This window comes from Chiloscyllium punctatum, chromosome 19 (assembly GCF_047496795.1).
Source record: "Chiloscyllium punctatum isolate Juve2018m chromosome 19, sChiPun1.3, whole genome shotgun sequence".
NCBI classification, from domain to species: domain Eukaryota; kingdom Metazoa; phylum Chordata; class Chondrichthyes; order Orectolobiformes; family Hemiscylliidae; genus Chiloscyllium; species Chiloscyllium punctatum.
The window spans coordinates 19,938,388-20,010,476 of NC_092757.1; positions in this window are offsets into that span (position 1 = coordinate 19,938,388).

The window sequence follows — 72,089 nt, forward strand, 5'->3', positions numbered from 1 at the left end:
AACCATTCCTGCCCCTGAGAAACCCACGTCTCTGTTGTGCCACAACATCGTAGCTCTAAGTTCATCACTTTTATTCACATTTTCCCCAATATTACTGAGCACAGTGAATCCGTTTTGGGGGAGGGGGCAGGGACGGGGGAATGGTGTCGCAGTGGTGAGCATGGCTGTTTCACAGTACCAGGCACACGGATTGGGGGATGGGGAGGGGGAGGGTGCAAGGTGTCTCAGTGGTTAGCACGGCTGTCTCACAGTACAGGGACCTGGTTTGGGGAGAAGGGGAGGGGGGCATAGTGTCTCAGTGTCTAGTATGGCTATCTCACAGTATCAGGGACCCGGTTGAAGGAATGGGGTGGGGAATTGGGACATGGTGTCTCAGTGGTTAACACAGCTGTCTCAAAGTACCAGGGACCCGATTTGGGGGGAGAGGAGGGGGGCATGGTGTCTCAGTGGTGAGCACGGCTGTCTCAAAGTACCAGGGATCCAGTCTTAGGGGAGGGGGAGAGGGGCATGATGTCTCAGTGGTTAGCACAGCTGTCTAACAGTACCAGGGCCGAGCTGAAAATGTGTTGCTTGAAAAGCGGAGCAGGTCAGGCAGCACCCAAGGAACAGGAATCGACGTTTCGGGCATAAAGCCTTCTTCAGGAATCCTGAAGAAGGGCTTATGCCCGAAACGTCATTTCTGCTGTTCCTTGGATGCTGCCTGACCTGTTGCGCTTTTCCAGCAACACATTTTCAGCTCTGATCTCCAGCATCTGCAGTCCTCACTTTCTCCTCACAGTACCAGAGATCCGGTTTGGGGGGAGGGGGAGGGGGAGGGGAGCATGGTGTCTCAGTGGTTAGCACGGCTGTCTCACAGTACCAGGGACCTGGCTTTGGGGGGAGGGGGAGGGGGGCATGGAGTCTTAGTGATAAGCATGACTGTCTCACAGTACCAGGGACCTGGTTTTCGGGGGGAGGAGGAGGGGGAGGGGGCTGGTGCCTCACTGCCTTTGACATCTTCCAAAACCTTTCTCCAAACACCTTAAAATTATGCTCACCTCGTGACAACCATTTCCACCCTGGGTAGAAGTCTCTGGCTATTTCCTCTGTCTGTACCTCTCACCATCTTGTTCAGCTCTATCAAGTTACCTCTCATCCTTCTTTACTCCAATGAGAAAATCCATCGCTCCCTCAACCTTTCTTCATAAGAGAATCCCTCTAGTCCAGGCAGCATTCTGGTAAATCCCCTCTGCACCTGCTCTAAAGCTTCCACATCCTTTCTATAATGAGGCGACCAAAAAATTTCAAATATGGTCTCACCAGAGCTTTATAGACCTGCAGCATAATCTTGCGGCTCTTCAACTCAGTCCCTCTGCTAATGAAAACCAACACACCATACGCCTTCTTAACCACCATTTCAACTTACGTGGCAAATAAGAGACCTGCAGACATGGACCCCAAGATTTGTTTGTTCCTCCACACTGCTATGAATCCTACATTTGACCAAGAAATCTGCATTCAACTTCGACTTCCAAAATGAATCCCTTCACAAAATAGGAAATTGGAATAGAATTAGCCCATTCAGCCTCTTGGAACTGCTGTGCCGTTTGGTCATAGTTAAAATGTTTTTCAGCCACATTCTCCTTCCCTCACAAACTGACCATTGATTCCCTTATTCATGAAAAACATACTTATTTCTATCTTAAAGAAACCACTGTGTGTGCGGGGGCATGTGCAAGTGTTTGTGTGTCAGTGTCCATATCTGTATGTATACGTGTTGTGTGTTTAATGTGTCTATGTGTGTTTGAGTACATCTCTGTGAAATGATGGCTCTGTGATTTTGGGGGTAAATCCAATGAAATTGAGATAAACCCTTACTCCCCTCCTCTACCTCTACGTCTGTCCCTGTTAAGGTTATAGTCATTCAATGCCACCCTCTGCTGGTCTCCCCATGCCACTGCACAAGTGCCCCTTTTTTTCTATCAGAGGACATCAAATACCGTGAATATCTCACATTGCACGGCTGCTTGGTTTTGCAAATATCTCTGGATGCACAAAAGAGTTTGTCTGATACCTAGATACATTAGCACAACCACTGGGTCAGTTTCAGGACTTTTCAATCCTTTCTCACTTACACCTTGTAGGGGTGAATGATAGAATATTTCAATTTAACGAACGTGTAATAAATTCATCGCATCACCTTACAGATGATTTGGTCAGAATTGCTTGGCTGCAGTTGCAGTGGAAATACTCTTCAAGGTGTACACTCTGTGTAACGAATAATCTTCAAAGACAAATCACTTTCACATTGCCGATCGAGCACGTATATCACTCTAGCGCATTCGCCACTCTAAGTGTCCTCAGTACAATTATTATCCTCCCTATACCCAACTCTGTGTGTGTGTGTGTGTGTGTGTGTGTGTGTGTGTGTGTGTATGTGTGTGTGTGTGTGTGTGTGTGCATGTGCAGATGGTGCTGTCAGTTTGGATGGTGCTATGATCTTCCTCCCTCTTCCCACCTCCTAGACTGAATTCCTTATGGTTTTCTCCCTCCACAGCCACCAATGCAGTAGAGTGTGAAGACCAGCAGAGGCGGACGTTGCATCACTTTAAACACCACAAAGGCTGGCAGATCCGCTGTGCACACGGATACGCACAGAGACACGCAGATACACAAAGATATGCATATAGATACACAGGCACACATAGAGACTGGTGCAGTCACACAGATACTAAAGTACCCAGAGAGAAATGCCAATACACTGATGCATGTGCACACACAGATATACAGACATCAGTACAGACACACCACAAGCACTGACATACCAACGTTTATACAGAAATGCAGAATCTGTCAGTATTTATTTTTCGTGTGGTGACTTCCTCAATATTTCACTCAATCGAGTGGTGTGTGCCAATATTTCTGAAGATCCCTAGGGATTCCTCTGCACCCTCACTATAGATTCTACATCTTTCCTATAACAATGCGACCAGAACTGAACACAATGTTCCAAGTGTGCTGTTACGACACAGCAACGAACCCGTTTGTAAATTAAACCAAACACCCAGAAAAGCTTACCTTGCCTTATAATCTGTTAAAGCACCCATCCTCCTCCTCTAACCAAACACAAAGTACCTGTGCCACAGCTTGGAAAGTTAACGAGTTTTTAATTTTTTTTTTCAACAGTCTCTTTGGGAATTTAGACTAGTGGGAATGGTGGTTAGGGCAGGTGAATGTTCCTCCAGCAGAATGTGGGAGGTAAGGGTCACCACCAGTGTCCCTGCTGACTACATCTGCTGTAAGTGCATCTGACTCCAGCTCCTTGAAAACTGCGTTAGGGAACTGGAGCTGGAGCTGGATGAACTTCGGATCATTCGGGAGGTAGATGGAGTCATTGAGAGGAGTTACAGGAAGGTAGTCACTCCTAAGGTACAAGAAAAAGGCAAATGGGTTACAGTCAGGGGACAGAAAGGGAACAAGCAGGCAGTGCAGGAATCCCCTGTGGTCATTCACCTCAACAATAAATATATCGTTTTGGATACTATAGGGGCGACTTACCAGGGGAAAGCAGTGGGTAGAGTGCTCGGCACAGCGTCTGTCCCTGCTGCTCAGAAGGGAAAGGGGAAGAGGAGCAGAGCAGTAGTCATTGGGGATTCCATAGTTAGGGGACAGATAGGAAGTTCTGTTGGGACGAGAGAAACTCACGGTCGGTGTGTTGCCTCCCAGGTGCCAGAGATCGTGATGTCTCTTATCGTGTTTTTGGGATCCTTAAGGGGGAGAGGGAGCAGCCCCAAGTCGTGGTCCACATAGACATCAACGACATAGGTAGGAAGTGTTTTGGGGATTTAAGGCAAAAATTCGGGAAGCTAGGATGGAAGCTTAGAGCTAGGACGAACAGAGTTGTTGGCTCTGGTTTCTTGCCTGTGCCACGTGCTAGTGAGGCAATGAATAGGGAGAGAGAGAAGGTGAACATGTGGCTACAGGGATGGTGCAGGAGGGAGGGTTTTGGATTCTTGGATAATTGGGGCTCTTTCTGGGTTGGTAGGACTTCTACAAGCAGGATGGGCTTCATCTGAACCAGAGGGGTACCAATATCCTGGGGGGGAGGGGGGTGGAATTCGCTAAGGCTATTGGGGTCGGTTTAAACTAATCCAGCAGGGGGATCGGAACAAAAATTGTCGTTCGAGTATAAAAAGGGTTGAGAGTAGGGAGGTCCAAAACCATATTCAGGGACGCAAGATGGCACTGGCAAGCAAGAGGTTGGTTTGAAGTGTGTCCACTCCAACGCCAGGAGCATCCGGAATAAGGTGGATCAACTTGCAGCATGGGTTGGTACCTGGGACTTCAATGTTGTGGCTATTTTGGAGACATGGTTAGAGCCGGGACAGGAATAGTTGTTGAAGGTTCCAGGATTTAGATGTTTCAGTAAGAACAGAAAAGATGGTAAAAGAGGGCGAGGTGTAACATTGTTGGTCAAGGACAGTATTGCAGTTGCAGAAAGGATGTTTGGAGACTCATCAACTGAGGTAGTATGGGCTGAAGTTAGAAACAGGAAAGGAGAGATCACCCTGTTGGGAGTTTTCTATAGGCCTCCGAATAGTTCCAGAGATGTAGAGGAAAGGATAGCAAAGATGATTCTCGATAGGACTGACAGAGACAGGGTGGATATAATGGGGAACTTCAACTTTTGAAATATTGAACGGGAACACTATAGTACGAGTACTATAGAGGGGCCAGATTTTGTCCAGTGTGTGCAGGAGGGCTTCCTGACACAGTATATAGACAGGCCAACAAGGCGCAAAGCCACATTAGTTTTGATACTGGGTAATGAGCCTGGTCAGGTGTTAGACTTGGAAGTAGGTGAGCACTTTGGCGATAGCGATCACAATTCTGTTATGTTTGCTTCACTGATAAAAAGGGATAGGTGTATACACTGGGCAAGAGTTACCGCTGAGGGAAAGGCAATTACAATGCCATTAGGCAAGTTTTAGGAAGCATATGATGGGGAAGGAAACTGCAGGGGATGGGCACATTAGAAATGTGGAGCATATTCAAGGAAAAGCTACTGTGTGTCCTAGATATGAATGTACCTGTCAGGCAGGGAGGAAGCTGTAGAGTGCGGGACCCGTGGCTTACGAATGAAGTGGAATCGCTGGTCAAGAGGAAGACGGTGACTTATGTTAGGATGGGATGTGAAGGCTCAGTTGGGGCGCTTGAGGGTTACAAGGTAGCCAGGAAACACCTAAAGAGAGAGCTTTGGAATGCTTTGCCTGTAACAGTAGTAGATTCGCCAACTTTAAGTACATGTAAGTCGTCATTGGACAAGCATATGGACATACATAGAATAGTTAAGTTAGATAGGCTTCAGATTGGTATGACAGGTCAGCGCAACATCGAGGGCCGAAGGGCCTGTACTGCGCTGTAGTGTTCTATGTTCTATGTTCCCCTATCTCCTCCGACTCCTGGTGCAAGTTCCCTCCACTATCCTGATGAGCCCTACCCTCACTAAAGCAATCATCTTGTTCCTCACAAAAGTATAGAACATCTTAAGTTTTACCTTAATCCTACTCACCAAGTCCTTTTCATTCCCGCTTCTCTCTCTCCTGAGATTATTCTTCCCTTCCATCCTGACTACCTTGTAACCCTCTAGAGCCTTGTCACATCCTTGCCGACTTAACCGTAAGTCATTTTCCTGCTTCCTCTTGAGATATTCTGCATCCATTGATACAATGGAGATATGGAGCTGCAAATGGATTGGAGCTGCACATCCTGTCACTTCCAGCATGGGCTGCAGGTTTCCCCACGCTGGGCAGGGATCTACACACAGTGTTACTGAACAATTCACTGGGGCAGTGTACACAGCTCTACATGTTGGGAGGGTAACTGCTCCTGGTTTACATAACAATTCACTGCTGTTCACTGCGTAGCTCCCAGTGCTGGAGAGGCAGTTCATGGACTGGTGTGGTCTGAACAGATTGCTGGGTTGTATTGAGCAGTACACGAGCCTGGTCTGAACACTGCTACATGCTGCACAGATATATCATCTGGATTATGGTGTCTGATTCTGTGACGTGGATTTCAGCTGATTTGTCAGCACATTTACTTTATATTCTTATTTTTGTTATTGAACCTACGAAAGTACTACTCATCCAGTTAATCCCATTTGTCTGAGAAAAGCCACGTTTATTGAACTTGTCAATCAAGTAATCATCCAATTATAACATGAATATCCGTCTTTCTGTACCTTAACTTGGTCGTTGGTGCTCATATCCCTGGAATCCAAGGGAAATCATTATGAAGCTCAGAAACAATGTGCAAAATGTATGGCTTGTGGTCTCCTGTACGTCCCTGCTGTTGGTCCCATTTGGATCCCTAGTGTATCGAGAGCTGGCATTGCGAAGCTCAGAAACAATTAAATGGTATGTGTCAGACTGCTGTTCACTTCCCGGTGTGTTCCATGTGGTGCTCCATAGACAGGGGGGTGTGTGCTGGGCTGCTGTTCACTTCCAGGTGTGTTCCATGTGGTAGTTCATAGACAGGGAGGTGTGTGCTGGGCTGTGGATCACTTCCTGGTGTGTCTCATGTGGTACCCCATAGATATGGGTGCATGTGTTTGACTGTTGCTCACTTCCGGGGGTGTCCCATGTACTGCTCCATGGACAGGGGGGTGTGTGTTTGGCTGCTGTTCACTTCCCGGTGTGCCCCATGTGGTGATCATTGGACAGGGGTGTGTGTGTGCTGAGCTGCTGCTCACTTCCCGGTGTGCCCCATGTGGTGCTTTATGTTGGTCAGGGGTTCTGGCAGCTTTAGACACGCCTTTGAACCTTGGACTGTGCGTGTCCACTGAACAACTGTGCTTGTCCCTCTCAGATGATTGTGTGGTCAATAACACGAGGAAACCTCTCGAGTATAATTGTAAAAGAGCAGCCATCGAACTTGTAGCTGAGTGGCTTCTGTCTGACTCCTGTTATAGAAAAGTTAGTGGAGGTTAGTGGATGGTTTGCTGGAGGTTGTGTGTGACCCGCCTCAGACATTCAGGGAGACCTGAGGATTTGGTGACCCAACTTTGGACGGAGCATAGGGACTGTAGTTACAACACCTGCGTCTGTAAGATGCACAACAAATGGAGCAGAAGCTGCAAAGAGAGGAAGATCTGAAAACGTGGAGTGAGTGTGCTTGGCGAAAGGGATCTGCTGTATCCACTCTGGGTTTTCCAGGAACAGCTTCCCAAGTTACATTTAACTCAGTAGCAGAGTGTGAGGGGACCCTGATTGAACAAGGAGCTGGTCACAGAGTGGTGTCACTTCCTTCAACACGATCTGAATATTCACACCAGGGGGAGGACGGTGCTGCCAGGGTCATTGTTTCACTCAGCTTCTATGATCCCGATCTTTCCAGGCAGGAGTGCGTGATAGGTCCATCATCTCCCAGTATGCCGACGTCAATATCACCATTTGGAGACGGAGGATATATTTGGTGGTTGAGAGCAATTGGGTCCCTGGGAACATCAGGGGGATGGAGCAACACTTCCCGTGTCTGATCGGGTCAGAATGAACCCTCCAGTACACACTGCATCACTAAGTCCTGTAGTATTTTTCCGTTTCAGTAACATACTACCTACCATTCTTCTAAAGAAAATAACAGATTATATTTTATCTTTAATCCCATTTGCTAAATGTTTATCCATTGACTTCACCTGTCCATATCCAATTACAGACTCTCCACCCTCCCTTGATAATTTAGCTTCCTGTTTATCTTAGTTTAATCGGCATACATAGTTACAGTACATTTGTTCCACTCCTCCTGATCATTGATACAGATTGTCAAGAGCTATGGACCTAGCACTGGTCACTGGTGACGTTCTGTCAAACAGACTAAGGCTGATTTATCCAGAGTTTCTGCTTCCTGTTTGATCACCAGTCCTCCCCCATTTATATGTAACACATTCAAAGAGCTGAATAAGAACGAGGAGCATCAGTTCGGCAATCCAGCCCCTCAGGCCTGTTCCGACATTGAATACAATCATAGCTGATGTAATTGCGGCCTCAGTTCCACGTTCCTGTCCGCTCTCCATATTCCTTCAAATACTCAATATCCCAGCACCTACTGCACTCTGGGGTAGTGAATTACACAGATTCTCAACCCTGTGACAGAAGTATGTTCTCCTCACCCCTGTTTAAATTCTCCCCCACCTCATCCAAAAACTATGGTTTTAGGATCGTTCGAGATTGTCCCACATGAGGAAATATCCACTTCGCATCTACATTGTCAATCACCTTTAACATCGTCCAGACCTCTGACATCTCCTCTCATTTTTCTATACTGCAGGCAGTGTTGGCCTGAACTGCTCAATCTCTCTTCAGAGGACAATCTCCTCATCTCTGGAGTAAATCGAGTAAACCACTTCTGAACTGCCTCCATGGCAAATACATCCCTCCGACAGTCAGGACACCAAGACTGCACACAGTACTCCGTTGACATCGCACACCTCCCTCCCTTTATAATCCATTGTTTTAGAAATAAATGCCAAAGTTCCACTTGCCTTTCTCATTATCTGCTGTACCGACATCGGAGTATTCTGTAGTATGGACGCAGACAGCCAGATCCCTCTGCAGCTAATCATTCTGAAGTCTCTCTCCATTTGGATAATAATTTGCCTTTCTGCTACACTGATCCAAACGGATAAACTCATACTTTTCGTTGTTCAGTTTCTTCTGTCAAATGTTGCCCCAACCTATCCATATACATTTTCTAACTTTCTTGCATCTTCATTGCAATTTCTCAACTGAGTTAGTGTCATTTGTTAATTTGGTTATAACATGTTCTATCCTCTCAACTACTTAAGACTATAGATTGTTAATAGTTGGGGCCTGGGGACCAAGACATATGGTTTCCTAAAAGTTGAATTTTGCCAACAGAAAATGACCCGTATTTTTCCATCTCACTGCATTGTGTTGCCTCTATCCAAGCTGATAAATTACTTTTAATTGTAAACGATCTTATTCTGCAGATTAATCATTTGTGCAGAGCTAAGCAATGCCTTCTGGAAGTCCAAATATTTCATTTCTAGGCTCCCCATGATCAAAATCATGTTGATTCTGATGGATTGTGGTTTGACTTTTCAAATTTCTTGTCATTAATTCCTGAATAATCGACATTAACAATATTTCTTAAATTTCAACAGTTTTCTCACTACTATATATTCCATCACGAAGGTGATAATTCTAAATTCTTACCTCTCTATAATCTCTTTGTTCGCTCCAATCCTGTATAATTGGCACATGGCGTGAAATGACCTGCTTTGATTGCTCTGTAAAAGGGCTGAGCGCTGAATGGAGTTATTCTCTTCCTTGTGCACAAAATCGGTGGGTTGATGTCTTTCTGGTGTTCCACATCACAGTCTCGATGGTTTGCCTTTCCTCCTCCTGTTGATGCATAAGAGTCGTGAAGGCTCATGCAATCTTCCTGTTGCTGTGTCACTGTTTGAGGGGCTGAACACACCTTATCATATTCCTGCATCACAGGCTGGAGATACTGAACGGTCTCTCCTGCATCACTGATATAGGACTGAGGGAATGATTGGCCTTCTTCTGTTCCCATACACGAGACAAGTGAGGTAAACGTCTTCCTCCTTTCCCATAAGACATCTTATAGGTTGCAACCTTCTCCAATTCCCGTGCAACAGGCTCGATGGGACTGAGTATCCTCCTGGTATCCCAGTGCACCAATCTCCAGTCCCTCTTCCAGTTCCTATGTTACAGACTTGAGGAGGCTGAATAGTCTGATCCTATTGCTGCATAACAGGAAATTGGTGTGCATGGCCTACTCTGGGCCCAGTGTTAACGACTCGAGGAGCTAATTGGCCTCCTCCCGTAACTGTATATCAGGCCCCAGGGTCTGAATAGCCTCTTCCTGTGCTATTGCAACAGGGTCAATGTCCTTTGAGACACGATCTACTAATAAATGACAGAAGACGCTGAACGAGAGAGTGCCCGTACTCTGAAGCACTCTCGTCTCCACATCTGACTTACAGAGATGAACTATTAATATAGTCTTTTTCTGTATCAAGTCCTGAAGCTGAAAGTAACAAAAGAGTTCCCTCCCAGATACCTCATATTCCTGGCTCAGCTGCTCAAAATTCATCATGACCTCCCTGTCAAAAAATTCTCCCAAACAGGAAATTCATCTGGACTCCCAGAGCCTAAAGCCAGAATCCATAAATTCCGCTGGAATCCTACCAATCCTAGAATGGGAGTGAAAGCCGAAGTTTTTGTTTTGTAATGTGCCCTCAACCTCCTGATGAAGGGATTTTGCCCGAAACGTCGATTTCGGTGCTCGTTGGATGCTGCCTGAACTGCTGTGCTCTTCCAGCACCACTAATCCAGTATTGTCCAACCATTCTCCATGCTTTCACTGTGTTAGGGACAATCGGTTTCTGCAATTCTCCATAACAGTCCTCATCTTGTCCATCAACAACAGATTAATGAGGGGACAATTTGTCTAGAAGGCCTCGATGTCCAGCCAAAGTGACCATGGGTCTTGACAAGCCCAATCAGCCACATCGGAAAGCAAGGAACTTGGTTGGTATTTCTTAAACTATGGAAAATCTACACGCCCCCATTCACTGTGGAAGCTGCAATTTGTCCAGGTTAATAGGAGGCCTTCTGTGACGCCAGATGACAGATCAAAGCCAACTGTTAATCCTCCGTAGCGCCTGCCTAGGCAACGTCAAATGGAGAATTGGCATGGGGTATCAGAAACAAGGAAGGACATTCATTTTAACCAGAGCTAACCCAAACAGAATATTGGATGATTCTGTCTTATATTCTCTAGCAACTGCACGAAGTTAGCTTTACATAATTAATCGAAGGCTTGGATGATAAAAACACCTAAACCTCATTGTGGCCATCTGGAAGGGAATCAGATTCCACCCCAAGGTCCGGTACTCCAATAAGACCCCCAACAGGGATGGCCTCCGAATTCATAAATTGATTTTATACCCTGAGAAAGATCCAAATAAATTAATCATTCGTATTAAACAGGACACAGATATCATTGGGTTAGTTAGAAAGAGAGGAACGCCATCTGATCTTATTCCTTCCTGGTCCTACCTCCTTGGGAGTGATATTGGCGTCCCCCCCAGATGCCAACGGCTCAATCATTAATGTAAATGATAACAGTGACAGGGGGCAACTTTGTTGGCTGCCACTGTCAATACTAACATTGTCAGATCTTATACCTTTCGTGAAATTGGCTGCTTTCAGGTCACTATATAACACTGCCACCCACCTGGCGAAGACCCCTCCAAGACCAAACCATTCAAGGTCATAAAAGATGCACATCTACTCCATCCGATCTAATGCTTTCTCTGCATCCAGGGAGACTACCAAGCCTGGAATCGAACCTTGCTGGCACACTGGAACCATATTTAGCACTCTTCTAATATTATCAGAGGACCTACGGCCCCTAATAAAAATGGTCCTCTTTCACAATGGACTTTCAAAACCAGCATTTTCGACAACATTCTGAAGTCCAAGTTTAATAATGAATAGGCACAGACAAAGTGCAATCCTCTGGGACTTTCCCTGTCTTGAGAATAAGATGAATGTTTCCTTCTCTCAAAGAGGATGGGAGGCAGTCCTGACTGTACGATTAATTGTACATATCCAACATTGGCCCAGCCAGCTTGTCTCTGAACTCCTTCCAAAACTCACTCTGAAAGTCCATCTGGGCCGGGGGCTTTACCACTCTGGAGCAGCTTCATTGTCTCCTGTATCTCTCTGATTATGAGAGGGGCATTCTAAAGAGATGCCTGCTCTGAACTTACACCTGGGATGTCCAAGGTCTTAATAAAGGACTCCATCGTCGCCAATCTGTCCTCCCAGCCCGCTGACTGGAACAACCCAGAGTAGAGCTTCCTGAATGCTGCATTAATCTTCTTGGGATCGCGGGTGATAATAACAGAAATCTTCTTTCTGGCCAAGTACGCCTCAAATCTACCTGGTTATCACCATGCTCGAATAAATTCTGTTTCGCAAAGGAAATCTCTCTCTTTGCTCTCTGGGTGAGTGCAGCATTCAGAGCAGTCCGGAGGGCTGCAATTCAGTTATAGATGGTCTGACAAAATATGGTGTGTCAGCTCTCTTCACCGAGCCCCAAGCATACTCTACTGTTCTCCCTCCTGCCGCGTCTGAGTCACCAAGTAAGAAATAATCAAATCCCTTATATAGGCTTTGGCAGTCTCCTAGGGCACCGTCGGATTACTGGTTGCGCCCAAGTTCATGTTCCAAAACAAATTAAATTCACCCAAAAAATACGCAATGAAGTTTCTATCCTTCAGGAGGAAATGATCCACGTGCCAGTGCCGTGAGCCTGTCCCATCACCACCATCCTTGATCTCCATGTACACCACCACATGATCAGAAATCGTTCCCAATTCTAAAGGACAGCATCGAATTTGAAAAGACCAATGGGGCAAACAACATGCCAATCCTAGAAAGTCATTTATGTGGGTTAGAAAAAAAGGTGAAGTCCCTATCATCAGGGTGAAGTCATCTCACTCATAGACCAACCCAGCTACCTGTTCAGGTCCACCAGCTGCCTGGGTGGCGGGGGAAAACCTGCCAAACCCCTCGACATCCTATCCACCTCAAGGTCCATACGTCAGTTAAATTCTCCCCTTTATTATACGACGTGCCCCACGGCTCAAGGAGTTTCCAGTACCTATTGTTCTCTATCGTGCTGGAGTTGCAGAAGGACCGGACAGGGATACTGGTCCGATCCGGACCTGCACACTGCGACCCGGTGGACCCGCTCGACGCTCACCCAGTCTGCCCTGACTTCTAGTTTCAAAAATTGTGTGAGCCATTGTTCGAAGAAGCTGATGAGCTGGCATTTTTGTTCCCGTTCCGGCAGCCTGACCAAGCTGATGTTCTTCTGACAGCTCCAATTTTCGAGGTCCTCGACCTTCTGTACTAAGGCCTGGACCTACCATTCTAGGGCTTCGACCCGAACAACTGAGGATTCCGCCATGGTTTCCTAAGGCGCATTCCACTCTTCCACCTCCATGACATGTGGCCCGAGATGCTGAATCTCCTGGTCATGCTTCTGCAGCTTGGCTGAGATCAATTCCAGCATGGTTCAGTTCTCTTCCATTGCTGAATTACCAGGGTAAAATTCGGATCCATTTCGAAACCAAGGGGGGAATCAGTATGTGAAACTGGGGATCATTGATAGACTGCAACACGAGAGCTTCACATCTGTTTTAGTTGGGAGAAGGAAGATGCAGGTACAGAATTCAAGAAGATGGATTGGGAAACTCTCGAACAGTTTGATATAAGATGCAAGTTGGGATCGATGGTTTTGGGTAATGTAAAGTCCAGATGAGTTGTATCGCAGGATGCTGTTGGAGACAGGAGAGGAAATGTCCTGACCTAAATGTTTTGGTCGAATCTGACCACACAAGGGAGGTGCTAAAGGACTGGAGAACAGCTATGTGGTCCCAAATTACTGGACAAGTGGTAGAGATAGACGAGTGTCTGGTGGTGTACCACAGCGAGCAGTGCAGTGTATCAAATTATTTGTGGTATTCATAAATGATGTAAATGTGAATATGGAGGGGGTGGTGGGGGGTGGGGGGCTAAGCTTAATAAGTAATTTTGTGTTTGACACAAAGCTTGGCCAGGTGGTTGGCAGTGAGGAGGAAGGCCTTATGTTACAGTAATTTGCAGATGGAATAGTTCAGATTGTCAGATCAATGGCAAATGGAATGGACCCCTGATAAATATGAGGTGATGCACTTTGTAAGAAGTAACCAGACAGGGAAGAATTCAATGAATAGCAGAACACTAGGGACGTCAGAGGGTGTTTCTCCACATATCCGTGAACGTGACTGGACAGTATAATACCCAGTTAAGAAATCACACGGGACTATAGGCATAGTGTTTATTCATCGAGGCGACAATATATGAGTTAAACATGCCATTGGTTAGGCCATAGATAGATTACTGTGTGCAGTTCAGGCAGCCACATTACAGGAAGGGTTTTGGTTTCTCAGTAACACCAGAAACTATTGAGGTCTCCACAGCGTTGGACGCTTCAGTGGAAGTCTCCTGGCTGCAACTTTCTCTAAATTTTCACTTAATTTGTTTTCCCTCTTCGATTGGAGCACTGCATCTGAGAACTTGTGTCTGATCTTTCCTTTTTGCCAAGTACATGTATCAGAACACTTAATTATTAATAGAGTCGAGGCCAACGCCTTCAAATATTTTTGAGGAGCTCTGCTGTCGTCCATAACACGTGACTCCTTCACTTCCTCTATAATTGGTTGCAGGCACTAAGTAGGTTATCTCGACACTTGTCCAATAATTTCATTGAGCTGAATGACTTCCTCATATTCCTGTGAAGCTAGCGTGAGGAGCTGAATAATCTCCTCATTTTATCTGTGGAATTGTGCAGTGTCCAGCAGCACTGTTACATGAATGTTACCGATACTTCCAACAGCACACGCCTGAATGTTGTTTAGATCGTGCTGCACATGGACACAGACTAGTTCAGGAGCTGAAGGGGGACATTTTTTCCTGAATATTGTGTGACCTTCAATGAACACCCTCACTTCTAATCTTATGGTGGGGGCAAGACATTTATAATGCAGCTGAAGATGTTTGTGCTGAGGAAGCTACCTTGAGGAACGTTTGCAGATTTCTCGAGGACTGCATGGATTTTTGTATCCAAACCACAATCATTGTGCGTTATACTTTAAATCACTCGAACCAGGGAAGTTTACAACTCATTCCCATTAAGTGCAATCCTGCTCAGGTTCCTTGAGACCATCCTTAGTTAAATGATGCCTTGATGTCAGGGTCGGTCACTCTTCCCTGAGCCTTTGTGTTCACGTCTTTTGCTCATATTAATAGGTCACAGTGTGGGGGCAGGGAGTGCTTTTTGACCAGTCTGAGTTGAGGGCTCAGACACGAATTGGACACGAAAGAGGATATTAGACCTTATGAACTTGTTGTGGGAGAAGATCTGCATATGGTTGGGCGGGGGGGGGGAGAGAGGGTGGCCCGTTGATGAATGACATATCCCTGTTTGTGGCCTTCTCAAGTTCTATTATTGGAAAGTAGAGGCTGTTATTTTCCTGGAAGCTCTGTTGTTGAATATTACCAGACTGTCTGGACCATCTCTGGGTGAGGAATGGGGGCTGTATTCACAGTGAAACTGGATCTACAACTTGACCAACAAACGAAGCACAGGTTGCAGAAAGGGGAAGCTCAGTTAGGAGTGATGAGGAGCCTCTTTCATAGCCCTGCCTGGGTATTCCTACTACATTTTAAAACCAGACCAAACTGGGTTTGACAGTTTTGAGGGGCTGAATGATCTCCTCTGTTTCTGTGAAAGGAGTAAATAGCCTCTAATTGCTCCTGTCTAGCAGGTTTGATGGGCTGAATGGAACACAGAAACATGGCACTGAGGAGCAGGAGTGGGTCATTAGACACTTTGAGCCTTCTCTAACAGGGACTAAGATTGTGGCTGATCAAGTTGTGGTCTCAGCTCCACGTTCCTGTCTGTGTGCTATTATCCAAGAATCACTTCTCTGTCCAATATTAAACTAACTCAGCATTGAATAAATATAAACAAAGTGACATCTGAAACTTGTGGGGAAGAGAATTCCCACTTGAAATGCCTGTTTAGAATTTCTGTTCATCCCTCTGATAGAGTTATAAAGCCTGCAAATGTGTAAGTGCTGACCAGAGATCCCATTATGATCAAGACTGATTTGAGAGTATTTAGCTCATATTCATCTAAACCTCCTTGTTCAGATACCCATCAAGATGTCAGACTCCACCACTTCCTCTGGGAGATAATTCCATGTGCACACCTCCCTCTGTATGAAAACATTGTATCTAAGTTCCCTCTAAATTATTTCCCCTCGTACCTTAAAACAGGCCTCCAGTATGAAAAGCAATCCTCTACCAACCTCTGGCTCCTCACTTCAATCTAATTTTGTATTCAATTGGCTTGGTTGCGCTGGTGTCCATGTGACCTAACCTTACTAACTTGCTTAATATGCAGAATCTTGTCGAACAACTTGTTCCAATCTGTATGGAAAACATCTACAACACTGCCTTCATCAATCTGCTTTGTCACCTCTTTAACAATCTCAGTCAAATTCGTACAACGCGATTTCTCATGCAAAAAGCCATGGTGACTATCCCCAATCAATCCTTGCCTTTGAAAATGCATGCAATTGGCTATCCCTAAGAGATAGCCTTATGAACTTGTTGTGGGAGAAGATCTGCATATGGTTGGGCGGGGGGGGGGGGGGAGAGGGGGTGGCCCGTTGATGAATGACATATCCCTGTTTGTGGCCTTCTCAAGTTCTATTATTGGAAAGTAGAGGCTGTTATTTTCCTGGAAGCTCTGTTGTTGAATATTACCAGACTGTCTGGACCATCTCTGGGTGAGGAATGGGGGCTGTATTCACAGTGAAACTGCATCTACAACTTGACCAACAAACGAAGCACAGGTTGCAGAAAGGGGAAGCACAGTTAGGAGTGATGAGGAGCCTCTTTCATAGCCATCAATGATGTCAGGTTCACTGGTCCAGAGTTCCTTGGGTTGTTGGGTAACTGTTTTATTTTCTACTGACACTGCTCCATTGGTCACAGCAAATTATCGGTGTAACCATTTTGATGATATGGCCAATATTATAGGTCTCACATTGGATCAGGGTCATCCTCAGAAGAGGTCAGGTTGATTTCCTTCATTTGTTAAAACAACAAATTCATGACGAAAACAAAGTTCCTCAAACTATGATGGCAAGGTGAATGTCAAACAGAATAGAAATAAAAAAAAATGTACATTGACATTTCCATTTCTGAAAATACAGAGGAGCACAAATATACACAGACACACACACAGATACATGCACAGACAAGCACACTCAGACACACACACACAGACATATACACACAGACACACTCAAACACACAAAAACACAGACACAAAAACACGGACACACATGCACAAGTATGCGCACAAACACAGACAAATGCATGTACCGTAGACCGTAAATAATTACAGCAGAATAAAAGGCCATTTGGCCCATCCAGTCTACTGAGCTATTGATCATGGCTGACATGCTTTTCAAGCCAATTCTCCTGCCTTCTCACAACAAGCCTTGATCCCATCATTAAGCATAACTTATCGAGTTATATCCAAAAGATGCTAATGTGTCTGTGTGTCCGTGTGTGTCTGTGTGCATGTGTTCTCTGTGTGTGTCCCAGTGTCCTGCCCTGTACTCCATGTTGGAGAGTGGGGTTTTAGCAGTTTTGAGGCACATCGTTGTAACTTGCTCTGTGCCTATCCATTGAATGCCTGCGTGAATCATTCTCTGCTGCTCATGTGCTCAGTAACATGAGGAATCCCCACAACTGTTAGTGATTCAGACCAGGCTTCTCACTTGCATTTTACTGACATTTGACTTAACTCTAGTTTTTGTACGCTCGTGGAAGTGCTGGGGATGGTTCCCTTGAGGCTGTGTTTTAAAATGCTGTGGAAATTCTGGAAGACCAGAGACTTTGGTGACTCAATTCTGGATGAAACATGGTGACTGTAGTTACAGTATCTGGATCTGCAACATGACCAACAAATGGAGCAGAGACTGCAGAGAGGGGAATCTCTGTAAAATGGAATGAGAGAATCACAATCAGATCAGCCATGGTTTTGAAGAATGTTGGAGCAGGATTGAATGGCTTGTTCACGCAACGTATTCAGATATTTCTGTTAGTAACAAGCCAATCTCCCTTTTCTCCCAGTGTCCAAGACTGGTGGGTAGTGAGTCACCTCCTCCTGTTCCTGGGGAACAGAAATCTGGGGACTCACTAGCTTCCAGATTTCCCTGTATCCCAGTCTCGAGCAGTTGAGTGACTCCCTCCTGTTCCTGTGTCCCAATCTCGAACAGTTATAAGACTGTCTCCTGTGCCTGCGTCCCAGAATCGAGCAGTTGAGTGACTACCTCCTGTTCCTGTGTCCCAGTCTTGAGCAGTTGAAAGAATGTCTCCTGTTCCTGTGTCCCAGAATCGAGCAGTTGAGTGACTGCCTCCTGTTTCTCCCTCTTCCTGAGCAGCAGTTTGAATGTTCTGAATGATGTCACAAGGTTAAGAAAGGACTTGATAACAGGGAATTTTAAACTTGGAGCAGCATTAGACAAAGGGATCTAGAAACTTCTCCACCAAACATTTTATGCAGCCCGTCTGTTATTTTATTCCTGCCCCCTTTTATAAACAGGGTGAATCATATACAACAGTGCATTGTACCGACAATACTCCCACAGACAGGGAAGACAGATTAAAAAGATTAAAAAAATTATCGTCCATCCCTCAGCAACCCTCATCCATTCCATCCAAACCGAGGCTGCATAAATCTTTAAACCGTATATTGCAATGAATTAGTAGAGTAAATGTCACACTTTTACACTACAGTCACTGACTACAGCCCTGCACTTTTCACCAAGATCTTCTTCAGAAAGCGTGCGGGCTGATTGACCACGTGATGCCGATGCGGAATTCCAGTCCTCTCCAATATATTCCCCTCCCGGTTTGAAATTAATTTCCTTCTAAATGTAGACTACAAATCCCATATTCAACCTCAGTTGCAAGGCTTGCAGAGCGGATTATATTCCTGCTTTAGCTGAACACACTGAGGATGCATTTGGCAGACAGAGGAATCCTGAGGCTGGGATTTACTGTTCAGCTGGAGCCAGAGACAGATTCCCATATCAGTGAACGGGAACTCGCTTTATAAAGAAAGGGGCACAATTCACTAATTGTGTTGCAGCGAAATTGCGTTTAATAAACACACCTTTACTGGATAACTGCCTGTATATAAAATGGAGGATCAAAATTGATGGACCAAAGAGAATACATTAGTTCCTATTTTACATGTTCCGATGTTTAAACATACTAAAGGATATCAACACTGTGGGGAAACTGAATTGAGGAGATTTTCACCATGAACTAGAATGGAGGATGCTCAGTGTGTTGAATGACTTACTCCTTTCCCTATGTTTCTGTGCAGTCTGTGGGAAAGCTCTGTAAAGCCTGCCACCTGCTCTCAGATGTTAGGAAGGAGGTCTCTGCAGAGTGAACACGGTAGTATTTCCCGTTCCAATACTGATGCTGGTGCCGGGTGGTCTGTACAGTTTTATCCTTTAAGACCCCGGAACAGTATGATACAATTGATTGTCTTGCTTGGCCGTTTCCGAGACCATTGAAGAGTGTTTCACATGTCTGTGTACCTGGAGTCACGTTTAGGCCAGACCAGGAAAGCACGGGAGATTCACTTCCTGAAAGTACATTGAGGAAGGAAATGGGTATTTACAATCGACATTGGCTTCAAGGTCACTGTTAATGACTCCAGGTTTTACAGCTCGATATTTTATTAATTATAACGTCCACGAGCTGCCACAGCATTTGTCTGGACTGGATTAGTAATCCAGTGACTTTTCCACAACAACACCATCTCTTCATGGGGACCACACTGAGTTGGTTACATCTGTGCTGCTTGACATCTCTGTCAAAAAGAACTTCCACAATGTGACTATCATGACAGGACTCAGGGCGTGGTAAATGGTCAGACTGTAGTTATTCCCTTGTTATGGGATTGGACATAGCTGAGTTATTTTCCACATTGCCAGGGAGATGTCAGAGTTGGATCTGGAATGAAACAGCTTCCCCAGGAATACGGCTTGTTGTGCAGCACAAGTGTTCAGTCCCATTGCAGGAATGGTGTCAGGGCCCATTGCTTTTGTCGTATCTACTGTGTTAAGCTGTTTCTTCATGTCACATACAGCAAATCAGATCGATTAAAGACTGGCATCTGTGATTCTGCGGGTAGCATGGCGAGGGTGAGGTGGATCATCAAATCAACACTTCTGGCTGAGGACTGTGCAGGTATGACAACCATGCCTTTTACACTTATGTACAGGGCTGTCCCGTGATGTAGGATGGCGATATTTATGGAGTTTGCAGTTTGCCTGTTATAGTCCATGTTGCTTTGAGCACCTTTTCCCACTAAATTATGGACTATAAAAGTTAAGTCAACATTATAATCACTGATGAATAATTTCAGGCTGTACGTTTCCATTTATAAATGGCGAAACTGGTTTATGTTCCAACAGCCCTCTGTCATTACTCCCATATCCAAGCCAGATTGAATGATTACACACAAGAAATATGCTATTTCCAACATCCTTTCCCTCAGTCACTCCCAGATATCCCTTGCTGAATGTATAAATTTTAAACGTCATTTTGAATTTTAGTAAAATCAATATTGAATTGAAAGGGGTTAACTGGAGCTATTTGTTCACCGACTGTGATTCCTGTCAATCTCTGTGGATCCCAATTATTCCAGTGGAGGATTCCATCGATAAACGATAAATGGGCTCTGTCAATGTGCTATCCCATAGTGTGAGAGGCAGCATCACCGACAGAAGGGGTGGAGAGATCAGAATCTGAGAACATTAGACTCGAAAGTTCCAACAATGGATCTGAATCTGAGAACATTAGACTTGAATGTTCCAACAATGGACAGGAGTTTATCCTTTGATCTTTACTATCTTTCTCAGCCTTGGATATCATTAGCATGGAGGATCCATGGTATCCTTTGGATTATTCAAGGTGGTTATTATCCCATCCTCGCTATAGTTGATGTCCCTAGTAAGTAATTCCCTTTGACTGTTAAACTGGGTTAAACTGAATTTCTGCTCATGATCTGTTAAATTTAGAAAATCGATATCAATGTCTTCACTTCCAATCAAAAACTCCTTTCCCTGTAAATTACATAAAGCAAATTACTATTTACAAACTACTCACTGACATGCGAGAAGGAACCAGACTGTTCTCAAACTCCATACCCTTTCTGTCCTGCACAGATTTGCATTTCCATAACCTCCCCACATACCAATCCTGTCCAATACCACCATTATGATATCCCAGTCTCCTCCTCAGCCTCAGCACAACTGCTGAATGAACCATCGTTTTTGCTTTTGTTAAATCCGATACAGCTGTTTCTTCAAATCTCTTCAAACCACGTGTCCGTTACAGAATAATTGCACTTGAGATGTTTAACTTGTTCTCTGCACAGAATCTGTCAGATGTAAAGCAGTGTATCGTGCTCAAGTCATTGACTCATAATCTACTGCCATCAAATAATAATCCATTGATATCTAATGAAGGAATTTGATGTAATTATACTGAAACCACTATCATTTGTGAGAAAAAGCTCATCTGCTCGTCTCATGTCCTTTAGAGAAGCCAATGGGTCATCGTTGCCTGGTTCGGTCTTTGTGTGACTGAAAACTCACAGCAAAGTAGTTTACTGTTAAATGTCCTGTTGAACAGCTGAAACAGCCACTCAGTTTCAGATCGGTATAACATCCTGGCCTGACCAGGGCTACACACATCCCATGAGGAAACAACAAATGGAAAGTTAGTTCCTTCCTCTGCCTGTTTACCATACTCCGACAGCTAATTTCCATTGGGGCAGTTGACCATACCTTGTCTTAAGTGTATTCTATCTCTTTGAAATTCTTCATAAGAGTGATGTTCATCTCCATCTCTGGTGTTGGCTTTATTGATGTTGATGTACAGACAAAAGGAACTTGTAAATTTCATGTCAGTCTCAGGGAATAGAGAAGGAATGACTTTTTCTCACCACAGGAAAGAAACAGAGACTGCAAAGTGAGGGAAGGCAATTATTGTGATCATCCCTGAGAGTGTTGTTGAGGTAGTATTTAGGGTATTGTGGGAAGACTTTCACTCCTTTATAAGGAATGATCTCCTCGTCACAGAGAAAGTGTGAAAGAGTATCAACAGACTAATCACTGGGATCATGGCACCATGAGGAGTGAGTGAAGATTAATCTGTAACGCTTTGAGAGAATAAGAAGTGATTGAATTGAAACTTGAGGGGAATGGACAATTACTCATTATGTTCTAAACAGACACTATGAACGTGATAAATTCCATAGTTTGTTTTTTTTTACTCAGATTATAATTCTCGATAGTTTAAGTGCCTCTGAGAACGTTTCCCCTACTTCAGCCCCACTCTCCATGTCGATTGACAGAGACAGATTCAGGCTTTGCATACAATTTCTCGACATTAATATAGTGCATTCGGTATGTGTGATTCTGCACTAAACGTCATGTTATCCACAATCTCGACAACAGCCACAATACTTTCACTTTAAAACAGTTAACTATTACCAACAGCCTCTGTCCTCGATCGAGAACATGGGTCTGTCTTCTCGGAGGTGCAAGATGCCTTCTTGAGACATTGAATAAAATATTTAACTTATCTCCTCACAACCAGGAAACCAAGTTAAAAAGCACGCCTTCCACATGCAGTGGGGCCCCGAGGAACATCACGGAGCCCTCTCTGTATGTAGTCTCTGCTCCATTGGTTTGTCACGTTGGAGCATCAATTACATCCTCCTATTCCTGCATAAGTCCTTGAGGGGCTGAATGTTCTCGTCGTGATCGCATGGAACACGTACAAGGGTCTGATTGGACTTTGCATCTTCCTGTTTAGCAATTAGATGCACTGACCAGACTGCTTCATTTCCTGTGGAACAGGCAGAGGGGTTGAATAGTTTGTCTCTCTTCTTGTTAATTCGTTTCGATTGCCTGAATTAATTCCTCATATCCATGTGCAACAAGCTTGAGATGCTGAATGAGCTCCTCTTTTAACTGTGGAAATGTGCAGTGTCTGGCTGTGCTGTAATATGAATGTTACCGGCACTTTAATCGCACAAGCATGAATGTTTTCCGGGTTTTGCTGCTCATGGATACAGACTGGTTCAGGAGCTGACAGGAGACAAAATGTTCTGAAAATTGTCTGATTTTCAGTGACCATCACTACTTATGATCTGATGGTGGAGGAAAGACATTGATGCAGCAGCTGGAGACGTTTGTGCTAAGGAATCTACCCTGGAGATCTCCTGAAAGGATGTCCTGGGAGTGAAATGATTGATGTCCACAAACCACGAACATCTTCCTTTGTGCTATGGATGGCCCAAACCAGAGGAGCTTTTGTGGTTGATTCCCATTAAACTTAATTGAGTCAGCGTTCCTTGATACCATCCTGAGTCAACTCCTGCCTTGATATCAGGGTCTGTCACTCTTAGCTTGGCTCTTGTGTTCACCTCTATTGAACATATCAATAGGTTATTGCGTCAGTGTCGGGTGTGTTTTCTTCTCACAAAGGCTCGTGAATGTCAGGAACTATCTGGACTAGAGAGTCCAGGAAGCTAGATCACTGAAAGTATTTACAGAGGAAGTAGATTGGTTTTTGCCCTCAATCATTGAGTTGAGGGTGTGAGGAATTGAGAATTGAATGGGGTTAACGCCAACAGTGGATCCGCCATGGTGGTACACAATGGCACAGCAGGATTTACTGTCTGAATTACTTGACCTTGTTCCTTATGTTCTCATATTCTGTAACTGCAAAGTTAATGGTTGTAATTTTCCTGAATGTTCTGTCATTGAATGTTGCTGTCAGAGAGAGCAAAGTCTTTTGTGTATCATCTCTGAGTAATGTCTGTGGGCTGTATTGACAGTGAATCTGGGTCCACAACATGACCAACAAATGAACCACAAGTTGCAGAGAGGAAACACTGTGTAAAGAGATCAGAGGTGTCTTTCGAACCCAGCTTGCACTTCCCAATAACATTTTCCAACCCACACCAAACTGTGTATCTCAGTCTGGAGCGACTGAATTATACCCTATGTTACTGTGGACCATGTATTTGGAGCAAGTGGCCTCCATCTGCTTTTGTGACGGGGCTAAATAGAACATTGGAACATTTCAGTGAGGAGCAGGAGTGGGTCATTCGCCACTCTGTCACTGCTGTACCAGGCACTAAGTTCGTGGTTGATCTGATTGTGGTTTTAGCAGCACTTTTCTCTCGGGGCTCCATTTTCCTTCATTCACTTGTCTGTCAAATATTTAACAGATACAACTTTGAATAAATGCAAACACCCAAACATCACAAACTTTGGGGAAAGGGAATTCTCATTTGTACATCTCTTTCAGAATTTCTCATTCGTGTTCCAACCAATGTTACAGTGTCACTGATACCTTTTGCACTCACATTCCTCCACTGGTTACAACAAATTTCAAAGTTTACTGACAAAGCCAATGATATAATTGTAAGCCTGGCTCATCTTCAAGAAAAATGTGACAAACACACAAACATGTACCTGCATGCACACTGAACACATATATTTTAAGACAAAACAGAAAATTGAAAGCTTTCCAGAGTTTCATAATAGCTGAACTCTTAACAAATGGAAAGATGACAGAGTGTACCAAATGTTATTCTGTCCTCTGAAGTTCTTCCGCTCACACAAGCTGCTGGGAATAGGGTATCTCCCTGGAACAATTGGATTTGGTTCAATTTGTTTTGCGTCAGATAGTGGAAAAATGCCAAAGAATCTTTCATCACGAAACCTCCACGATTGGTAAAGATGATGCAAGTTTTTTTTCTCTTGTCAGGCCGAACAAAATGAGAGAGAGACGAAGCAGTAGGCTGCTGCTTCTGAGGCAGGTAACGGTTTCTCCCTCCCTTTTTTAATATATGCAATAATGTTAAATGAACACCAAAAAAGATCATGTGTGATTTCCTTGAAATTTATCTGGAATGGATGAAAATGGGCTATGTGCAAGTGCAACATTACTGCTGTTGTACACAGTGCCTTTCCTTAGCAAAAAAAAAATCCCAGCTTTACAATTTTATGGAATATTTGTATGTGTCTGCATAATTTTACGAAATCGGTTGATATTTTCATTATATCTGCGTTAAAATCAATGTTACGGCACAGTGTGAAGGCCTTCTGCTAATTTAAACCAGACACACAGAAAAACATCACCGCGCCTCATAGTGTATAAAAGTGTGAGTGACAAAGATCGACCAAATCCGACGATTTATTGTTCCTTCTTTAACTCCAAGAAAAATCAGAACATTAAGCAACAATCTTCTGCACTGTAATCATCCTTGTCTGATCAATTAATCTACTTCCCACTCTACAGCAATATACTGATCTGATAAAACCATCCCATTGAAATTTTTTAAAAAATTGTATTTCAAAACCCCAAGCGAGTTATGTCGATCTTCCTGTGAATCTTCCTCAGTAGGTTTACCTGGGGCTTTTCTTCGGTCTTCTGCTGCACAGATTTCATAGATACAGGTAGCTTTCAGAGAACGACTCTGAAGGCAGTCTGCGTCTGTTAGTGTTCTTTGTCGCTGTGGCTAACTGGACAAAATGCCCGATTTTATACCCCAAAACATCGGATTGTCTCATTGGTTTCATATTGTTAAAATTCTAATTCGTTTGGATTTTGATTTCTTGGGGCGTAAGTTAATCTGATTGGCCAAATTCGAATTTATTGCATACCATAGCACTCGCCTCAGCAATTTGTTTCAGCCAAATGTTACTTTTTAAAAACCTTTCAGCACACTCTGTGCTTGTTATGTCCTTGCCAGCTTTCACTCTCATTAAAAGGTTCAGTACACGCCTATGCATTCATAACAATCAATACATCTTATTCTTAAAGTTTATTCCGTACTCTTAAACACCCTGACAAGAGAAAATATGTATCCAGCTGATTGTTCTCAAACTTGTAGATGGTTCAAAAAGATTTCTCACCCAATACTGAAACTGATCATGCTTCGTGTCAAAAGACCTTCCAGGAACGTGTGTATAGAGAGCAGGAGAGTCATGTTTCGGGCACATTCTTGATGAAGGGCTTATACTTGAAACATTGACTTCCTGCTCCTCGGATGCTGCCTGACTTGCTGTGCTTTTCCAGAGGCACACATTTCGACTCTGACCTCCAGCATCTGCAGTCTCCCTGTGCAAATGCAGTTAAACATTCCTACAATTAAACCCGATACTATTTCCCAGAAACAACAACTTTCCAAACTACTTGCTGCATCTGCAGACTAACTCCATGGGTTAGGGGCAGCAGTTGGCCATTCAGCTGCACCATTCAGAATGCTCATGGCTGATCCGAGTATGTACAACAATCCGTCTCCTGTCTGTTCCCAGTATGCATTGACTCTCCTGTCCAGCAGAGATCAGTCGAGCTCAGCCTTGAATATCTTCAATAACCGAGTCTTCTCTGCTCCCTGAGGATGAGGGCACCACAGATAACACAACACTAATGTGAAAGGGACATCCGTATTTCATTGCAGGACCCGTTATTATAAAACTGTATTAACCTAATAACAAATCGCCACCTTTCTTGAAACATAAGAACAGAATAGTTAGGAATACACATAATCCATTCAGCCCACTAATTCTGTCCAACATTATCACCGACGCTTTCCAATCAAATATGTATTAAACTCATTCTCCGCTTCTGTCCCAGGAAGAGAATACCTGATAGCATAACACCACACGAGCACTAGAAAACGAGCAGAATTAGGTCATTCAGCACATCGAGTCTGAATGCCATTTCATAATGGATTAGAGGTTTCTCATCATCATTGTACTGACTTTTCTCTGTAAGAATTGATACCCTTATTCATCAAAAACCTATCTATCGCTGTCTTATAGACACACATATCTGTGTCTCTTTGTGTCTGCAAGCGTGTATATGTGTTTGTTCATGCGTTTGTGTGTCTGTGTAATTGTGTGTATACATTTATCCTTCCGTGTCTTGGCCTCTGCGTTTTATCTGTGTTTATGCCAGTTTGTGCGTGACTGTATATGTCTCTTTATGCCTCTACACGTGTGCGGGTCCATTTCTGTGTACGTGCTGTAAGTGTTGGTATATTGGGGCATTTACATATTTCTCTGAACATTTCTTTGTATCGTTCTGCAATTTGTTGCTTTGGGAGGGAGGGAAATAGTGGAACAGACAGAGCGGTATTTCCCTCCATTGAACATTGTTTCTTACTCAGTTGTTGGGATGTGGATATTATGGAATTTCCACACGATTCACTCTGGTCTTTTCCTGTTTGTGCGAAGGTCCTCCCAACATGGCGGGGAGGGGGGGGGGAGGGATATCGGGCACTCGACCACCCGGTTTGGCCCTTTCTGTCCTATTCCAGACTGTTCATCCTAGAATGTGAGAAAGTGTAGGGGGCAATAAGCTGTTAGTACTGTTGTAGGTGGTGATGGGGGTGGTGGTGAATGGTGAGGTGTCCAGAGGGAGTCACTCCACAGTGCAGAATCCATAAGGTGTTGTTAGTGTGGGGGTATTGAGTTTGCGACAGGCAAAATGATGGAAGGAAGGTGCTGAATTCAATAGTGAGTGTCATAGTGCATGAAATCTATTTGGAGATAGAGCATGAGATTTGTTCTGGGGTAGGTGCTATAGCAGATATACAGTAAGTGTGAGACAGCAGGGAGAATATGGTGACACTTATCCTGACAGAACGGGGATGCAGAATGTCTTGTGTTGCTGGACATTTCTTCAGATGATTTCAGCGTCGAGGTGAGCCTCCCCGAATGTCTTGTCCAAGTCTATCACTAATAACGCCACAGACCCTGTCCCTCAGATTCCACAGAATCAATTTGGAAGGATCTTAGCAACGAGAAACAAACATTGGCGTGATATGTCCTGCAAAACATTCGTGCAAATTTTGTGCATCTTATGCTCTGGAAATTAGATGCTTGTGAGTGCTGCAGTCATACTGAAATGTCTCAAGTTGAATCGAAACTGCATTATCTTCGAGACTGCTCATGCTGTACAAAATAAGTTCCGGAAGTGTGTATTAGACAGTTTGAAGAGTATGTTCTGATCCAAACTAGAGACAAGGTTAGTTTGGATTTGGTGTTGTGTGGTTAGAAGGTTTAATTAATAACCTTGTTCTGAGGAATAGTGACATTAATATGTTGCATTTCAAATGGTTGTCGGCAAACAATATCGAATGTTTAAACAATATGGTCAAGCATCATGGAAGCCTCAAAGCTAGAGAGTCCAGTTCACTCCAGTGAATTGGGAAAATACGATATAACATTCAGTGGGAGACAAGCAATGGTTGTTAGAGTCATAAAGTCCTAAAGCATGGAGACAGACCCTTTGGTCCAAACTGGTCCATTCCCATCAAAATGCCCATCCACACTAACGCTATTTCCCTACCATTGCCCAGTATCCTTCGAATCCTTTCCTATCCATGTATTTGTCCAAATGCCTTTTAAATGTTGTGAATATACTCGGTTCAACTACGTCGGCTGCCATCTCATTCCATATGTGTCCCAGCTATGTATTAAAAAAAAGTTGCCCCACAGGTTCCCTTTTGTTCTTTCCCCTCTATCTTTAAGCTGATGCTCTCTAGTCCTTGATTTCCCAACCCTGGGAAAAAGACTGAGTGCATTTACTATCCATGCCTCCCATGATCTTATACACTTTTTCTTTTAAGATTTCCCCTCAGTGTCTTACAGTCTAAAGAAAAATGACTTGGCCTGTCCAAACTCTTCCTCCAACTCAGACCACTGAGTACTGGCAACATCCTTTTGAATTTCTTCTGCACGCTTTCCAGTTTAATCACATCCTTCCTGGAGCAAATTTCAAAAAAAACGAACACAATACTCCAAGTGCAGTCTCACCAGCGGCCTGTATAACTGCAAAATAACTCCCCAACTTCGATATTCAACTCCCTGACTGATCAAGGCCAAAATACTTGTTCATTCCCGTCTCGCCGTGACTCTACCTTGAGAGAATCGTCACCTAAATTCCAAGGACCCTCTGTTCCATTACACTCATTAAGACCCTGCCATTCACCATGAAACTACCACCTTGACTTGATTTTCCAAAATGCAAGACCTCGCACTTATCTATATTAAATTCCATTTGCCATTTCTCGGCACCCTTTCACAGCTCACCAAGTTCCTGCTGCAATTTCTGATAACCTTCCTCAATGTCCACGATACTGCTTGCTTTAGTGTCATCAGCAAAATTACGAATCATGCCTTTTACATTCTCAACAAAATCATTGATATAGGTAACAGCAGTCGTCCCAGCACCGATCCCTGAGGCACTCCACTTGTCACAGGCCTCCAGTGCGACATGCATCCTTCCACTATTACACTCTGCTTCCTACTATCGAGCCAATTGGGTGTTCAGTTTGCCAGATTCTTCGGGATTCCACGCGATCAAAACTTTCAGAGTGGCCTATCATGTGGAATCTTATCAAACGCATTTCTGATATTATATAGACTACGTCTACCACCCTATCTTCGCCAACATTCCAGGTCACTTCATCAAAGGACTCTAAAACATTTTCAAGTTATGAAGTCCCACACACACAGCTGTGCAGACCGTTCCTAATCTAAGTCTGTCTTTCGAAATGCATGTCTCCCTTATCTCTCAGAGTCTTCTCATGCAACAGACCTATCACAGTTGTTAAGCTAACTGGTTTATAGTTTGAAGGTTCTTCGTTGCAGCCCTTCTTACATCCGGGCACAACATTCATTCCCCACCAGTCTTCTGGGACTTCATCCATGGTTAACAATGATGCAAAAGTATCAGACAAGGTCCCCGCAGTTTTTTCTGTTGCCGATTGCAGTATTATTGGATATATCTCGTCTGGACCAGGAGATGTATAGAAATGCTGCAAATTCTGAAAAATACGTCTATTTCTTTAAGGCACAATCACAAAGGAAAGGAGAAAGTGACTTAATGATGGCGAACAGAGCAAATTAAATTTTATATTAATCATAGAAAGTGACTTCAGAAGAATTCCAGACATGGTTGAAACTTGAGAATTCTCAGAAATTTGTCTGTGTGGAGTTTACACATTCTCCCCATGTCTCTGTGGGTTTACCCTGGGTGCTCCAGGTTCCTCCCACAATCCAAAGATCTGCAGGTTAAGTAAATTAACCATGCTAATTTGTGCCATCGTCTGAAGGATGTGTAAATAAGGTGCATTAGTCTGGGCTAAATGTCGAGTCGGAGTGGAATGGGTTTACGTGGACTACTTTTTGGAGGGGCAGTGTTGACCTGTTGGGCCCAAGGACCTTTTCCACACTGTAGGCATTCTAAAAGCACAAACAATTGCATAAATCTACAATCAGTATTTCAAAGAAAACAAAATAAAGCAAGGTCAAATGTGGAAATTAGTAATTGGGAGAGGAGAATGTATTGTTGGGAACATTGAAATGGCCGAGAAATTAACCAGTTACTTTAAATCCGTCTTCATGGAGGAAGATCGAGACAATCATCCAGAAATGCCAAATGATTCTGCAGAACCTATGCAGAAATTAAAGACATAAAGTCAATTTATATCAGTGACACAGTGTACTTGAACATGCGGCTGGACTGAGGGTTGCTAAGTCTTATGAACCAGACGTATTTCATATCAAAATATTACAAATAAATTAGCAACAGAAATATTAATTATGCTATCGATGAAAGTGTTTTATTTCCCTGTATATTCTGCAGAGACCGGAAGCTATTGTAGATGCTTGGAAGGTAGTAAACGGGATCCAAGCATGTCCAAATGGAAGAATATATAGTGTTGAGAACTATAGAACAATTAACTTGGCATCTGTAGGGAAACTGTTGGAATCTATTACATAGGATGTGATATTGGATATTAAGAAATTAACAACAACATTGGAGAGAAGCAGCATGCATTTCTGAGAGGGAAATCATACTTGACTTTCTTTGGAATTATTTGAACTTGTTTCTTTCACCATAGATAATCGGGAACCAGTAGAAATGGCATATTTGGATTTTCAGAAGGCTTTCTATCAGAACTCACGCAATGAGTTCATAAATAAGTTAATGTGAAGTGTACGTGGAGGATTAAATGTAAGTGGAAACTTAAAGTCTGGCTCGCCTTCAATTTAGGGAATCATAATATAGATGGAATGACATGTTGAAGCAGTTTTACAGCGTGTTGGTGAGCTTGTATTGAGGTATTGTGTACAGTTTTGGTGACCCAATCTTAGAAAGAATATACTGACCACAGAGGAAGTGCAATGTACATTCTCCAGATTAATCCCTCAAATGGCGAGATTGCCTGATGAGGAAACGTGGCCTGTGATCTCTCCACTTTCAAAGAATAAGAGGTGGGTCACAGAGAAATTTATAAAATTCACTAAACATATGACAAAGTGGAAAAAAACAGGATGTTTCTCTGGCTGTCTACTCTACGTTTAAGGCAAATAATGGCAGGATAATGCACAGGCCATTTAAGACGGCAATAAGATGGAAATTCTTCACTCAGAGATGACTGACTAACACAAAGACAGAAACCTGCTGGCAGGGTAAGATTAGAGAGAATCCCCAGATAATCTAACAGTGTGGCAAGTGGAACAGAATAACCAGGGAACAGTTAACTTTTATTAGTGACTTGCCAAGTTGCATCCAAATCAACTTAGTGGTAGGTGACAGAGGGTGGTGGTAGACAGCTGTTTTTGTGACTGGAGACCAGTGTCCAATGGTGCACCACTGGAATTAATGCTGTGTCCATTATTATTTGTAATTCGAATGTGCAGTGTTGGACTGGGGTGGACAAAGTTAAATGTCAGAAAACACCAGGTTACAGTCCAACAGGTTTTTCGGAGGCACTCGATTTCTGAGCGCATACTCACGTGATGAAGAAGAAGTGCTTCGAAAGCTAGTGCCTCTGAATACACCGATTGGAATATAACCTGGTGGTGTGGCAATTTTAACTTTAAAAATAATTGACCAAGTCATTGGTAGTGAAGGGGTTGGCCTTAAGTTTCAGGAAGATGCAGATGTAATCGTCAGATAGGTGAATCCATGGCAGATGGAATATAATCTGATAACTCTGAGGTGATGAACTTTGGCAGAAAGAACCAGACAGTGGAGGACTCAATGAATGGAGAGCGCAGCAGTTCAGGCAGCATCCGACGAGCAGTAAAATGGACGTTTCGGGCAAAATCCCTTCATCAGGAATACAAGCAGAGAGCCTGAATGGTGGAGAGATAAGTGAGAGGAGGGTGGGGGTGGAGACAAAGTAGCATAGAGTACAATACCCCCACCCCCACCCTCCTCTCACTTATCTCTCCACCATTCAGGCTATCTGCCTGTATTCCTGATGAAGGGCTTTTGCGCAAAACGTCGAATTTACTGCTCCTCGGATGCTGCTGACCGGCTCTGCTCTTCCAGCACCACTAATCCAGAATCTGGTTTCCAGCATCTTCAGTTATTGTTTTTACCGAGGACTCAATAAATGGCAGTACACTAGGAAGCTCAGAGGATGCTTCTCCACACATCCCTGAATGTGGCTAAACAGGTGAATGAACAAGTTGAGAAAGCATAGGGAACTATAAACATAGTCTTTCTTAATCGAGACATAGATTATAAGAGCTATGCGGAATATTGGTTAGGCCAAGATGGAATACTGTGTGTAGTTCTGGGAAACATTACAGGAAGGATGCGATAGTACTGGAGGGGGTGTAGAGGAGATTCACTAGGATGTTCCCTGGGATGGAGCAGATCAGCTATGGAGAGAGGCTGGATAAGTTCAGGTTGTTTAGTTTGGAGCAGAGAAGGCTGAGGGGAGCCTGATTCAGTAGGATAAGATTATGAGGAACATGGATAGGGTGAATAGATAGCAGCTATTCCTTTTTATCAAAGGGTCAACAACAAAGAGCACACTCTTAAAGTGAAGGATTTGTGGTTTTGTGAGAATTTGAGACTTTTTCTAATCTAGAGGGTGTTGAGGTCTGGAATGCACTTCTTGAGAGAGCAGTTGGCTCACCTAACCTCACAACCATTAATAATTACACGGTCATGCACTTGAAGGGACATAACATACATGACTATGGTCCTTGTGAGGAAACTGAGACGAATGAATACCGTGCTGTATTTGTGACGCTATGCTCCTGTGGTTGTATGGCTGTGGAATCTCAATCATTGAGCAGCTTAAAACAGGAATTGATTGGTTTTTGAACAGTATATTTACGAGGGTTATAGAAGTGAACTGATAATAGGTTCTAAATGTATGTCGATTGTAAAATTAAGGGGAAAATGTGCAGCTTCCTAACAGTCTGAAACCGGAAAATGGAGAACAGGAAAATGGAAGAACTATGAAGCTAATACTTCAGTGATGTCTTCACAGAAGAAAACAAAAAAGAACAGAAATCTCCCTAGCAATACTAAGGAGTGTGAGACTCGTGACAAAAAGGGACTAGAATGAAATTAGCAACTAAATCGTTTTAGAGCAAGTATTGGAACAGAAAGTAATAGACATAGACAAAGTCAACAGAAATTTAACAAATGGGAATCATATTTGAAAAAAAACTGACTTTTAGAAAAAAATATGGAGACACAATCAATGCAATAGGATTGGATTTTCGGAAAGACTTTTGATAAAGCCCCAAGCCTATTGTGCAAACTCGAATCGTTTGGGACAGGAGCCAATATTGGACATGGTATTAGAGTGAGACAGCTAACAGAGTCAGAATAAAACAATGTATTTTTAGCGTGGAAGGCTTGGAGATTATAGCAGGGATTGGGGCGTTGGACCCAACTATCCCCAATACACACCAAACCTTTGGTTGAGGGGCTAAAATGAAATTTTCCAAATCTGCTGATGGCACTAAACCATGTTGCATTGTGAGTGGGTGAGCAGGATGTAAAAAAAAGCTCCAAGATGATTGAGACAAGTGCAGTGAATCGGAAAATACGTTGCAGATGGAGAACAATCGGGAGGGGATGTGACGTTGTGCACTTTGATGGGAACTTTAGAACGGCAGCCTATCAATTGAAAAGGGATTGGTTGAAAAATATTGATATTTCAAGGAACTTAAGCCATGCAGGGCTGTGTGTTCTGAAGCCAAAAGTCAATATTGGGAATGGTACTGACACACTGACCAGTGTACACAGACCCACCAAGTGGGTAGCTGTAACATTGAAAGGATAGGATTTCCCTGTACACCAATCACTGAAAGAAATATTGCACGAGCAGAAAGCAGTTCGGAAGAGAAATGCTTATTCACCTCCATTTCACAGGGATTTGAGTGCAGGAGTAAGGATGTCTTACTGCAGCTGTACAAGGCCTTGGCGATTCACCATCTCAAACATTGTGCAGCATTTTGTCCAGTTTTGTTCTCCTTACCTAATAATGGACAAACCTGACATTGAGGGAGAGCAGCAAAAGATGACCAGACTGATCTCTGGGATGACAGGCTTGTTGTGGGAGCAGAGTTTAAGGCAACTGGGCCTGTATTCCATGGGGTTTAGGAAAATGGGTGGAGATCTCAGTGAAATATATAAAACTCTGACAGGCTGAGACAGATTGGAAGCAGGGGTGATAATTCCTCTGGCTTAGACGTCTAAAACAAGGGGACACAGGATTAGGTACAGGCAGGTCACACTGCATTGAGATGACAAAAATTGTCTGCACTTAGAGACTGGTGAACCTGGGGAATTCTCTCCCAGATCAGCCAGTGGAAGCCAAGACACTGAATATAAATAAGGACTTCGGTACACGAAAGGAATAGGGAGAGAGCAGGAGTGTCGTGTGAAGATAGAGGATCAGATACCATTACAGATTATGCTCCAATAACGCGGTAGCTGTATTCATGTGTTGTAAGAAATCGTGCAATATTAATGACAGGGCCTGTGTGAAAAAGAGGGTAAGGGGCGAACCCCTCAAAATATCAGTAAAAAGCAAAAACTAAATTTAGTCTAACACACACACTAGCACAGTCCAAGTAAATCTTTAATTCATATATTATAATGAAATAGTTCAGCGAATGTAACACTTTAACAATACAGTCACTGACTACGGCACTCTGCAATCACTTCACCAGAACGCTCGTGAGACAACTGACCACATGATGCCGACTTGGAATTCTAGTTGTCCCCAAGGTTCCCTACGCCGGTTTGAAACAAAGGTCGTTCTAAATGTAGACTACAATTTCCAATTTAAGACTCAGTTTCAATGCTTGCAGAGCGAATTGCATTCCTGTTTTAGCTGAACACACAGAAGGTGCATTTTAAAGAGAGAGGATCCGGAGGCTGCGTTTTGCTGTTTATCTGGTGCCGGGCAAGGAATTGTGTCACAGTGAATGGGAGTACACTTTATAGAAAAGGGGGCACAATTCACGAATCGCAATGTAGCCAAATCACATTTAAGAAACATTCACTATCTAAGAACTGACAGTATATTGAATGGAGAAGCAAACTTGATGGGCCGAAGGGACTACAGCAGTTATTACTTTATATTTCACAATGTTTAAAGGTATTAAGGAAAATGAACACTGTGTGGCTAAAAGTGCATTGAGGAGATTTTCTCTATGAACTAGAATGGGGAAGGCTCAACGTGTTGAATGACCTTCTCCTTTCTTGAATGTTTCTGTGCAGTCTGTGGGAAAGCACTGTAAACGTCATCACAAGCTTTCAGATGTTAGGAAGGAGGGCTCTGCAGGATCAACATGACTGTGCTTCCCATTCTATTTTCCAATACCGAGGCTGGGGCCGGCTGTTTTGTCCAGATTTATCCTTTAAGACCTCGGCTTGATACAACTGAGTGTCTTGCTTGGCCGTTTCAGAGACCAATGAAGAGTTTATCACATGTCTGTGTGTCTGGAGTCACTTTTAGTCCGTACCAGGGAAGCACGGGAGATTCACTTCCTGAAAGTACACTAGGGAAGGAAATTGTTGCTTACAATCAACATTGGCTTCAAGGTCACTATTACAGACAACAGGATTTACATCACGATAGTTTATTAATTATTATTAGCTTACACCAGCAGTCAGAGAATTAGCCTGGTATGGATTAGTATTACAGTGATATTTCCATAGCAGCACCATCTCCAATTGAGAATCTATCGGAATGCACACTAAACAGGTTATTTCTGTGCTGCTTGACATCTCTACCAAAAAGAATTCCCACTAATCTGACTGTCGTAATGGGACTGAGGGGCAGGTAATTGGTCAGATTGTAATTATTCTCCTCTTAAGGGACTGGTCTTAGTTGAGTAATTTTCCATGTTTCCAGGGAGATCTCAAGTTTGGAGCTGGAACGGCACAGCTTCCCCAGGGACTCGGCTTGTTGTGCAGCACAAATCATCAGTCCTATTGCAGGAATGGTGTCAGGGCCCATTACCGTTGTTGTATCAACTGTGCTCAGCTGTTTCTTCATGTCACGTATAGCGAATCGATTTGGTTGAAGACTGGCATCCGAGATTCTCTGGGCATTATCCAAGCAACACTTCTGGCTGAGAATATTGCAGACACTGCATCCTTTCTTTTACACCGATGTGCGGCATGGTTACATTCTTTGGGGGATGGCAACACCGAGTGGTGTTGGTGCTGGGCTATTAGTCTCGCAACTCAAGATCCATTCTTTCAAGGAATGGTAGAGCAATAGCCTCAGCAATAGCTCCAGAAATGTTCTGGTGACCTGAGTTCGAATCCTGTCACAGCAGATGTTCGAATTTATATCCAACAAATGTTTGGAATTAAAAGTCTAATGATGATCATGAATCAATTTCTTATTGTGGGAAAGGGCCCATCTGTTTCACTAATGTCCTTAGGGAAGGGAACTGCCATCCATACCTGCTCTTGCCCACATTTAAATCCAGGCCCACAGCAATGTGGTTGACTCTTACCTGCCTTCTGGGCATAGCCTGCGACGCCTTAACCCATTGAACAGTTTTTTAACAAAAAATAATATTTGTGGAGACCTCTTCTCTCGTCAGTTGTTTCATATTTCAACTTCATTTCTGACTGGATGTTGCAGGATTGCAGAACTTGGATCTGATCTGTTTGCTTTGTGATCATTTTGCCCTCTCTACCAAATATTAGTCCTAATGTTTGGCATGTTAAGTGCAGGGTCAAGTGCGGTAGCTTTAAATGGGTTGTCATCAGTTTTAGCGATACATGGTTCTGACCCTGTATTCTGACCCACATTCGTTCCTGAAACATCAATCATCTTAATGGCGATGAAAAACTGAGGGATCAAACTGGGCAAACAGTTACAGATTGTGATTCAATACAATGCTCCTTCTGTCCAGCTGTCATCGAGAGAAACACATGAATTTCGAGTTTTCAGCTGCAATTTCTGCAATGCAATTCTTCTGTCTGTCCCCCAATTCATACCGAGACCCGATCACCCATCACTCCTTGACCTACTCTGGTTTCTGATGTACTAACACTTCCATTTCAATATTGTCATTCCTCGGACCGTCTGTCCTTGACGTCACACCTCTTCCTTGTCATTTTCTTTCAAAGCTCCTAAACATATTCCTTAAGGCAGCACCATGGCTCAGTGGGTAGTGTTGCTGCCTCACAGCACTAGGGACACAGTTTCGATTTCATCCTGTGGCGACTGTCTGTGTGGAGCTTGCACAGTCTCGGGTGTGTTTCTTCTGGGTGCTTTGGATCCCAGCACAAACAAAAAAGGGGAAGGTTAAGTGAGTGGTAATGTTCAGGGATGTGTAGGCTCGGTGCATTAGTCAGGGTTAAATATAAATAGGAGAATGGGTCTGGTTGGTTTACTCTTCAGAGGATTGGTGTGGACATGTTGGGCTGAAGGGCCTGTTTCCACACTGCAACGATTCTAATTCTGACATTCATCTGAATGTTTTCCCTTCCAGTCGTACCACTTTTGGTATTTAACTTGAATGTGCTTCCCTCTGTTTCTTTCCATGACTTTCATTAAGAACTCTGAAGTGTCAACGATTCCAGTCTTATGTAGTTTCAGAACCCAGGTATTTGTGCACCTTGTGTTATTTTTCGTTTCCAAGTATACGGCACTCCATGTGGGTCTGGACATTTGGGCAGCTTTGATGCACATCTTTGAACATGTTCAAAACCAGAAATTTCTGGGGAAACTCAGCAGGTCTGGCAGCATCTGTGGAGACAGAGAAACAGAGATAGCGTTGCAATTCCAGCGTGGCCCTTGTTCAGAACTGAAAAGGGCTCCTAATTGCCTTGGCAAAAGTGGACGAGGGATGATGGGAAATAGTGCATGTGGAAGTGCAATGCCACAGAGGAATGGGCTTTTAATTGTGGTGAAATAGAAACAGATCTAAAATGGGTGTAAATTAAAGTGTGGTTGGGAGAAATGTGTTGTCTCTATTGAGTGCAGGATAAACAGATTAGATCATTGGGAGGCCAAGAAGCAGAATGCATGTAAAATGGAGAACAGCCATAATGGGTTCAGTCTGTGAATTTGAAATTGTATATTAATATCTACAGGCTGGAACACATCATAGTGTAAAGTGAGATGTTACTCGAGCTTGGGTCCTGCTTCATTATAACATTGCAGCAGCTCAGGACCGAAATGCTAGGAAGGAGGCAAGGTAGCTTATTGAAATGGGAAACAATGAGAGGGTCAGAGTTATTCCTACAGACAGAATGGAAATGTTTCTCAATGCAGTCTCTGTTTGGTCTCCCCAGTGCAAAGGAGACTGCATTGTGACAGGAGACCGGATTGAAAGAGTAAAAGTAAAATGCTACTTCATCTGGGAGGTATGATTGGGACCTTGGACAGTGAGGAGGGAAGAGGTGAATGGTCTAGGCGACGTAGCTTCTGTAATTGCATGGGAAGGTGTCATAGGGAGTGCGGAAGTTTTTGGGGTGATGGTGGGTGTCACAGAGGGAATGGTCCCTGTGAAATGCTGACAGTTGACGAGAGTGGAAGATGTGTTTAATGTTGCTGTCCTGCTGGAGGTGGTGGAAGTGGCGGAAGATGAGTCAGTGAATGTGGATTCTCATGCAGTAGAAAGTGACGACAAGGGAGGTCTACCATTGTTCTGGGAAGGAGGGTATGGAGTGAGGGCAGAAGATTGAGAGAAAGGGCAGTCACGGCTGAAGGCCCCGTCCACTGTAGTTAAGGGATTTCTGGTTTGAAGGAAAAGGAGGTCACATCAGAGGAAGCTCACTGGAATGTGGCATCATCAAACAGAAACAACAGGGAAGGAGAAACTGGGAGAATGCAGTCAGCCTCCGCTGATTATGTGTTGAGCTACATGCAGAAGTTCCCCCTGAATTATTTAAAAGAACCAGGTACTTAAATTGAGGATTTATGTCTCACAACAATTCTGAAGCGAGATGTGGATATAGACCGAGAAGAAGTTCTTGCATATACGTGGGCAGACATTCAAGCAGATATCCCATAATTCTCAGCAATTATTGTTTCTGTTCAAAAAGAAAGACTTGATAAGAGGAGGAAGCACCCGTGGTTGACAAAGGTTGGCAACGATACTATTGATGAGCATTCGTTGAGGGCCAGAATTAGGATGTTTCTTCTCGGAACCATAAGCAGATGCTGGGCATGACTTTAAGTTGTGCTTTCTGAATTATCCCCAGAAATCTCTGCCATTGCTACTCCATCCTCTTCCCTGCTCCTCTCCCCTTCCTGATTCCAGGTTCTCCCTCTCAAATTACTGAGTACATTCTCTTACATCATGCTCTCTCCCCACTTCACTTGAAGCTCTTTGATCGAGTCTACTTTCCCTGCACTAGCATCAAGCTGTCTTTTGTGCTGCAACTTTGCCTCTGGTCTCAATGTGGCACGGCCTCTCCATTCACATCTGATTCCAGAAAGTTTCCTTCTTGGAATAAACCTTATTGAAAACACCTCTCCATTTTTGCGCTGAATTCACACTGTAATCCAAATTTCAAAGGGTATTCTTCATCTCACTCTGCTAAAGGCAAACGCACGCTGACCGTGTGATCTAAGAATTCATTTTCTTACATAGATCTGGCGATAGATACGTTTTCACTGGAGAGATCGCTACCCCCTTTAGGCAAAGAAACTCAGGTGTTTGACTTCCTATTGGTACAAGCAAGAGTTTCATTCTGCCTTAGTATTGTAAGATGGAGAAAAACAAATCACAGTATGAAGTTTTGGCCTGAATGTTGTTTACCTGTCATTTTGAACATTGTTTCAAATTTACTGTACTTATCTTTAAATGTTTGTTCTTGAAGTTAGTATCAGATGGAGTGTAGGAGGTTGAGGGCTGGCATTATAGAAGTTTATAAAATCATGAGAGGCATGGATAGCGTGAATAGCCAAGTTTTGAATTGAAGACTGGCAGCAGAATTGTATTGCAGAAATTGCAGCTAAGGTTGGGAATTCATGTGATGCTGCAAATCATAGCAGCAGCAGTAGTAGCAGGAGCAGCAACAGAACCAGAATTATATTCCACCACAATCTGTAACTTTTCCCCGGGATAGAGGAGTCCAAACAGATAGGATATAGCTTTAAGGTGAAAGGCAGAAGATTAAAAACGGACGTTTTCACACAGAAGATGTTGTGTGTATGGAAAGAGCTGTCAGAAGAAGAATGGTAAATGCAAGTACAGCTACAACATTTATAAGGCGTTTGTACCAGCATAGGAACAGGAAACGTTTAGAGACACATGGACAAAATGCAATCAGATGGGTCTAGTTTACATTGGAAAACCTGGTCAGCATGGACAAATTGGACCAAAGGGTTTCTTTGTGCGCGATATGACTGTATGAATCGAGAAAGCGAGGTAAAGGGAAGAAAAGCTTTGATGTAAGCAAATTAGCAAGAAATATAAAAACAAGCATCATAAACTTTTCCATGTATATAAATAATGTTCAAAATGACTGTGTGACCTTAGGTAGGAATGATGTCAGGAACGCATATTGAGTCCATTTGGAGAGTGTGACTGAGGAACTGGCTATAGGAAACAGGCAGATAAGTTACCCCAGTATTTTACATCATTCCTCACAGGGAAAGGCACTGTAAGTATTTCAGTGATACAACAAAACTGTAATAGGAGGGAAGTTCTTGAACCGTCTCGAACAGAAGGAACAAGGTTTCTAACAATCAGATAAGAACAAAGGTAGACCAATCAGCAGCAATTCTTAGTTGGTTTGAAAATAGGTGGTCATAGTCTTGGGATCATTGCGCCGTCTCTATCAGATATTATTTCTATTGTTCGTTAATGCAAGCAGTAAGTGCAGTAGCTTTAATGCGTTCTCATCAGGTTCAGGTACATAGGTTTCTGACCCTGGCATGTTCTCCCACACGCATCACTGTACCATAGATTAGCTTCATGGTAATGTTAGACTGAGGGATTATCCCGGGGAAAAAGTTACAGATTGTGGTGGAATATAATTCTGGTTCTGCTGCTGCTACTGCTACTACTGCTGCTGCTATGAGTTGCAGCATCACATGAATTCCCAACCTTAGCTGCAATTTCTGCAATACAATTCTGCTGCCAGTCCTCAATTCAAACCGGGACCCATTCACCCATCACCCCTGTACTCCATGACCTATCCTGATTCCTGATGTGGGAACGCTTTTTATTAATTCTCGTCCTGTTAGGGTCCCTTCATGATGTCATGCCTCCAATTTTACATTCTTCAAAGGCATTTAACATTTTCATCTGAATCTGAATCTTTTCCCTTCCAGTGGTGCCTTCATCTATTGAATGTGAATGTGTCTCTCTCCCTCACCATGATTCAGAACTCAGCCTTATGTAGTTTCAAAACAAATGATTTTGTGCACTTTGCACTATTGTTCACTTCCTGGTGTATGGAACTGCATGTTGGACAAGGTGTTTGAGCACTTTTGACACACGTGTTTGAATCTTGCTCAAGAACACTAAACAGGTGTGGGAGCATCTGTGGAGTGAAAGCAGAGATAATCTTTCGGGTCCTGTGACTGTTCTTCAACGGTCTTGGTGTCTGCAACAATTTTTGTTTTTGTTTCTTATTTCCAGTATCCACTAGTCTTTGCTATATTGAAAATAACTTCTGTGACCTTTCATTTTTGAACGAACTCAGTGAGTCTGGCAACGTCTGCCGAGACAACGAAACAATGTTAAACTTTCAAGTCCAGTTTAAAACTGCTTCAGAAAGGGTTGGAAATTGAGCGTTTTAGCACCTTGGTAGAGGTGGGAAAGAGTGTTTGGAGGCCCAGTGCAAAAGACAAATGGGCTTTAAATTGTGGTGAAAGAGACACAGATGTAAAATGTGTGCAAATTAATGTGCAAGTATTAGAAATGGATTTTTTCTGTTGAGTGCAAGATAAACAAGACACAATCGTACAGAGCCCAGGAGGGAGAGTTTATGAAAAATGAAGAACAGCCATAATGGGGTCAGGCTGTGAATTTATGGAACTGAATATTAACCCCTTCAGGCTGGAACGTACCAAAGTGTAAAGTGAGGTATTACTCGAGCTTGGGTTAAGCTTCATTGGAAAATTGCAGCAGTCTGCACTTTCTTAGCATCCCTACAGTGTGGAAACAGGACCTTCGGCCCAACGTGTCTATGCTGACTATCTAAATGGTATCCTAACTAAACCCATTCTCTCCCCTATTACTATGCATTGGCCCTTGACTATTGCACCTAACCTCCACATTCGTGAACAGTATGGGCAATTGCGCATGGCCAATTCGCCTAACCTGCACATCATTGAACTGTGTGAGAAAACCGAAGCACCCAGAGGAAATCCACTCAGAAAATGTGCAATCTCCACACAGGCAGTCACCCGAGGCTGTAATGGAACACATGTGGAGCACCTCTGCAAACCACTGAGCCAGCGCTCCTTCCAGGACTGAAATTGTATAAGCCCACAAGACTATAGGAGCAGAAAAGAAGACATTCGGTCCATCGAGTCTGCTCCACCATTCAATTATGACTGTCACATTTCCAACAACATTTCCCTGCTATCGCTCCATAACCTTTGATCCCGTTGGCCATCAAGAACTTACCTTCTCTGTTTTAAATATATTCAACGATCTGTTTTCCACAGCCTTCGGTGGTAAGGAATTCCAGTTTCAACACTCTCTGCTTAAAGAAGTTTCATCTTGTCTCCTTTTGAAAGAGTCTTGCCTTTGCTCTCAGCTTGAGCCCTCATGTCCTTGCCTCTCATGCCAGTGCAAACGTCCTCCCAATGTCCTCTCTGTCCATGCCATTCAGTATTCTGTGAGTTTCAATCAGATCCCCCCCATCCTTCTAATCTCCATCGAATATAAACTAGAGTCCGCAAACATTCCTCATGTGTTAAGCTTTTCATTTATGTTGAACCTTCTCTCGAAACGCACCAAGTTTAATCCATCCTTCCTAAGGTATGAGGTACAAAATGCTGGCGATGTTGTCTAACCAGAGACGTAGAAAGCATCCAAATCCTCACCTTTATATTATAGTACTCTCGAGTTGGATGAGAACTTCATAATAGCCTTCTTCACTTCCGACTCAACCTGCAAGTTTCTCTTAAGTGAATCCTGGACTTGGAATCTCAAGTCCCTTTACACTTCAGATTTCTGAATTTTCTTCCCATTTAGCAAATAGTCCATCCCTGTATTCTTCATAACAAAATGCATGACCTCACTGTCTCCCACATTGTATTTCATCTGCCACTCCTTTTCACACTCTCCTGAACTGTCGAAATATTTCTGCAGGCTTCTTGCCTCCTGCATAATACACGCTCCTCCACTATCTTTGCATCATCTGCAAACGTAGCCAGAATGCCCTCAGTTCTGCCATCCAGATCATTAACCTCTAAAGTGAAATGTTGTGGACCTAACACTGACCCTTGTGGAGCACTACTAGTCACCGGCTGCTATGTTGAGAAGGACCATTTTATCTCCACTGTGCCTCCTGCCAGACAGCCAACATTTTATCCATGTTAATACCTGGCTAATTACACCACTGGCCCTTGTCTAACTTTGCAGCCTCCTGTATGTTACTTTATCAGATGCCTTCTGAAAGTCCACATACTTGACTCACATTAACTCTCCTTTATCTAACTGCTTGTTACCTCTTCAAAGCATTCTCATTAGCTTCAGAGCAAGGTAGATTATTGAAATGGAGAGGGTTCGGGGTCATTCCTACAGACAGAGTAGAGATGTTCCTCAAAGCAGCTGATAGACCTGCTAACGTGAACGAGACTGCATTGTGAGCAGCAAAGACAGGAGACCGGATTGAAAGAGTGCAAGTGAAATGCTGCTTCACATGAAAGTTGTGACTGGGGCCTTGGACTGTGAGGAAGGATGAGGTCAATGGGCAAGTGTTGCAGCTTCTGTAATTGCATGGGAAAGGGCCATGGGCGGTCAGTGTGGAAGTGTTCGGGGTGGTGGAGGGTGCCACAGAGGGAATGGTCCCTTTGAAATACTGACAGTGGATGGGACGGGAAGATGTGTTTGATGGTGCTGTCCTGCTGGAGGTGGTAGGATTGTCGGAGGATGATTCTGTGAATGTGGATTCTAGTGCAGTAGAAAGTTAGGTCAAGGGGAAATATATCATTTTTCTGGGAAGGAGGAGACAAAATGATGGCAGAGATGGGACAGACACAGCTGAAGGAAGGTCCATCAGAGTTAGAGGATTTCTTTTTTGAGAGAAAAGTTGCTCACGTAGGAAGCTTCCCACTGGAATGTGGCATCATCGAACAGAAATCACAGACCCAGAGAAACTGGGAGAATGGAGTCACTCTCAGCTGATCATGTGCTCATCCACATACGGAGGTTCCCCCAAATGGTTGAAAAGAGCCAGGTATTTCAATTAGGTAAAAACAATGACTGCAGATGCTGGAAAGCAAATACTGGATTAGTGGTGCTGGAAGAGCACAGCAGTTCAGGCAGCATGCAACGAGCAGCGAAATCGACGTTTCAGGCAAAAGCCCTTATCGAAGAGTTTTCCCCTATTGAATAAAACACGTTTATGATGTGTGTGTAACCCTTGGAAGAAAGGCAGGAGTGGATATGTGGGACACCTGGAGGATGTAACTGGGGATTTGGTTTCAGGGAACAAGCAAAGAATTTAAAACAGTATTTTGCATCGTTCCTCACAGGGGAAGGCGCAAAATCGTTCAATAATATAAACAAAATTGTAGTCGGATGAAAGTTCTTGCACTGTCTGTATCGAAACGAACAAGGATTTCCTCAAACAGAAAAGACCAAGGGTAAACAGGTCATCAGCAATTCATAGCTGGTCTTAATAGAAGTGGTTACAGTGGGTTTGGTGGCATTGTGTGAAATGTTCTATAACTCTCTGGTTTTCAGGAGTGTTCTCGCGAAACTGGAGACCCACCAATGTGGCACGTGTCTTCAAGAACAGAATGAGTCTTCAAGTGTTTCGGTGCTCCCTTTGTCTGAACAGTGGAGCATATTTGAGAGGATTAATGGCCTCATAATGCACTTTCATCCTGAGTGATTTAAAAAAAGTAAAACTCTGCTCCTTCCTCTGATGCCATACATACTGGGGAATGAACACTTTGCTAAAATTGGGAATCATTTTGAAAATTATCTGGAACATTGTACAAATGACATCATTCGGAGAATTCTAGAAACAGCATTCATGATAACATTTCATCACCATATTGGGGTATTGCGCATGTGACAGTGAGAGGAGGTGCTGCATGCAGCAGTGAGAATTATGGAGCCTTATTTGGTGGGTAGGTATTATTACAGATATACAGTGAGCGTGATGGAGCAGAGAGAATACAGTGACCCTTATCCTGACATATAACATGGAAGGTTATTGATGCTTGTCCTATATTGCTGGAAATTTCTTCAGACCGCAGATACTGCACTAAGCTGGATGGTGAGCTCAGACCATGCTCGGTGGGTCTGGTGGTGCGACCCCTCTGGGAAGAAAATGGTTCCCCTCTACACTACCTCATTCACCATGACTTCCATGCCCCTGTCGACAGGTTGTGGTGTAATTTCCCCTTTTCTGCCATGCTCGGGTAAACTGCGCAGGCCAGCTCGAAACTGAGAAAGCTCAACCGTATACCCATTGGCCTTTTCAAGACGGCTCCAATGCCAGGGATCAAGCATATCCATGGTCATACGGACAATGGCGAGTACCTCCAGCCATGATGGTTGCGAGAATAGGGCTGGCATTGAATGACAGCGACACCATGGAGTGGGGTAGGTAGTTAATGAGTTGAGTTCGATAAGATAGCACCAGGAAACTAGCTCGTCCTCGTGCAGACATTCCCTCTGTCACACTCAATGGAAATGGCACTGAGACAAATTATTGTTAGGTTCAGCCCAATAAGGCGAAGTCTCTGCTGACCCTACTCCCAGTTACAAATCTGCAGGACAAATGCTTATTCAAACCTCTCCATCATCTTAACTTACACCAATAGCCTGTTCATTCATCATACCTGGAAACAGTGCACTGTTGGACAAATAACTAGTGGACTGGTGAGTTTTAAACAGTGTTCCATCCTGGTTGGATTGCTGAGCAGTACATGAGCTTGTTCTACGCAGTGCTTCATGCTGAGCAGGTATCACATCTGGGCTTATACGTGCCTGGGCTAGATCTGTGAGGTGGATTGAGTATCCGATATAATTCCTGACAGAATTATCACTCCTCCAGCTCAGCCCATTCCGCTGGTAAATATGAGGAGTTGTGTTTCAGATAGAATTTTCTTGGTCAAAATATTCGACATTAAGCAAAACACAATTTATTCAAACACAAAAGAACACAAAAGGAAGAGGAGCTTGCAATAACTTAATTCTGTTGGAAAACTTAACAGAATAATAGGTTATTTAACTACTATACCGTACATGCTCCAATATGGTAGCATCCAATAAATACACACATGTCAAAAACAAATTCATGAAACAGATTGTCTGACATGCAATTCTCCAATCTCGGCGGAATGAACATCAAAAGACAGTTCCGAGAGAAATCACAGAGAGAGTGTGTAGCACCGGCGATAACTTTCCTGCCTTCCAACCCTGCTAAAACCCGAGCAATAAATGGCAAAAGGTAAAACTAAGAATCCTGGTTCTGTGAGAGTTTGACCATCACTCCACAGGAACAGGCCGCAGCTTCAAGGACCACAAGGAAATGACTGCATCTACACCATCTATGGCACTGTAAGTGTTTCTGAAAAATGCCTAAACCCACCTCAGCCGTTTATTGCTGAACAGATAAAAGTCAAAGTTAAACATAAATATATAAAAGAAAAAGATGCAGCGGGCCTGGTGATCAGGTCCAAATGGCCTCGGGAGCTCAGCAATTCCTACCCTGCCAAAACACAGTAGAATATTTGAACTTCTGAAGAAAAGCATTCTCTCTCTCCTTCACCTCTATGTTTACAGATGGAGATATGCCATTAGCCCAAAAATCAGTGATATCAAAATCCCACCCAGGCCAAGTATTATTGTGATATGTCAGAGTTCCCGTGAAAGGGGTTAACTGGAGTTGTTTGTTCAGTGACTGTGTTTAATACCAGTCTCCCTGGACCTAACTGGGTCACTGGAGAGTTTCCCTCTTCCATTATTAGGGGATTCTTACAACCTGTTATGCCATGTATCAGGCGCAGCGTCATCCTCAACAAAACTGAGATCAGCAGTTAGAGAGAAAGAGAGAGAGACCTGAATGTGAGAACATTAGAATATTCCAACAATGGATCAGAATCTGAGAACATTAGACTGGAATGTTACAACAATGGACAGGAGTTTATCTTGGGGTCTTTTCTGGATTTCTCAGAATTGGATAGGCTTAGAGTGGTCGATGCGAACTGGACTGATGATTATTCAAACGGGTTACTATCCAATTCTCGCTATTGTTGGTGTTCCTGGTAAGCTTATCTCTGTCAATTCTATAAATGATGCTGAATGTTATTGTTATTCTGGTTAATAATATTTAACAAATACATAAAATTTCAGTCACAAACGTCACTTCCTTTTCATGTATTTCCAACCCACTTACTCGTAAACATCTGAGAAGGAATAAGACTGTTCAGAATCTTGAGTCTCCTTTTTACCGTGAGTTGTTTTATGTCTCCATATTATCTTTGTCATCAAACCTGCCGACATCCACCTGCATAATATCCCCAGTTTCCAGCTCTGCCTGAGTTCTGTTGCTGATTTCGCCATCATCTACCCCTTCATTAATGACAGATTATGTGGCTCCAGTACTCTTCTGACTTCTCTTCCAGTTACAAATAGTTTTCCCACAAACTTGCTCGATAGTTACTTAACGACAGGGACTCTGTATCAGAGTAATAATGTCATGACCGTGTAACGCAGAGGCACAGGTTATGACTCTAAAAGCATTGTTTGAAATCTCGCCAATGCCGATGATAAAATTTAAATTCCAGTGACTAAAAATTGGAATGAAACCTAATTTCACTCATGGCAACCATAAGCCATCAGGATTTCTTTTCTTATTTTATGGATAACCTTTGCTAAAGAAACCTAATATTTTTGCCCTATTTGGACTAAGTGTTACGTCAGACCCACAACAATGTGGTTGGTTCCATATTGCCATGACAAATGGCTGCGTGGTTAAGGGCAGTCAGGACGGAAGACAAATGCTGCCCTTGCCAGTGATGCTGGCATCCTGGGAAACAACAACATGAAAGGTGAAAGAAAAAAGGAAATGTGGAATTTGGAGATTTGAAATGAAATTCTCCAGCGTCTGAAAGAATGTTGGAGAATCGCAGCAGGTATGGCAGTCTGTCGGGAGAAACACAGATAACATTTCGAGTTCAGTGATCCTATCAAAACTGAATGCAACTGGGAAATATTATTATATCAGGAATGATCGGAAGGGTGAGCGGGAGGTTTGTTTTGAGTGGCTCATGTGCAGCAAGAGAGAGAGAAAGCGAGAGAGGGAGAGAAAGGCAAAGCAATCAAAAGGATTGCTGATGATAGACTAGAAAGAAAATAGAATGGGAAGTTATTTGAACATTTCCCCTTTTCACATATTCCTAAATATCATAGCTATTACGGGATGTTCCTGCTTAACATGAGTTACGATCCCTCTATCTGTCGTCTCTTAGTGTGGTGATCAACTCCATCAGCAATAGTTATAGTTGCTGAGATGTAGAGAAACATAATGTTACATTGTCAACTGCTTCTTTGGAAAGAGCAACTGTTACTGTGCGACTGTGAGGAGATGGAACAGCTTTCTCAGCCAGGAAGAGAAACTGAGGAGACCGAGGCATTTTCAACTCGGAATGGATGCACTTTGGGTGTGGGGAATTGACTTGCTGCTGTCATCTAGAAAGTCAGTGGAGGTTCTGTGGATGGTGTTCTCAGGATTGTGATGTCAGCTACTGGGTTCATTCAGGGAGCCCCGAGGGTCTGGGGACCCCACGCTGAATATTGCATTTACAGTGTGTTTGGGTCCATGGTAAACAAATGGAACTGAGACGACAAAGAAGGGAAGCTGTGTGAACAGGAAGGAGCACAGCACTGTACGATACTCTCTGGGATTTTCAGGAACATTTGTCTAAGCTGTACCCATTCAGGTGTAAAGTGTAAAGCCAGCTTGTCTCAAAATCGAGGTGGTCATTGAGCTGTATCCCCTCCTTCAGTATAACCTGTAGTCTCATATCAGGGACAGGACTGTGCTATCACTCACAATGAATGAAACTGGATTGATTCTGGAACTTTACAGGCAGCAGTGAGTAATATATCCACTATCTCTTAAGTGTAGTCCTCCAATGTATTCACGAGCTGACTGAAACTATCTGAGAGGAATGCATTGGTTCCATCTCCACAGAGGAAGGTATAGAAACTAATTTCCAGAAATATTAGGGAACAGAGTGACTGGTAAAAATGGGAAACTGCTGAAAATCAGAATTAATGAAGAGTATGTTAATGAAAATCTAATTGAATTGAAGTTTCATAAGTTGCTGCATCTGATGAGCTACATCTCAGAGTGATTGAGATGAGAGCAGAGCTAATGAAAGAATTACTGATTATTCTTCAAAGCTAGCTAGATTCTGGAAAGGATGCTGCAGAGTGGACAACAGCTATTGTAAACTCAAATATTTAAAACAGGATGGAGAAGGAAAACAGAAAACTAACTAGCTTGATATCAGCCGTGAGAAAAATATATAGTGGAACCTTTTATAAGGAACGTGACAACTAGATACTTGGAGAATAATGATATGATTTGGTACACTCGGCCTAGATTCAGGAAAGGGAAATGATCTTTGATAAACCTGTTTGTGGAGATTGTCCATTGTGACATCGACAGTTGAGAATCAATGGGAGTGGAGTATTTGTATTTTTAGAAGATGCTTGACATGTTTGAATACAGGAGAATGGTGAATGTTAGAGTCCATAGGTAGGTGGGGGTGGAATATATAGCACATGGATAAAAAATTGGGTAATGGAGAATAGAGAAGAATACTGCTTTTCTCTGGACTGAAGGATTGTTGGGTGCCAACAGGATCAGTGTTTGGGCAATAGCTGTTCACAAGGTATAAAAATGATTCAGATGTGAACAACAAATATCATCATGTACATTTATATTTATTAAATGGTAGAGAGGTTGGCTCGTGCTTTTGCTGGAAAGGACCTGGATGTCCTTGGTCATAAGTCAGTGACAGAATTCAGACAGGGGCAGGAAGTAAACGATAGGTGGCTCTTCATGCACAATTATTGAAGTATATAAGTTAGAATATCTTTCCCACTAATCGTGTTTTGTTGAGAGAGTATTTGGTGCATTGTGCAAAGGTTTGGTCTGCTTTATAAACAACGATCCTTTTGTCACTGAGAGAGTGCAAAGCAGTTTTACCAAACTAAACACTGGCATGATGTTACCATGAGGAGAGAGTGCAGTAACTATGTTTAATCTGTAGCGCTGTGAGAGAATAAGAAGTTGAAGTTTGATGGGAATGGACAGAAAATTATTATGTCCGGAACAGCTAATAGGGTGAAAATTTCATACTTTTCATTGGATGTTTGATTTGCGACAGTTCACATGCATCTGCAGAGCCCCCATGTCGATTGACAGAGAGGTACAGGCTCTGAATGAACTCTGAACACTTAACTGGACAGTTACTGTGTGACACTGTTTTGAATGTCACTTTGTACACAAGCCTATCCGCAGCCACATTACTTCATTCTGAAACAGTTAGTTATTCCCCAACGGCTTCTGACCTCCACGGAGACAATGGGTCTGCATTCTTGGAGATGGAAGATAACTTGAAGAATGGCTAAAAATGTTGGTTTCATTCCGACTACCAGAAAACCATGTTAAAGTAACACATATGTATCATGAGTAATTAAGCCATGTGGATCAATTTGGAGCAGTCTGTCTGTGTAGCCCCGACCCCATTTGTTTGTGATGTTGGAGCATCTCTGACACCTTCCTGTTCCTGCGTTAGTGGCTTCACAAACTGAATAACCTCTTCCTGTTCCTTTGTAAGTGACTCCGGGTGTGAAATGGTTCGTTCTGATCCCATGTAAGTCACATGTGGGAGACAGCAGACTCCCTGTCTTCATGTGCAACACGCAGGAGGGACTGATCGAGCTATCCCTCTTCTTGCCTTGTAGTTTTGATGGGATGAATGGCTTCCCCATATTCTTGTGAAACCAGATTGAGGTGCTGAATGAACTCCTCCTTTTACTGTGGAAATGTACAGTGCTGTGACATAAATGTTACCTAGACTTTAACAGCACGATCTTGAATGTTGTCCAGGTCTTGCAGCACATTGTCACAAACTGGTTCAAGAGCGGAAGAGGGACAACTTGTTCTGAAAAGTTTGTAAACTTCAGTGAATGCCCCCTCTTCTGCTGGCATGGTGGCTCAGTAGCTTACACTGCTGCCTCACAGCACCAGGGTCCCAGGTTCGATTCGAGCCTGGAGCAACTGTCTGTGTGGAGTTTCCACATTCCCCACTTGTCTGCATGAGTTTCGTCTGAGTGCTCCGGTTTCGTCCCACATCCAAAGATGTCCAGATCAGGTGAATTGGCCATGCTAAATTGTCCATTGAGTTAGGTGCATTAGTCAGAGGGAAATGTGTCTGGGTGGGTTACACTTCGGAGGGTTGGTGTGGACTGGTTGGGACGAAAGGCCTGTTTCCACACTGAGTGGAATCTAATCTACTCAGTTTGAACTCAATGGGGTGAACAGCCTCCTTCCCCACACTGTAGGGATTCTATGAAGACAAATTGGAGATGCCAGAGCTGAGGAAGCTATGCTGAGGATGTCCTACAGATGTGTCCCACGGCTGAGATGATTGATGCCCACCTATAATAATCACCTTCCCTTGTGCCGGGAATGACTCCAAAAAGTGTAGACGTCATAATTAATTCTCATTAAGTGCGATTTTGTTCAGGCTCCTTGATGTCATCCTCAGTCAAATATTGCCTTGAGTTCAGGGCCAGTCTCTCTACCTGAGCCCCTACGTTACCTCTTTTGTTCATATCAATAGGTCATGGTGTAGAAGCAGAGAAGGTTTTCTTCAAACAGAGGATAGTGAACGTCAGGAATTCTCTTACACAGAGATCTAGGGGAGCTAGATCACTGAAAGGGACCAGTGGTGTCCAGCAGGGATCAGTCCTGGGACCTCTGCTGCTTGTTACTTTGAAGAGTGGGCTAGTAAGTCTGCCGATGACACAAAGGTGGTTGGAGTGGTACAATATGTGGAGGGCTATTGTAGGTTGCAACAGGACATTGACAGGATGCAGAGCTGGGCTGAGAAGTGGCAGATGGAGTTCAAACTGAAGTGATTCACTTTGCAAGCTCGAATATGAACGTAGAGTACATGGTTAATTCCTGGCAGTATGGAGGAACAGAGGGATATTGGGGTCCGTGACAACAGATCCCTCAAAGTTGCTACCCAAGTTGGTCGGGTTGTTAAGAAGACATATGGTGTGTTGGCTATCACTTGCAGGGGGATTGAGTTTAAGAGCTGCGAGGTTATGCTGCAGCTCGATAGAGCCCTGCTCAGATCGCACAGGGAATATTGTGTTCAGTTCTGCTCTCCTCATTATCGGAAGGGTGAGGAAACTTTAGAGAGGGTAAAGAGGAGATTTACGTGGATGCTGCCTAGACTGGAGGGCAGGTCTTATGAAGAAACCATGAGCGATTGAGGGCTTTTCTCACTGGAGGAAAAATAGATGAGAGGTGAGTTGATAGAAGTGTACAAGGTGATGAGAGGCATAGAGAGAGCGAATAGCCAGAAACATTTTCCCTGAAATGTCTATCACAAGGTGGCATAATTTTAAAGTAATTGGAGGAAGGTTTGGGAAGATATCAGCGGTAAATTATTTACGCAGAGAGTGGTGGGTGTGTCGAATGCACTGCCAGCGGTGGAACTAGATTCAAATACGTGAGGGACACATAAGAGCTCTTGGTTAAGCACATGGAACAAAGTGAACGGAAGCATGTAGGTTAGTCTGATCTTAGAATAGGATAAACGGCACAACAACGAGGGCTGATGACCCTAACTGCATGCATTCATGTAGAGCTCTGAACTCAAAAACTGCATGAATTCATGTAAAACTCCGTTAGCTCACTTTTTAGATGAGAATCAATCTAATCGTCACGGAATAGACAGAGAACACAGGGGGGCAAAATCCTCAACATATTGTCCAGCTATCACTATTGTTAACAGCTAACCTGAGAATGCAACTTTAAGAAAAAAGTTTTGTGATTTACACATGAAAGAAGTGAAACTATCATGGCATTCTAACAGATGAAAGTCTTAACAGACAATTAATTTTTCAATGTATAATTTCAGTTAAATCACACTGTAAATTTCTGCGATAAATTCTGTGTTAGAATTGAGCCCTCCACTATCACCTGAAGGAGCGTCGGTCGCTCCAAATGCTCGTGTGCTTATAATTAAACTTGTCGGACTATAACCTGGTGTGTGATTTTTAACTTTGTACAGCCCAGTCCAACACTGGCATCTCCAAATCAGTATTGTTCTTTGTTCTGTGTTCTATGGAAGTGCTCAAGAAGACTTGGACATTAAGAAGATTTGAGAATTGGAGCAGGTCAGCCTTGATCTTAGTGAAGGGCAAGGCAGGCTTCAGTTGTGAATGACCTGCCCCTGTTTTTGATGTTCTCCCATTCTGTTATTGGAAAGTTAGTTTGTGTTATTTTCCTCAAAGGTCTTTTATGGAATGTTGCAATTAGGGAGACCAGTGGATTTTATGAGCCACTGCTGGGTGAGATTTGGGGGCTGTATTCACAGTGAATCTGGGTCTCAATCATGATCAACAAATGAAGCACAAGTTACAGAGAGAGGAAACTCTGTAAGAAGAGATGAGGGGCCTCTTTATATCCAGCCAGGGTCTTCTATTTACATTTTCCAAATCTTCCAAACCTTGTGGGACTGACTTGAGGGACGAAATGGTCTCCTCTGTTTCTATGCACCATGCTACAACAGTAAGTAGACTCCAACTGCTCCTGTCTATCAGGCTAGAGGGGTTGAATGGAACACAGAAACATGGGATTGAGGAGCAGGAGTGGGTCAAAAGAGAATTTGAGCCTTCTCCAGCAGGCATTAAGATTGTGGCTGATCAGATTGTGGTCTCAGCCTCATCTTCCTGTCTGTGTCCCATTATCCGTGACTCACTTCTCTGTCAAATCTTTGACTAACTCAGCTGTGAATACTTGTAATCAGAGAACCACCACAAACTTCCGGGGAAGAGAATTCCCAATTCAAATGGCACTTTTAGAATTTTTCCTCTTATCGCTGTGAGAATAAGAGTCGTACAGAGTGGAAACGGATCCTTTTGTCCAAATTGTCCACGCCAATCAGGCATCTTAATCAGATCTCGTCCCACTAACCAGCATTTGGCCCACATCCCTCTGAACCATTCCTACTTAAGTACCTATCCAGATACATTTTAAACGTGTAATTGTACCCACGTTCACCACTTCCTCTGACAGTACACCCACCAGCCTCTGTATGAAAAAGTTTCACCTCAGGTCCCTTCTAAGTCTTTGCCATTTCACCTTCACACTATGCGGTCTAGTTCTGCACGCCCCTGCCCATTCAGACTATCCATGCCCCTCAGGACTTTTTAAAACATCTATCATATATTCAGCCTCTGACAGTCCAGGGGAAAAAACCTCATCCTGTTCATTATCTCCCTGTAGCTCAAACCCTCAGATTCCAGAAAATCCTTGTAAATCTTTTCTGCACCCTTTCAAGCTTAACAACATCCATCCTTTAGCAGACTCAACTGACATGTATGCAGTATTCTTAAAGTGGCCTCACCTACGTCTTGTACATGCGCAACACGCTATCCCAACTCCGATACTCAATGTTCTGACCGAATAAGGCACGCATGCCAACTACATTCCTCACCACTCTACCGACCTAAACTCCACTTTCAAAGAACTATGAATCATCACCCGTAGATCTCTTTGTTCAGCAACATTCCCCGGGGCACTACCCTGCTTTAACTTACCAAAATGCAAAACCTCACAAATATCTAAATTAAACTCCATCGGCCAGTACTTGGCTCATTGATGGTAAAGGATCCCTTTATATTCTGAGCTAATCTTCTTTACTGTTCACTGCACCCCTTTGGTGATGTTATCTGTAAACGTACTAACGATGCCTCCGATAATCACATCAAAGTTATTTATATCCGTGATAAAAAGCAGTGAGCTGAGCACTGATTCTTTCAGCACACCGCTGGCCACAGGTCTTCAGTCTGGAAAACAATCCATTATCTTCAATCCAATTTTGTATCCAATTGGTTAGCTTTTCCTAGATACATATAACCTAATTTTAGTAATCTGTCTACGATGGGGAACCTTATTAAATGCCTTGCTGAAGTCTGTGTAAAAATTGTACACCACAGTGTATTCTTCAATCTTCTTTGTCACCTCTTCATAATACTCAATCACATTAATTAGACATGATTTGCATCACACAAATCCATATTGATTTTCTCTAATCAGTCCTTGTCTTTCTAAATAGATTAAATCCTATCCCTCAGAATCCTCTCCAACGAACTCCTCGGCACTAACGTTGGCTGATTGAGTCGATAATTCCCTGTGTTGTTTTGGCTCACTGCTCCCTTTTCTAGTCCCACTCCTCCACTGGCCACAAAAAATAATTATAACGAGGTTGGTGATATGGCCAATGATATAGTTCTCAGAGTGTGTCAGGGTCAGTGTTAGGAACAAGTCAGGCAGATTTCTTTCATCTACTAAAACCACACGTTTATGACCAATAATGAAGTGACTCAAACTATGATGGAAAGAGGAATGAGGAGAGTATATTGCAAATATGTACATTGATATTTTCCTTTGAAAAATGCTGAGAAACACACACAGTCACACACACACACACACACACACACTCGCACGCACACACACACACACGCACACTCGCACGCACACACACACACACACTCCATGGCCCATTGGCCCAAACCAGTCCATGCTGACCCATATATTCAACCATACTAATCACATTTCCCAGCACTTGGCCCATAGCATTCTCGTCCTTTCCTGTCCATGTACTTGCCCAAATGCCATTTAAATATCGTTAATATAAATGCTTCAACCACTTCCGTTGGCAGCTCATTCTTTTTGTGTACCACTCTCTGTGTAAAACAGTTTCCATCAGTTTCCCTTTTATTCATTCCCCTCTCACCTTAAACGGATGCCCTCTCCTCCTCGGTTCCCCAACTCTAGGAAAAAAAGGTTGGATCTATCCTATCCATGTAAACTTTTATAAGATCCCTCTCAGTCCCCTATTCTCTAAAGAAAAACGTCCTCGCTTGTCCAACCTCTCCATATAATTCATACTGCTGAGACCTGGCAATATTTTTATAAATTCCGTCTGCACACATTCCAAATTAAAAACATCCTTCCGATCACAAATTGACTAAAACTGAACACAGCACTACAAGTGCAGCCTCACAAACATCCTGTATAACTGCAATATAACTTCCCAACTGCTCTCCTCCATGTCCTGACCGATGCTTGTTAGTGTGGCAAAAGCCTTCTTCACTCTCATGTCTAACTATGACACCACTTTCAGAGAACGGTGGACCTAAACTCCATGGTCCCTCTGCTCAACTACACTCCTTAAGGTCCTACCAATCACCATGAAACTCCTACTTTGATCTAACGTTGCCAAATTATTCCTCAGCCCATTTCTCCAGTTTGATCAAGGTCCTGCTGCAATTTCTGATATACGTCCTCACTGTCCATGATACCACCTATTTTCGTGTCATCTTCAAGATTCCTAATCATGCCTTGTGCATTCGCAAGAATATCATTGATACAGATAACAAACAGCAATGGGCCCAGCAGCGACCCCTGAGGCACTTCAGGTGTCACAGGCCTCCAGTCCAAGAGCATCCTTCCAGTATTACCCTCTACTTACTACCATCAGCCAATTGTGTGTACAATTTGTCAGCTCGCTCTGGATTCCCTGCGATTCTAACCTTCCAGAACAGCCTATCAATGGTAACCTTGTCAAAGGCCTTAGTGAAAACCATAGAGATGAGGTATACCGCCCCACCCTCTTCAACATTTCTGGTCACTTCATCAATGAACTCAAACAAATTTGAGAGGCATGATCTCCCACTCACAAAGCCATTCAATATTTCCGGTTAAAAGCATCTATTAGTAAAATTAATAATTACATACAAATTAGTAAATAATAATAATATGACATTTTCAGTGGAGAATAAATTATCCATGGTATGTGATATTGGAACGTGCATCAAGGATGAAGAGCAGAATAGATTTTGTACCTGTGTCATTGAACTGTGTTGAAAAAGGCAAGGGTGGCATGGTGATTCAGTGGTTCGTACTGCTGCCTCATAGTGTTATGGATCCAGGTTTCGTTCCAGCTTCAGGTGACTCTCTGTGTGGAGTTTGCACATTCTCACTGTGTTTGTGCGGGTTTCCTCTGGGTGCTCCATTTTCATTCTACAATGCAAAGATGCATAGGTCAGGTGAATTCGCTATGCTAAATTACCCATAGTGTTATGAGCATTCGTCAGGGATAAATATGGGGTAGGGGAATGGCACTGGGTGGATTACTGTTTGGAGGGTCGGTGTGATCTTGTTGGGCCAAATGGCCTGTTTTTATACTGTAGGGAATCTGTCAAAAAACTATTTCTAAACAAACCTTATCTTCCTAAATGCATGTATATCTCATTCCTCAGAGTCTTCTCAAAAAACCTACCTACCACAGTTGTTAGGTTTACTGGTGTGTAGATCCCAGATTTTTTCTTTGCTTCCCTTCTTGAATAATGGCACAACGTTTGATAATCTCCAATATTCTGGAACCTAAACTGTAGCTAACGATGATGCAAAAACATCAACCAGCGTCCCCGTAGTTTCTTCTGTAGCGTCTTATAGTGTTCTTGGATGCATCTGTTTAAGACCAGGAGATTTATCCAACTTCATACATTCTAATGCATCCAACACGTCTTCTCCTGTGATATTGACTCACCCCAAGATAACACTACTACCTTTGTTAACCTCCCTAGTCTTCATGTTTTTTCTACACGGTAAAGGCAGAGGAGAAATATTCTTTGAGAATCTCGCAAATCTCTTACGGTTCTAGACCTGCATGTCCACTTTGGAACTCGAGGGGTCATATTCTCATTTAGTTATTCCTTTTTCTTTAATATACTTAAAGAACCTCTTTGGATTCACCCTAAACTTCTCAGCCAAAGCTATCTTGTGCCCCCTTTTCGCCCTCCTGATTTCCTTCTTCAGTGAACTACTGTATCCCCTGTACACCTCCAGGTATTCCCTCGATCCGCAGCTGCCTGGACCTGAGCCACGCCTCCTTTTTGCTGGTCAAAGTCTCAATATCTCTTGACATCCGAGGTTCCCTCTTCCTACCAACCTTGCCTTTTACCTTCACAGGAACATATAGACCTTGAACTGTACACATTTCACTTTTAAAGTCCTCCCACTTGCAGGAGTTCCCTTCGCCTGCAAGCCAACTCCTCCAACGAACCACTACAAGCTCATGTCTAATTCCAGTAAAATTCGCCCTGCCCCAAGTTTGAACTTGAACATGTGGATCAGTTTTGTCCTTCTCCGTAACTATTTAAAAATTAATAGAACTATGGTCACGGGTCCCAGAGTGCTCCCCCGCTGTCACCTCAGCCACCTGTCCTGCCCTAGATCTTATAGTAGGTCATGTTTTGTCCCTTCCCGAGTTGCACCCTCTACTTACTGCTTGAGGAAACTATTCTGAGCACACTTAATAGATACACCCCATCTCAGTCCTTAATTCTATGTCATTCCCAGTCTATTTTAGGAAAACTAAAATCTCCTACTAATGCAATCATATTGGCCCTGCAAGTTTCCCCAGTCTGTCTACATATTTTTGTTCCCCTAATTCCTTGTTTACTATTTGGGGGCCTATAGTACAATCCAAATCCTATCACCGTTCCCTTCTTATTTATTAGCTCCCCAGACAAATCCGCACAGGATGATCCATCAGTTATTTTATCTCTGATTACTGCTGTGATACTCGCCTTAATCAACAATTCAACTCCCCGTCCCCTCCTTCCACAATCTCTGTCCTGCATAAAGCACCTGTACCTTGGTACATTAAGCTGCCAGTGCTGTCCCTCCCTTAGCCATATTTCTGTAATGTCTATAATATCCCAGTCCCACGCACCGATCCATGCCCTGAATTCATCGGCCTTACCTGTCAGCCATCTTGCATTGAAACAGTTGCAATTTAATCCAACAGGCATTCCTTGCTCCCTGCCGTTGTCGAGCCTGACCTGTCTTTTCATTTTACTGTTTCTGATTACTGTATCTCCTTCCAACCTCTTAATTGCCTCCCTGCTGTTGAGGATCCCACACGCACCCGACCCCAACCCCAGCAAATCTCGTTGAAATCCTCCCTTGCAGCAGTTGCAAACCTGCCTGCCAGGATATTGGTCCCCTTCCAGCTCAGGTACAACCCGTCCTTCCTGAACACGTCACCTTGCCCCACAAAAGAGACCAGTAATCCAAAAATCTCTGCCCCCTGCACCAATTCTTTAGCCACTCCTTCATCTGCCATATCCTCCTGTTCTTACCTTCACTAGCACGGAGCACTGGAAATAAACTGGATATGACCACTGTCATGGTCCTGTCTTTTCTCCTTTTCCCTAGCTCTCTACAATCACTCTGCAGGATGTCATCACTATTTCTACCTGTGTCACTCTGTCCTTTGTACCAATGTGCACAATGACTTCTGGCTGCTTCTCGCTCCCCCACCCCAGGTGAGAACGTTCTGCAGCCGCTCTGAGACATCCTGGACCCTGGCATGTGGGAGGTTGCACACCATTCCGAATTCCCATTTGCAGCTAAAGAATTTCCTGTCTGTTCCCCTCACTATCAAGTCGGATAATTACTCTGCAGTTATTCTGCGTGCACAGCCTTCTGACAATGGGATTTCTTCGTGAAACAATTGAATTAGGCTGAACTGTTTTGCTTCAGGCAATGGGGTGATTCCAATGAATCCTCATCAGGAATCCTCCATTGGTGGGAAAGACGACTGGGCTTTTTTCACTCCATACATTGCTGTGATGAGCGATAGGGAAACAGAAAGGGAGCAATAGAATGTCTATCCACAGATAGGCTACATTTTCCATCTGTCAGTTAAATCAGTAACGTTATCAATCCCACACTGGACTCCATGAACTCTTCTTGAACAATGTCTGAACTATATGACTCCATCACATTCTTGAGTCCAGTTTAGTGCGTTATTGCAGAATCAATTCATTAACAATAAATGGTCATAATTGTTTTGAAGATGTGTTAATGTGTGCTTGCATAATGTAAAAATAAGCGTTTCATATCTTCACAATATCTGTGTTAAAATGAATATGCTTAAACATATACAGTAATTGCTGAAAAAGCTCAGCTTGTCTGTCAGCATGTAGGAAGAGAATTCACATTTCAATTTTTCTGTCCAGAGACCTTTCCTTTGAAACTGACTTATTCTTAAAGAATTTCCCCAGTTTTATTCTCCCACACAAGAAGAAATATCCATCCGGTATTCACCAACTACACTCTTCTCAAGATCTTATATGGTCAAGAAAACATCCCTCATTCTCAGGCCGAACTGTTAATTCTTCATAACGTAATGTCTTCATCCCAAGAATGCGTAAAGAGAAATATCTTTGAGACATTTCGAAAACAATTTTTTTTTATTTTCAATTTAGACAGTTATAACTACACATAATACAACAGTTGTAATCTCAGCAATGCCCTGCACTGATGCAAAAAACATCACTAAGATCATACCCAACACCCCTTGCATGAAACAGAATCACGACATTTATCTTCCAAATCACTTGCTACATCTTCAGGTTAATTTGATGTGATTCATGTACTAAGACACACAAATCCCTCTGTAACACTGAGTTCTGCATTCTCCTTGCATTTAAATAAATTTCTGCTGTTTCGTCCTTTCCCTTAAACAGAAAAATGCCATCATATATATTGTACTGCTTTTTTTTTCTGCTGAAGCTTTGCTCACAGCCGTCCTCTGTCTGTATGCCATTGCTTGTTGCTATGCTCTCCCCCAATATGTGTCGCATTGCAGACGTTCTGCACTCCCACTGTCTGTGTCCCATTGCAGACAATCTGCCCTCCTCCGTCAGTATCCCATTGCCGATGCTCTGCCTCCCCGTCTGTATACCATTGCAGATGCACTGCCCTCACCCATCAATATCCCATTGCAGACACTCTTCCCTCCCCCTGCCTGTATCCCATTGCAGGCATGCATCCCTTCCCCAGTCTGTCTACCTTTCAGATGCTCTGCCCTTCCCCTGTCTGTATCCCAGTGTAGACGCACTGCCTTCGCTCTGCCGTCCGCTGTCTGTATCCCATTGCAGACGCTTTGCCCTCCACTATCTGTATCCCACTGCAGACAGTCTTCCCCCCACTGTCTGTATCCCACTTCAGATGCTCTGCCCTCCCCCGTCCATATCCCATTGCAGACATTCTGCCCTCCTTCGTCTGTATCCCATTGCAGATGATCTGTCCTCTCCCTGACTGCATCCCATTGCAGATCTTATGCCAGCCCCCTGTCTGTCTCCCATTGCAGATGCTCTGCCCTCCCCCTGTCTGTATCTCATTGCAGATGCTCTGTCCTCTCCCTGTCTGTATCCCACCGCAGATGCTCTGCCCTCCCCCGTCTGTGTCCCATTGCAGACTCTCTGCCCTCCCCCGTCTGTATCACATTGCAGATGCTCTGCCTCCCCGTCTGTATTCAATAGCAGACGCTCTGCCCTCACCCATCAGTATCCCATTGTAGACGCTCTGCCCTCACCCATCAATATCCTGATGCAGACGCTCTTCCCTCCCCCCTGTCAGTATCCCATTGCAGACACTCTGTCCTTTCCCCTGTCTGTATCCCATTACAGAGGTGCATCCCTCCCCCAGTCTGTCTCCCATTGCAGACGCTCTGCCCTCCCCCTGTTTGTGTCCCATTGTAGACGCACTGCCGTTGCTCTGCCCTCCGCTGTCTGTATCTCATTGCAGACGCTCTGCCCTCCCCCCGGTCTGTATCCCATTGCAGACGGTCTGCCCTCCTCCTGTCCCTATCCCATTGCAGACGCTCTGCCCTCCCCCTGTCTGTATCCCATTGCAGACGCTCTGCCCTCCTCCTGTCCCTATCCCATTGCAGACGCTATGTCCTCCCCCTGTCTGTATCCCATTGCAGATGCTCTGCCATCCCCATCTGTACCATTGCAGACGCTCTGCTCTCCCCCGTCTGTATCCCACTGCAGACAGTCTTCCCTCCACTGTCTGTATCCCATTGCAGATTCTCTGCCCTCCCTCTGTCTCTATCCCATTGCAGATGCTCTGCCCTCCCCCCTGTCTGTATTCCATTGCAGATTCTCTGCCGTCCCCTGTCTGTATCCAATTGCAGATGCTCTGTCTCCATTTGACATTTTATTGAATGACTATCCTGGTGCATGAGCAAACTGAGCTCCATCTGCTTCATCCGGTTCATTAGAATTAATTGTAATTTGTTGATGAGCTCACACAAATCCCTGAAGAATTCCACTCTGCATTTCCTGACAGGTACTCAGGGTGTCCCTGCTTCTGCATAACAGCCTGTGATGGTTATATGGCGTTCTCCTGTGCTGTGTAATTGACTGAATACTTCATTCTGTTTGGTGCAGCCTATTTTGCCGCAGACCCATTTCGGCGCAGAACTATTTCTGCGCAGCTCATATTTATTCCTTTTCAGGCTTCGATAAAATCAATAATCAAAGCAATATAAATAAAAATAATGTTTATTCCGTTTAGTAATAATGTTAAAAAGACACTTGAGTAAGTATAACATTGACCCAGAGCTTTCTTTCAGAACTAAAATGATAATTAGTCTTTCATTTATTCAGATTGAAGACATCCATGAAGCTATTGAACATTTGACTGATGCGCTTCCAGATTAATTGCAACCACTGCTGGACTGGTTCGAGGATAACTATGGAGGTAGAAGATTACGCAGAGGAAATGATCGGTGTCCACCGCTTTTTCCAGTTCGAATGTGGAATTTATATGAAAGAACATTAAACAATGAGAACAAAACAAACAATAATGCAGAAGCTGCCCACAGGAGATGACAATGCGAACTTGATGTGGAACATCCAGTTATTTGGAAACATATTGACAGTTTACGAAAAGTTCAGAGAGGAAGGGACATTTACTATGAGCATCTGATAGCAGGGACGATATTCCGTTGAAATTAAAGAAGCAGATGCTAGAATACAAACACTCGTAAGAAGATTTAGTGAGAGAAATGATGTCGAGTATTTACGAGGATTGCCCATAATTTTGAATGAACGTCATGTTTTAGATTTTTCATAATGAAATGATATCGTTGAATTTTTTCTTTTTAACATTTTTACTGAAGAGAATAACCATTATTTTTAGTTTTAGTCTTTCATTAATGCTTTTAACCAAGCCTGAAAAGTGAGAGAGATGAGAGTGGAAATGTCAGCGAGTTTAAATTGAGAATTGCTCTTGACTGAACATTGCTGCTTACTTGGTTGGTGGGACGTCGATGTTTGAGAATCTCCACACAAGGTGTCCTGGTCCTCTCTGGCTCTTTCCAGGATCCTCCCCACATGTCGAGGTAGAGAATGAGGGAACGGATATTGGGCACTCTAAAACCCGGCTCAGATCTTAATGTCCTATTCCAGGCTGTTTCTCCTGGATTGGGAGAAGAGGAGGGACGGAGTGAAGGTGGGAGTGTGTGTCCCTGCTGTTAATGCTGGTATAGGGGAAGGGGGAAGAGTGAGGTCTCCGGAGGGATTCGACCACAGTGTTGTATCCTTGCAGTGGTATTAGTGTGCGGGGCTATTGTGTCAGTGGCAGAAAAGTGGGGGAGGGAAGGTGCTGAATTCAGCAGTGAGTGTGGTCTTGGTTGATCCTTATTTGGAGATAGAGTGTGAGCCTTGTTCGGGGGGAGGTGCTATTACAGATATACAGTGAGTGCGATGGAGCAGAAGAATATGGTGATACTTATCCTGGCAAAGTGGAGGGGTGGGGGGGAGAATATTGATGCTTGTCCTGCATTGCTGTCCAATTCTCCAGATCATCTCAGCATTGAGGTGAGTCTCCCTGAACGTCTTGTCCAAGTCTATCGCTGATAACGCCACAGACCCTTTCCTTCGCATTCCACAGAATCTTACAAATAGCAAGGTGACGCAAACATTAGTGTGTTATATCTCAAAACCAAATCTGTCACGTAAATACATTACATCATACGCTCTGGAAATTAGGTATGCAAGTATATGCAAGGGGGAGCAATGACACAGTGATATTATCACTGGGCTCTTAACTGAGAGACCCAGGTAATATTCTGGGGACATGAATTCAAATCCTGCCATGCTGGAATTTGAATTCAATATACATCTGGAATCCAGGGTTTATGATGACCAGGAATACTTTAGCAATTGTTGGAAAAACTCACATGGTTCACTGATGTCCTTGAGGGAAGGATACTGCAGTCCTTACCTGGTCTGGCCTGCATGTGACTCCAGACTCAAGACAACGCTGCTGACTCTTAACTGCCCTCTAGCATGGGCAATAAACGCTGGTTATCCAGGGACGCCCACCCCCTCATCCTGTGAATGAGTAACAAATAATCGTGGGTGCTGCTGTAAGAATAGATGGTCTCAAGTTGCATCGATTCTGCAGTAACTACTAATGCTGTGAAAAATAACTTCTGTAAGTGTGTATTAGGTAGGTTGAACAGTATGTTGTGAACCAAACTAGAGAGCAGGTTATTTCAGATTTGGTGTTGTGTTGTCAGGAGGACTAATTAATAACCTTGCTCTGAAGCAGCTTTGGAGGAATAGTGACATCAATATGTTACATTTTTACACGGCGTCTGAATACAATATCGAATGTTTGATCATTCTGGTCAAACATCATGGAAGCCCGGAGGCTGGAGGGTCAAGTTCGCTCCAATGAATTGGGGAAGTATGATATAACCATCATTGGGAGAAGACAATTATGAGAGTCGTTGAGTCCGACAGCACGGAGAAAGGCCCTTCAGCACCAAATTGGTCCATTCCAAACAAAATGTCCATTCACATTAACCCCATTTCCCTGCCCATGCCCCATATACTTCTTATTTTTTTCCTATCCGTGAATTTGTCCAAATGCATTTTAAATTTTGTGTATCAACCCGCCTCAACCGCTTATGCTGGCATCTCATTTCATGTGCACACCACCCTGTGTGTAAAAGAAATTGCTCCTCAGGTTCCCTTTTACTCTTTCCCCTCGGATCGTAAATTGATGCCCTCTAGTCCATCCTGGGGGGAAAAAGACTGATTGCATCCACTCTATCCATGCCTCCCATGATCCTAAAACACTTCTATCAGATCCCCCTCTGTCTCATACACTCTAAAGTAAAAACTCCTATCTTGCCCAACCTCTCACTATATCTCAGACCATTGAGTTCGAGCAACATCCTTGGAAATTTCTTCTGCACTATTTCCATTTTAATAGCATCCTTCCTATAGCAAAGTGAACACACTGAACATAACACTACCAGTATTGCCTCACCACCATCCTGTATAACTGCAACATAACTCCCTAATATCGATACTCATTACTCTGACTGATGAAGGTCAGTTTGCCAAATGCCTTTTTCACTGCCCTATCTCCCTGTGACTCCACGTTCAGAGAACCTTGAACCTGAATTCCTAGGTGCCTTTGTCTCAATACACTCCTTAAGGCCCTGCCATTCACCATGAAACTCCTACCTTGATTTGAATTTCTACAATGCAAGAACTTACACTTATCTGTATTAAACTCCATTTGCCATTTCTCGGCCCACTTTCTCACCTGATCAAGGCACTGCTTCAATTTCTGAAATTTCTGATAATCTTCCTCACTGTCCACGATACCGCCTATTTTAGTGTCATCTTGAAACTTATAATTCATGCCTGTACATTCACGGCTAAATCATAGATGTGCGTAATATGTAAATATATATACAATATACATGCATAAGACAAGCAGTAATAGCCCCAGAACCGACCCCTGAGGCATTCTACTCATCACAGGCCTTCACCCCGACAAGCATACTTCCACTATTACCCTCTGTTACCTACAATGAAGCAAATCTATGATCTGATTTGCCAGCTCCCCCCTCAATTCCATCTGATCTAAAATTCAATACTATGTGGGACCTTACTGAAGGTCTTACTGAAATCCATATACACTACATATACCACCATGCCCTTGTCAAAGTTACTGGTCATTTCACCAAAGCACTCTAACAAATTATTGAGCCATGATCCCCCACGCACAAAGACGTGCTGACTGCTCAAAATCACACCCTGCCTTTCCAAATGCATGTATATCGTCTCTCTCAGAATCTTCTCAAGAAACGTTTAAACTCGAGATATCAGGTTTGCTGGTCTATAGGTCCCAGGTTTTTCTTTGTAGCTCTTCTTGAATAAGGGAACAGCTTCGCTGTGCTCCAGTCCTCCGGGACCTCACCCTTTGGCTACCAACCAGGGCCCCCACTGTTACTTCTCTGTCCTCTTGCAGTGTTCCTGAATATATCTGGTCAGGACCAGGAGATTTTTAGAAACACTGCATAGTCAGAAAGATATGTCTACTTATTTCAGGTGAAAACATCCAAAGAGTGAATAAGTGACGTAATGATGATTAACATAACAAATTAAAGAATATATTAATCACAGGAAGTGACTTCAGAAGAATTCCAGACATTGTGAATTCCTAAGAATTCTCAGAAAATTGCAATCCAGAAAAGGAGGGGATGAAACTAATCAGGAAATCAAAAAGCGAACATGCATGCAAACAAACAGGAACACAAAGACTGCAAAAATCTATGATCTATATTTCAAAAGAAAAAAAAAACATTGTCAAATGTGGAAATTTGAAATTGGGAGAGATGAGTTTATGGTGGATAACAGGGAAATGGCAAAGGAAATGACCACTTACTTTACATCTGTCTTAATGGAGTATGATCCAGAATATCACCAAGAAATACGAAGTGATTGTATAGGATTTGTGGAAATAAAGACATAAAGTCAATTCATATCAGTAACAAGGCAATATTGAACATGCAGCTGGATTGAGCATTGCCAAGCTTGACAGTCCAGATGTACTTCATACCAAAATCTTCAGGAATAAATCACAAATAGAAGTATTGATTGCATTGTCGATGACTGCGTTCTATTTTCTGGTACATTCTGCAGAGTCCAGAAGCTGATGCAGATAAATGTACATTAGTAAACGTGATCCAAGCACTATAGACGAATGGTAGGGATCCAAGCATCTACAAAGGGAAGAAGAGATAGTGTGGAGAACTGCTGACAAATTAACTTGACATTTGTCGGGAAACTGTTGGAATCTATTATATAGGATGTGATATTGGATACTTAGACATTGGCAGCAACAGTGGAGAGACTCAGTATGCATTTCTGAAAGGGAACTCATACTTTACAAACTTTGGAATTGTTTGAAGTTGATTCTTATAGCATAGATAATGGGGATCCAGTAGAATTGGCATATTTTAGATAATCAGAAGGCTTTCTATAAGAACTCACACAGTGAGTTCTAAAATGCAATGATGTGAAGGGTATTTGGAGGAATATATGTAAGTGGAAACCTAAAGTTTGGTTGACTTCCTTTAAGGGAGTCAGAATATAGATGTAAAAACACGTTGAAGCAGTGTGTTGATGAGACTGTACCTGGAGTATTGTGCACAGTTTTGGTGACCGAATCTGAGAAAGAATATACTGACCACAGAGGAAGTGCAATGGACATTATCCAAACAAATCCCTCAGGTGGCAAGCTTGCGTGATGAGGAAACTCGGCCTATGTTCCCATGATGTTCAAAGAACCAGCGGTGGGTCACTGTGAACTTTATAAAACTCACAAAACATACGACAAGTTGGAAATTAACAGGACATTTATCAGGCTGTTTAATTCACATTCAAGGCAAATAATGGCAGGATAAGGGACAAACCATTTAAGACTGCAATAAGGAGGAACTTCTGTGCGTGGAGGGGAATGACTAATATAGGGGCAAGGCAAGGCGAGATTATGGAGAATCTCCAGATAACCTACTAGTGTGTCAAGTGGAGCAGAATAACCAATGAACACGTAGGACTCATTAGTGACTCTCCAAGTTGCATCTAAATCAACTTTAGTCGTAGGAGAAAGAGGGGAGTGGTAGAAGGCTGTTTGTGTGACTGGAGGCAAGTGTGCAATGTTGTAACACGGGCATCAGTGCTGGGTCCCTTATTATTTGTGATTCGGAGGTGTGAGTGTTGGGCTGGGGTGGACAAATAAAAAAAAACATAACACCACACCATAGTCTAACAGATTTATTCAGCAGCACTAGCTTTCGAAACGTAGCTTCTTCATCAAACACGTGATATAACTGATGTTGAGAGATTGTTAACCTTATTATTTGTGGTATTCATAAATGATGCAGCTGTGAATATGGATGAGGGGTGGGATGTGTAATAAATAAGTTTGTATTTGATACAAAGATTGGCCGGGTGGTTGGCAGTGAGGAGGAAGGCCTTATGTTACAGGTAGATACTGATGGAATGGTCAGATGGGTGGATCAATGTCAGATGGAATGTAACCCTGATAAATATGAGGTGATGCAACTTTGGAAGAAGGAACCAGACAGGGGAGTACTCAATGAATGGCAGCACACTATAAAACTCAGAGGGTGCTTCTCCACACATCACTGAATGTGTCTGCACAGGTTACACACAATCTGGGAAAGGCTAGGGGAATGTAAACATAGCTTTTTTTCATCGAGGCAGAGATGATAAGAACTATGCGGAACTGTGGTGAGGGCAAGATGGAATATTGTGTGTGAGTCTGGGAACAACATTACAGGAAGGATGTGATTGTAGTGGAGGGGGTGCAGAGCAGATTCACCAGGATGTTGCCTGGGATGGAGCGTATCAGCAATGGAGAGAGGCTGGATAACCTCAGGTTGTTTAGTTTGGAGGAGAGAAGGCTGAGAGGTCTGTGATTCAGAAGGATAGGATTACGAGCTAGATGGACAGGGTGGATAGACAGCAGCTGTTGCTTTGACTCAAAGGGCCACATTTTTAAAGTGAAGGATTTGAGGTTTAGTGAAGATTTGAGAATTGTTTTTCAACCAGATGGTGTTGGGGTCTGGAATACACGTCTTGAGAGTGGAGTTGTCATGGTAACCTCAAACCATTATATACCACATGGTTGTGCAAATCAAATGCTTTAAGATTCTCGGCTACGGTCTTGTGTCGGAAAGTGGGCCTAAAGTAGACCGTGCTGTATTTCGGGTAGTACAGAGTCTGTGCTTCTGTGATTGTATGGCTGTGCAAGGCCAATCATTGAGTAGCTTAAGGTAGGAATTGATGGGTTTCTGAAGAATATCTTAACACAGTTGTTAATAGAGAACTTGTAATATTTTCTGGAAATATGTCAATGGCAAAATTAAGAGAAAAAAGTTGCAGATTTCTTACAGTCTGATGCCAGATAATTAAGGACTGGGAAATAGCAAAACAATGGAGTAAATACCTTAGTTATGCCTTCACAGAAGAATAAAAAACAAAAAAGAACACTTCCGAGCAATACTAGGGAAGTTCACTCTTGTGAGAAAAAGGGAATAGAATGAAAATAGCAACTAAACAGTTTAGAGAAAGTATTGGACTGAAATTAATGGGCATAGACAAAGTCAACAGAGATTTCTGAAATGGGAATCATATTTGAGAAAGTGGCTTTTAGTAAAATTATGTAGAAGGTATCAATGCCATGTGAGTGGAATCTCAGAAAGATTTTTGATAAAGCCCCGAGCCTATTGTGCAAATTCGAATCCGATGGGACTCGGGCTAATATATGATCATAGATTTAGAATGGGAGAGCTGGCAGGAAACAGTGAGTAGGAATAAAACAATGTTTTATTTTTATATGGAAGGCTTGGAGGATATTGTACGGATCGTGTCTTGGGCTCCAGCTATTCCCAATATCTTTGGGTGAGGGGCGCTAATGCGATATTCCTAAGTCTGCTGACAGCACTAAACGATGTCAGCTTGTGAGTGGATGAGGCGGATGTAAAAAGTTCCAAAGTGATTGAGACAAGTCGAGTCACTAGGCAAATACATGGCAGTTGGAGAGTAATGGGGAGATGAGATGTTGTGTACTTTGATGGGAACAATAGAATGGCAGCCTCCCATTTGAAAAAATGAGTGTTTGAAAAATGTTGCACTATAAATTAACTTAAGCTGCATTTTTGTTTATTTCTGCATTGCCCTCAGAGTCCATGTAGGGCAGTGAGTTCTGAAGCCAGAAGTCAATACTGGGAATAGCATTGGCACGCTGACAATTGTATATAGGCCCAGCAAGTGGGGAACTGTAACTTTGAAAGGAATCTGAATCTCCCTGTACACCTGTCACTGAAAGCAATATTGCAGGAGCAGAAAGCAGGAAGGAAGATAAATGCTATATTCACCTTCATTTCAGGGGGATTTGAGCACAGGAGTAAGTGTATCTTATGCAGCTGTATAGGGCCTTGGTGAGACCCCATCACGAACATTGTGCAGTATTGTGTGCAGTTTTGGTCTCTTTTCCTAACAGATGACAAACCTGACATTGAGGGAGAGCAGCAAAGGATGACCAGACTGATCTCTGGGATGACAGACTTCTTGTGGGAGCAGAGTTTGGGTCGACTGGACCTGTATTCCATGGGCTTTAGGAAAATGAGTGAAAATCACAGTGAAATATATAACACTCTGACATGGCGATACAGATTAGAAGCAGATCAGTAAATCGCCTGGCTGGAACGTCTAAAACAAGGGGCCACAATATTAGGTATGGACAGGCCACTTTGCATTGAGATGAGAATAAATGCCTGCACTCAGAGAGTGGCGAACCAGGGGTACTCTCTCCCAGATCAGGCTGTGGAAATGAAGGGGCTGAATATAAATAATGATTTCTGGAAACTAAAGGGATAGGGAGAGAGCAGGAGTATGGTGTGAAGATAGAAAAACAGCTATTATTCCAGGTTGTTCTCCCATAACACAATACCTGTGTTCCTGTACAACACTGTGTTGTAGAAAATCGTGTAATATTAATAATGGGGTCCATGGAAAAAAGAGGGTAATTGGCGAACGCCCAAAAATATCAGGAAAAACCAAAATTTAAATTTGGTCTAACACACAATAGGACAGTCTAAATAAATCTTTAAATTACATGTTGTAATGGAACAGTGCTGTGAATGTAACTCTTTCACAAGACAGTCACTCACTGGTGCACTGTACCTTTCACCACAATCTTCACCAGAAAGCGCGCGGGGGCTGACTGACCATGTGATGCCGATGCCGATTTCCAGTTTTCCCCAAAATTCTCCCCATAGATTGAATTAAAGTTCTTTCTAAATATAGACTACAATTCCCAGTTTCAGGCTCAGTTTCAAGGCCTGCAGATTCAATTGCATTCCTGTTTTTGCTGAACACATTGATTGTACCTTTTGTAGACAGAGGATTTCTGAGGCAGGATTTGCTGGTCAGCTGGTGCCCGACAAGGAATCGCGTCACAGTAAACGCCAGTTCACTTTATAGAAAAAGTTTCATGAATTGCATTGCAGCCGAAATGTATTTAATCAACACGCGTTATCGGTGAACTGCCTGTACATAGAATGGAGGCGCAAAACTGATGGGCTGAATGGACTACAGCAGTTCTCATTTTATGGTTCACAATGTTTAAACATATCAAGGGATATGTATATTGTATGGGGAAAACTGCGTTGAGGAGATGTTCGGCCATTAATTAGAATAGGGAAAGCTCAATGAGTTGTATGACATATTCTTTTCCCGATGCTTCTGTGCAGTGTGTGGGAAAGCTCTGTAAATGTTGTCACAAGCTCTCAGCTGTTAGGAAGGAGGAATCTGCAGGGTCAACAGGACTGTGTTT